A 72,089-nucleotide genomic window follows, 5' to 3' on the forward strand; every position below is an offset into this window, starting at 1 on the left:
CTGGCTAATAGTCTTAATGAGGTTGTAAATTTGCTTTAGGACATGATGCATGATTATTCAAAACTATTTACATTACTAGAAGATCCCAGGAGCATGAAATTCAGCAATACTCCTGTAGTTTTGCTCATGGCACCTAAAAAATTTAATAAATTAACCTACTTCATATGCATCTTACATAAAACCATAAAATAAAGGAAATTAGCTGAATTCTTCAAATGCAGTAGTAAAGTTTCCTGTAATTATTCTTTCTGTTGTAGAAATGGAGGACCTAAATTTATCCTATGGTAACATTAATTATCTTAGTCAAATATTCTAAATTCAAGTGTTATTTTCTATAAGCTGATTTACTGTCTGTAATCTATTGTATTACACATAGTTAATACAGAGTGTACCTTCGACCATTTGATAAAATGTGCTCACCAGAGAGTCAGGCCTGAAATAGGTATGGTTTGCAAGTGAAGACATTACTCGTGGGAGCTCCTGCAGCTCCAGATTTATGACAGTGCTGTGTTTCATTAGCACAAATTTGAAATTAATCACCAGTTGGCAAATGAAATGAAGAGGTGTATGAGAGAAAGGAATAACACTCAGCTCCAGATCCCGTTCTATCTTGATTACAGCCTGTCTTTAGGATTAGAACTACACTGTTTGGTTTTTTGTTTTTGGTTTACGATGCTGAAGAATGATTTTTTTTTTTTCCCATTTGAGGGACAGTTACAGTATTAAGAATTGAAATGTGTAAAAGTTTAGACTGAGAATACAGGTGTTCCAATGACCAGTTTACCAGAGAAGTATGAGTCTGAATGTATCTGCTTGACAGGCTTGCTCTCAAGCTAAACTCAGCCAATTTTCAGAAAAATCTTATGGAGATTTGGATCCTGTTGATTCTAGGGTTGCCAGAACTTTTACTGCTTTTGCATATAGAGAGATAATAAAAGATGATTTTTTTTCTTTCCCCCAAAAGTGCCTATGGGAAGAATTGTATTAACAGAAATAGCAGGTTTAGAATGCTTTTCTATACTGCACAAACTTTTAGAATAATATTTCACTTTAAGGTAATACTCATAGATGCTTGCATGACACTGAAGCAGTGATAGGTCATGCAAGAGATTTGAGGATTCAGCCTTTTCAAATTTGGTATATAAATGAAAATACCATTTCCAATATAAAACTTGAATCTAAATCTCGAAGACCAGATGCTGGTCTGTAGTGCTGTCATAACATCAAAGAATGGAAGTTGATATAGATGACTTAGAGAATTGACTACAGATTGAAGGCTAGCACTGAAAACCAATTCTTCCTATATTGTGCAACCAGTTTACAAAGTATTAGAATGTTCTTATGGATTAAAAAAAAATTGAGAATGGTGTTTTTCTGTTTGACCGTAGAAGAATATAGGCTACAGAAATTACTGTGGGTTAAATCTTTTGTTTCTTATATTTGTATAATTCCATTAGCCATATGGAGTAGAACAGGATATAGGTTAAGCATTTCCAGAACCTACTTTGCTTCTCCTTTGGATTACTTAGATCTTGTATCAGAGGTATTCTGTGCTTATTTCCTTCCTTCCCAGAGTAAATGGGCAGGGATTAGAGGGAGACTTTGCTTGGATTTACCTGCTACTCATTAACCAAGCAGCTGAGATCCTGCAAGTGCATTGTGTATAGTAATTGCTGATAGCGATGTATTACTGCCTTCCTCCTGAAGGACAGGGAAGAGCTATTAATTTGAGGAGTGTATCTGAAACATATTTTCTTTCTTTAACAGTTGGTTGTGTATCTTCCCAGGATTGTAACAAAAAGTTTCTGTTTTCTGTAGCACTTTACATATAAAGGTTTTCCTTTTTAGTTAAAAAAAAAAGTATTTTCTTTTAGTTTTTGTTATCTTAGTGGCCTGAAAATATCATGCACACATGTGCAGGATGGAACAGAGTTTTTTCCAGTGAACTCGTTATGACACTTTTCTTTGTAGAATTATAAATACTGGCAGTTATTTCCTTAGTTAAAGTTCTTATAGTTGTTCCCAGCTTTACTCTAATGCCATGTGTATATCTTTTAAGCAAAATGTGCTCTGTACTAAATATCTTTGTTTAGAGTGTTTCTAATAGAAATGTCCCTGCCACATGTATCTGCTTGGTCTGTGTAATCTCTTCTAGAATGTTTTCTGGCATTGAACTGACAGTGTATGCTTAAGCAAGCATGCTTGAGTTTTGGCATCTCTGCTAGTAATTAATGTATAGCTTGGGGTATCCCCAGTTAATTATGGGGACAACCGAGTTTTAAAGAGATGTATGCAGTCGGGCATTTCATTGTGTATAATATTTAAGAAAAATGTTATTTGCAGAAAAACTTTTGTGAAATTATGTGGGTATGGGTGTAGTGAAACATTTGATTCCCTTTTTTAATTGGTCTATTTTGGGGCTAAATATCAGGTCTACCTGATGGTTGTGAGTATTCCTGTTGAGTTGGACAGGAAGAGCAGGTGGGTGAAACTGATTCATCTTTCAAGGTATCTCCCTGTTTCTGTGTGCATGCTACTTTAACAGACAGCATTGGGTTTTGACAGTATTCTGGAGGATCAAGCCATAAAGGTAAATCTAAATAGTTCAGGGAAGCAGTATCAAACTCTGTTTTGAAAGCACAGGCAGGATTTGGGTGATAATGCATTCCTTGAACCAGTGCTCAGCACAAGGGGAGTGTAATGCTTAGAAATCCAGTTTCCCTGAAGTCAATGAAAATCCTCCACAGCCTGCAAGGAACAGTGAGCTAGGAGTATAATAATCTAGGACTTCATCCTTCTGTAGATCATCATATTTAGCATGGATATGTGTGTACAATCAGGCATATATATTTTTACATATTTCTTTTTATATATTAAAAAAATGTTTATATGCATATATGTGCTAAGGGAGAAGAGAGATGTTCCTTCCTCTGCTTCACAAAATGACTTCATTTCTTTATTAACAAAACAGTTTATTCACACACAAGCCAGGAAAAATAAAGTGTCCTTTCCTAATCCTGCAGTTTTGTTATTGGTTTTCCCACCTCATGTGTGAGTGGAATTGAGGTTGTCACCTCATTGTGGTCAGTTCCACACCTTTTTCAGGATAAACAGCATGCGAACTTGTATAAGCAGCGTCTGAGCCAAGGCCCTTTTGTAAACCAAACTTTAATTTGTTATTGTTTTGGCATCTATGAATGTGTGTGAGAGACCATGTGGGCTGGCTGTGGAAGACACTATAAAAACTAACAGTGGAATGTTCATCTGGACATGTTCTGTTATTTATGAAAACTTGGGGCCCAATCCTGCCACCTTCTCTCACGCTAACCATCCCACTAAGGTCAGCCAGTGATTATACTTCTTTAAGGATGACTTATGCGCATAAAACTTTACTGGATTTGATACATGGATCGAATTTTCAGACTTCATAAGGGAATTAGATAAACCATGTCTGCTGACATCCGTTAGATGTTGAAATGCGATCTGTGCCTTTGGAATTAAAAAAAAAAACAACAAAACCCTAAGTTGAAAGTCTTTGTATTTAGCTGTATCTTTTATTTTATAGGTGTTCACTATAAGGACCTGGTTGTGGGAGTTACCAAAGAAACGTAAAGGTGAGAAGTGGGTTGGAGACTCCCTTACTGGTGTGCAGTCCTTGGTAAAACAAGGATTAATAGTGCAAGTGGAACATAAAGCTGACAAAAAGCAAAGTTCTATGCTGAGCAGTACAAACAAGCTGGAGCAGTAATTGATGTTTGGTTCAGATATTGTTTTAAAGGTAAGTTTGTCATCTGATATGAATAACGTAACCATATTTATTCTGAAGACCTGAAGTTTCTTTTCATGTTTGTACCAATTTGCCTATAGGATGAAAGAATTCAGCAAGCAGATGTAGCTTCATATATTTGCAGTAAAGGAATGGATATTTTGTGTGCCAACACCATAGACTCTATTAAATTTCTTTCCCACTGGAGATCTTGTTTTAGGTATGTCCCAGACCAGTCTATTAGTGATCTCTTAGCTTGTGTAACCTTTAGACAGACAAGTCACTTGCCTGACTGGTGGAGTTCTGTTCACTTAATGCAAATGAATTTAGTCTACTTCTGTTTACTATCACTGGTTCTAGAGCTTCAATCCTGTGCCAGGATCTGTCACTCTTAGTATAGGGAACGTATTGAGAACACAGTAGAGGGCTGGATAAGGGAAGAGATTACATATGATTATTTAAAGCTGAATCTTAAATTAGACTTAATGCTAGCTTAAATTATTATTATTAGTATTTTAACTAGAGAAGCATGATGTTTTGTGTCCAAGCTTAAATGAGGATCTAGGAGTGCATGAAGCAACTTTGCTCAAGAAAAATGCAGCCTTATCTATCCAGAACCCAGTCCTCCCAACAACCTTGCTGAATGCAAAGCTGCAGTTCTAGCAATGGACTAAGTTGCTCAAGGATGGCATGATGGCCACCATCTGCAGAGTACTACCAAACCATAACATTAGTGCACTACTGTTATTCTTGCATGCCAGATCATATTGGATTATTGTTTGTCCTGCTGTGGGCTTTCCCACACAGGTAGAATTATCTTGGAAGGGAGACTAGAAGTAATGCTGGCAGTTTCTAGAGCCTGCTTTCTAGATAGGTACTGGAAGAGGAGGAGCCAGCTGAAATATTGTCTACATGAAGCAAAAGCAGAGCTAGCAAAGGATGGTTTTCTTCACCAGTCGGGGTACCCAGCACAACCCAAAGGAGGGAGTGAAAAAAGAACTCAGTTAACCTAATCGGTGTCAGCTAAATGTAATTGTCAATTTAGAAATTAGAGCAATTTGAATTTTAGGAATACTCCCCTGTTTTCTGGCTTCTGCTTTACACAAGCAGTCCTAAAGGAATGGTTTTGACTGCTTTACCAAGAGGTTGAACTTTTTTTTGGGCTCCTGTATCACGGGTTTTTTTCCTGCTGCTTAAGCATCACTCTTTCTTTTTGTAAAATGCACTATACATGGCTTTTCTAAGAATGATAGCTATTATAGGTATAAAACAAAACTAATTTGAGTAAACCCATTGAGACATATGGTAAGAAATTCCATTGACAGCATGATAAATGTGTCTTATATTTGGCATAGCTTTAACATACCACTTTTATTATTTTTCCATGATAATCTCTCACATAAGTAGGAGTGTAATATAAGATTGTTTGCAAAGGAAAGTGTGAACTGATCACAACAGGCAAACAGGATTGTCTTCAGCTTGGAGTAGTACCTATGATACTGTCTTTGAAGCTGCTGTGTTTATTTTGAGGCCTGGGGACAGTACGAACTGGGTAAAAGAATCTGTTACCCTTCCTAAACTTGCAGCCTCTGACAACTAAAGGTGCAAAATTCTCCCTGCTAGTTTTGAACTCTGGCTCCCCACGTAGTATCACATTGCATTAGTGGCCAAACAGTCAAGACTAGTTGTCATTCAGTATAAGACACATTTTGAAACAATTCAGATTTGGAACTGATTTCAAAGCCATTTAGATTTCTATAAGGAATTCATTAAGAAAAAAAAAAAACAACCCACAAACAACTAGTTTAAATGCTGAACCAATTATTTATGTACATAGGCTACATATTGAAATGGTTTAAAACTTGAACCAGTTCATCTCAAGCAGAATCAATTTGGTAAAGATATCAAACACATATAAGTGCTTCATTGAACAAGGCATTTTTCCCTGCCACTTGCTGCCTTGCCACTGATGTTTTATTCAGAAATCATCTGAAAACAGTTTTTCATATCACTGCGTATGATATCATAGCATTCCACTGTGGAGGTACAGAGTGAATGCAGTCCTCTGTTTTCCACATCATGCATAACACACTGTAGCAAAATAATTTTATGCATTTCTTCTCTGCTCTCTGAATATCCAAAAAAGTTAAGTTCTCTTTCATAGCAAAAAGCATGTTTGGACCCATCCTTGGGCCACTCCTACTTAGATGTTAACATCCTATATGCAAGAGAGAAACAACGCTTTCCTGGGATTTTTATTTCTGCAGAACCTGTCCAGAACTCGGATATCTAAGTGTCTTGAGAATCAATAAACAATAAAGTTAACTTTTAGTGTTAAAGTGTACAAAATCTATACTTTTATGTAAGACTTTCTTTAAATCTTGACTAATTTTAAGGATAAGGTACAGCTGGCCTGATGTACTCAGAGGCTAATGCCTTTATCGTAGTATGTCAAACAAAGAGCGATGGGACGTGTAGGGAGTTAAGCTTAATCAAACCATAAGTAGTTTACTTTCATTGAATCTGAACGACAATTCAAACCAAGATCTCATGTTGCTTTACAGGAGACCATTTAGCAAAAAGACTTGGTACTTACTGCAGCCTGCAGAGCAGCAATTTGTCCTCCCTTCTTTTCCCCACTAGAGGTGAACACTAGCTGCTATTGAAGGGATTTGCTCTGATACTTGTATTCTCATGCTGTTACTCCTTGGAGTGCCCTGTAAGTGCTTGAGGTCACATCAGCTTTCACCGAAATGCTGCCTCAATTCCATTATAACTCTGTGTCATCATATGCACATTTATGCTCTGTGCCATGTATATGCAGGCTTAGATTTGCCGAGGAAGGAGGTAAGAGAAATTCAGTCCTCTCCACCATATTTTCGTATTTCCTACTTTACTGTCACAGTGCTGTCACCACTGGTTTCCAATGAAGTTCAGTTGCCAGCGTTTCTCTCAAACCTCAGCCTCACATCCTACACTGAAGGAGCTGGAAAGAGGCTGCTTTATTATATATTGTACCTGTTTTGGCCCTCCACATTTTCAGGAAATCATAGGAAATCATCTACCAATAGTTTTTCCCTTGTGGAATAAAATTGACCTAGTAGAGAGGTCCCATCTCCTAGTATTTCTTATTTCTTTACCTTCTGAATCCATACAGTCTATGGAACTTTTAATACGTGTATTAAATATCTTATAAAATACTAATGTTCAAATTTCTCCATGTCTTCCCATCTGGCAGTGAGCATGTCTAGGGTGAGCTAACTGATGGTGGGAGCAAGTGAAAGCTAAATAAGTGAGAAACCCCTGTTTCTGATGTTTAAAAAAAAAAGTTCCTCCAGACCCCTTAGACTAAAACTCTTTTATTATTCTTACTTGCAAAATACAAATTATCAGGGTCTTTTATATCTTTGAGAGAAAGCACAAAAGTGGCTAATGAACAGAACTCTGTGGAAGTAAGCAGTTAATTTCAGTATCATCTGAATTAGTGACTGGTTACTAAACTGAGATAGTTGGAGATGAGTAAACTACCCATTAACAAGCCTTATAACATAGGAGAAGAGTAAGTTTATGGCCCTCTTGTTCCCTCAATAACAGAGAATCCACAGAATAGGATTCAATAATGATTACTAAAGAAGGAAGAGGGAACTAAAAACTCATATATGCTGGTGTCTGGAGAGTTTTGATGTGGCATTTTCATTCCCTGGTGTTTTCAAAACAGACTTTTGTAGTCAGACTAAACTGAAGCATATTATGTAAGTCAGAAATTATCTTTTCACTTTCTATCTGTATTTGAGAATGAAAGAAGTGAGGTGAGTTAAGTTGGTGAGCAGTAAAATGTATTGATGAAGACAAGCTGGGAGTTAGATGACAGCAGGTGGGGATTAGCAATTTTTTTTTTTTTTTCCCCAGAGGAAAGCTATGTTAGTTCAGTGCAATCAGGAGTAACAGTATCGGAGAGCTAGAAGACTCCTTTAACTGTATTGCATCTGGACTGAAGAACAAAGTAAAACTTCTGGAGAACTAATAGATGTCTGATGCTTCTCTATGCAAACAACCTAAATTACAAGCTTTCTTGTGATGAATACATATAACCTTCCCACATATCTAGGGACACAGAACAAGACCTTGTCCTGTACCTGTGGAAAAAAAAAGAGGTTTGCTTTTCTTTCTGACTTGGTGCAGTTTTTCATCTGGCTTCAGTGAAGTTTGAATTGGATTAGATGTGAAGAAAGGCCTTCATTCACAGCACAACAGTTTGGTTCAGTAGATTTGCTCCTTCGTTTGTATCTCTGTAAGGAAATTCTGACTATGACCTCACACTTCAAATTATCTTTAAGAGGAAACATTTCCTACTTAACTTTTCCAAAGCCAAATTATGTTTATGATGGGGATTATGTGTGGTTGCAGTTGAAGGAGACTGGGCCTCATGACTTAGATTGGGCCCTTCAGTTGCATCTTCTTATTTTATTAAAAGGGGTATCCTTCTGTTTTGTTGGAGATGAAGCTAAACAAATCACTTTTCATGTAGTCAGCCACAGTGAAGTTAAGGGGGAAAAAATTACAAGCCATGATAATGTCAGCAGTCAATATTGTTTCTTTTTACAGAACCATAAACAAAATCATGAAACTAGTCTCTAAAAGGCCTTGATGACAGCTCTGGTAAATTTAAGCAATCTGGCTACAAAGATGAATGGTATTTTCCTGTTGCACATTTTTTCTCTCTCTAAAGCTATTTAAATCTAATTAACCTAGTGTCAAACTCTCTGATTTCCCTCCAGTGTTCTAACACAGGGCCCTAAACAATGTTGATGGTTTTTTTTACACCAACTTCTCTTAAAGTACGGGTTTTTAACATTTATCCTTTTATTTGCTTGTATACCAAAATAAATTATTACCTCAGGATTGTATGGCTATGACACTGAAGCCAATGGTATCCACAGAAGAAAAACAGTTTTTTGACTAATACAGAAAGCATGTGTACACACTGACTGTCTTGCCCTGACTCAACTTGGGTATTAGCAATTCTCATTTTTGCCAGTCTTTTATTTCCTTCCACTGGGTGAAATTTCACTTCAGTGAAGCCAGTAGAAATTTTGCCATTAACTTCAGTCGGGAAAAATTGTCACTCACTGCTAGCTACAAAATACTAATTTTGTAGAGTTGTGTAGGTATTCCCAGCATGACTGCCTATCTTACCCTGCAGTACTGAGAATGGACCAATTTCCCTGCCATCTGTATCCAAGGAATCAGGAGAGTTTCACTGGATGCACCCTGTTTCAGCATTTAGATCAAGTTGGTTTTATATCTGTTACTCCTTCAGGATTTTATTCCCATGCCCAGCTTAGTTTTATATTAAGCTTTGAAAGAAAGAGAAAAAGGTTTTAAGTAAGAAAACAGTAAAGATGGAAAAGTTTTCCAATCGTTCAGTTTTGCTAAGCAAAGTCTTGAAGTTGCTTGGCCTTTTGGCCAAATACTGTAAAGCACTGAGAAACCTATAGTTAATTGTCATAAAAATATTTCTTTAACAAAACAAGCCCAAACCAACAGCAACGCGCCCCCTTCAAATTACTGCCTACCTGCAACACTTTTGAAGAAATCAGTAATTCTTTCCTTAATTCCCCAGTAAGTAAAAAAACAAAAGGAAACAAAGCCAAACCAAAAAACCAAACCACCCACCAAAAAAAAAAAAAAAAGCAGCAAGTATTAGATGTTGCTAAAAAGCCTGCTGTAACAAAGATATATTCTAGCATAGTCCATATAGCTATAAAACGTTGACACAAGATAGCATTTTAGTGAATATTTTTTTGGGCCACCTCCTGTTCTCTGAACAAAAATCAATAAATTGGAAAGGTTTTTGAACAATAGCTTATTGGGAGAGAACTTGTACAGGAATGCTTAAGCAGTATGTAAATATGAATGCAGCTTATATGTTTCAAACATACTTCCTTTTGAAGGTAACTGAAAGATTTACCCTATTTTCCAGTTCATGTAAAGTTTATATAATAATCAACTCATTATTTTAGCAAGGAAATCTGTGCTGTAAATTCCTGGAATGGCTATGAGCAGTCCTGTGCACTGTCCACATTCTATGCAAGTGAGATGACAGTCCAGTTATAGGCATGTCAGCTGATCCACAGAATTAAAAATGAATAATTCAAATATTCCATTTGCAAGAAGCACTTTATGCTGTGAGTCACCACCTTTGGTATGCATTCTTTTCCCAGCATTTGTCCTCCATCAAACATTTAATTTTCAAGCCACTGGTATAAATTGGAATGACATTTGAATGTATTGTTTCAAAATTTATTGCTTTAGGATGTCCATTATGCTATTGTTATGAGGCTTCTATTAATTATCTAATTGATTTGATTTATGTATTTGTCTCAAGAGGTTTTGGCTCTGCTTCTGTAATTCGTATACTGACATCTGAACTCTAGGGAGTGTGATACTTCATGTCATGCTTTCGGCATGAATACTCGAACGTTTTCTCATCTAAGGGGTCACTACCTATTTACAATGTTATCTGTTCACATGTTATAGGTACAAATCAGTAGTGCTGGCATCTAATCATTTTGGCAGGGATTTTACTTGTCAGATAACAGCAGCAGGACAAGTTTCTTCTGTGAAGGTATAGTTGCTACAGCTGGTATTTACAGAGTAAAATTCTGTACTGGAAAGCTGGACTACTAGTGTAAGAAGGCAGTTCAGCTCTCCCACGTGACCATTCTAAGAGATAACTAACAGTGTTTGATTCCTTGTGATTTTATTTGGGTTTGCTGGATTGTACCAGCTTTAGCCATTTGAGTCATCCTGTAAAAGTTGATTTAACTGCATCTGAGCATTTCTGAATGCAGAATTTTCTTGAATAGAACATTTTAAGACTTCCCCAATGGGTCAGGATTGTTCACAGGATGGTCCCGAAAAGGATGTTGTACAAGATCTGCTTCTGCTAGGCAGGACAACATCAAGGACTCCTGTCTGTTCTCACCTGCTTTAATGCAGTGCAGCCGAAGGAAGTTGAAGTTTGTAGGTGAATGTACTATGCACGTTTTAGCGCTGCCTTGGGTTTTTCATTTATTTTTGGCAAATGCTTGATCGACTGCAATTATTTTAACTGTAAAAAAATACATTAAATCACATCATACCTCAGAATGACACTCACTATATTTTTAAGGATCTAAAACAGTCTATTTTTTCATTCTGAGACTGAACTGTCTTCTGACATCCATTTCAGTGTACCTTTCACAATTCATATCTGAGAAGAGCTATAGTAAAGGAAAACATAGCTGGACAAATAGGGTTAGCATCCTTTCTTATCAAAGTTTGAGTTAAGGTCTGCGTTCTGTGGAACAGAAAAAGTGGCTCTAGTCATGTTTTGTTTAACTTAATTTTTTCTAACTTGTTTCTATCTTATTTTCCACATATAGCACCTTTTGTACAGATGACCACCTGCTCTTGTAGCCTAAACCAGCACTTTAACTATGTTGCATTGTTGAGATAAATTTTTTTTTTACTTCCCTGAAATACTTCTAGTTCGTAGCCTCTGATGCTCTATAAAGTTCAAGTGCTTTTGAAGATAAGGCATATTGCAGACACAGCATGTGATGAAATAAGCGAATGTAAAATGCACTTTACTATCTGTTTGATCTCTCTAGATGCTGATAATTGGTGGTGGCATTGCTGGGCTGGCTGCAGCAGGAGCTGCCAAAGCAATGGGAGTTACTGTCAGGGGATTTGATACCAGGTAGAGTAAGAAAACATGGCTTAGAATCTATAACACTGCTTAACACTTTACAAGATATTCTGGTCTAAGTTCTGCTCTGTTTTGCACTGAAGGATGTCCTTCAAAAACAATCCACCAAGTTTCTTTGTGTCACAGGAGAAAGTCTTATCTTGCAGAATTTTTACTTAATTTATTGTTAATTAACACAAACTTGAAATTACTGATCTGAGTATTCAGAAAAAGAGAATATAATGTAAAAAAAAACACTTAAATATGCTTCTTCCCTACTTCCCAGGCCCAACTTAATTCAAACATCATCATCTTCCTCTTCCCTTCCTAGTCTCAGCTTTCCTCATTTTCCTTGCACTCAGTCCATCCCAATTTCTTTGAGTGTGGAGTTGTGTGCAGCTGTTTCTGATCCACTCCTCACGGCTGCCCCTACCCCATCATGGGTCATCCCTGGGTCCCTCTGATACAGAATTCCCTTTGGTATGGAATGCCTGCTTCCAAGAGGGTCTCACCAGGTTCCTGTCCCCTCAGCACTCCATGGGTGTCTGTATATACCTCTTCACATCTCCTACCGTAGCAGCTACTGCTCACATGTGTGAGCAGGGGTGCCATGTGCTGCTCTGGCAGCTTCTGGTGAGTGAGAGGGTTTACGTGGGTTTCAGAGCCAGCTGGAACTGGATAGCACAGGGCAGCTCACGGCTGCCTTCTGCTCAGGTCACCTCTACAGCCCCTGTCACCAAACCTTGCAATCTATGCCCCCTACAGCAGTCACACATCAACTGATTAGGCATTCATGCATGGATTAATTGGATGTTCACGGGTAAGTTAATTGTGTGCTCATGTGTTAACACTGCAGTTTGTCCAGGATGCTGGCCCTTCTTTGACGAGGGCCATGGTTCATGGTCAATGTGGTGTGCACAAAGACTTCTAAAAGCTCTTTTCCAGTCATTGGTCCTAAGCCTGTACTGGTACATGGTGTTATTCCTCCCCAGTTGCAAGTAAGGAGGTACTGGTAAGCAGACTTCCAGCTGGCATTCTGCTATAGATCCTGTATTCCCGTCAGTCAAATTGCTTCATATTCAAACTTTCAAAAGCTGGAAAACAAATCATAATAATTTTGGATAGAAAACCCTGTTATGTCATCCAGTCCATTCCTCTGTCAGTGTAATCCATTAACTACAGTCCCTTTTTGTTTGACTAGTCAAATTTGTGTCCCAAGCAACTGAATTTCTGTGGTTCCCCTCACATCCTTTGGGAATCTACATACTTGTAGTCAGGAAATGCCTTTTTTTTTCCCCATTTTATTCAGACAGCTATGTAGATGTGATTGGGCTCCGATTCTGTATTCAAGTCTGGGGACAGTTCACGTGGCGCCCATCAAAACAGGAATCAGCACAAGTACAGCTGTTCCTCTGCAGGTATGAGATTGAGTTGGGACCTTGGTACTGTAGTGGTGATGAGTAGTACTGCAACCCTGAACATACGTTGTTAATGAATATAATAAAATTATGGACTAACTACTGCAGTATCTACAGCAAAAAATGGAAGCACTACAAAAACTCTTTAGTAATCCATGTAGGTTATAATATACTTTAACACACAACACAGAAAACGTGCCATTTAATTGTTGCAGAATTTGATAAGTGGTTTATCTAAGGGAACAGCAACTCTCATTACTTAAGAAGGCAGGTAGGTTTTTCCCATGAAGTTATTAGATTGTATGCTTAGACACATTAGGGACAGACTCTTTGAACAGTGACTACTTAGCAAAACTAGCCTTTTTCTAGTTTAGACAAGCTAACTTCACTTTTTCTTTAGTAAAATAAACACCCAGGTAAGTATTTTCACATGTGTAATTAAAGTGATTTATTTTTGAAATTTTTGTTTGAAATAAAAAGTTTAGAAGCTGCAGAGGTAAAGCTGATAAATAAGTTGGCACAGCCTGATTTGCCTAGTGCTTATGAACTTTATTTTAACAGATCTAGTTATGATGAGAGAGTCTGTTAACTACTGTTGTCTTGCCTCTGTTAACATTGCAGTGGTTGTTTTTATAAAAATAGAAAAAACCATAATCCTGTATCTGTCATCTCCATTATTTGTGCTTGAGTCTCCAGCACTGGAACAGCTTAAATTCCCTGGAGCAGAACCTCTAGAAGGATATTACTGCTGAAACAGGAAAGGGTGTTGGAGGCTATACAAAAGAAATTAATATACTGAAGCAAACCCAGTATTATTTGCCAAACAGTGTAAAGAAGTGGATATTGATATTAGTACAGCTCTTTTTCCAGGTAAGATACTGCTTATAACTACTGGAGAGCCTGGGTTTTGTTTTTGTTTGGTTTTTTTTTTTTTTCCAGAACAGTGCAGTCCTAAGTGGCGATATATCTAAGAAGATGGGAAAAAATTTTCAAAATGTGTGAAGATGTAATCAATCTTAAATTTTCTCTTTCATTATCTCTTCGGGGTCACACTTCCGACTTATTTCTTTAGTTACAAGGATGGTTTTCTTCTTTAATGGAAGATTATTTTTGTGTAGCGAACTGGTTCCAGCAGCTAAAACTCAGTGATAGACATCACAAAACTAATGATATCAAGTGTTTGTAGATTTACTAGCCTACACTGGTATTCTTCTATGAGGGCTTACCTTTGTCCCTTGATTTTTGCATCTCTAGCTGTGTGCTAAATTGGTTGTCTAAACTATTAAATTTGTAATGTTGGAACCTGGTTAAAGATAGTCAAGTCTGCATAATTCTCAACTCTGTTTAGCAAAGCTGAGAATAAATTTGCTATCACCATCTTCCCTTAGTGGGAAAAGTCTAGTTATGCCTTTTTCTCTCAGGGAAGAAATATTTCTGCTAACTTCCTGTTGAAAAGTTGAACTGAAATACTTAGATTTTATGTAGATCTTGCAAATATAAATACTACCCTTATTGAACCATTTCCAACTATTTTGTTCTGGGTCAGGTTGTATGTGCCTGAACTGATCTAGTGTCACATATAATCAATAGTTTGGATATTGGTTGCCTCTCCTCCCCACATGTGCTGCCTAGACTGCATGTCCCATGTTGCACTATGTTTGTGTTGCTGTAGTGGTGGGCTTTAGGCACAGTCCTGTAGTGCAAAACCACTTCAAATACTATTGTGTATGAGAAGAATCCTCTATGCACCTGCTATTCGCTACCTTACTCTCTTCGGTAATAACTATAATGTTGCATTTTCCCCTCTCTTCCTAGTACCGTGTCATTTGTTTTCCTTGGTAAATACCCGTTATTTGAAGCAACTAAAAATGCCATCATTTCAGTATCAGGGAATTTATCTGAGGAAGAAAATTCTCTCATCAGGAGCAAACTGGGGAAGCAATAGCAGAATACTTGCAGCTTTCACCCGTACTCCATGTAGTAGATACGTGCATTCACCTGTTCTGGAAAGCTAAGTGAAAAGAACAGTTCAGCTAAAAGTATTTAGTTTTAGCTTGTACTGACTTCTTTTGTGGCTGCCATACTTGACTATCATGTCATGACTTACTCCAGGATGTGTATTGAAGCCAACATGTGTAGCTGCATATGGGATGAACTGGCAACTGCAATGTCCAGATGGCTATCCTGGAATGATGCAATGAAAGAAAGAAACAATAATTTAGGGTACAGTGTTCAAGATCAGAATTCAATATAAGTTTTTTTTCAAAGTGTGGCATTAGAATTTTTTTGTGGTTTTTTGATGTTCTGCATTCATAATAATATGAAGGGATGTTAAAGAAACGTGATCTTAATCCAGATGTATTTGCAAAGAATTTAAGTTTTGAAGGTATCTCTATCTTCTTCCTTGGGATTGACTGGGGTGCAATTAATCTGTGAAACACATTGTGCAATGTGATTCTTATCAGACAATCATGAGGTGTTTTCGAATTTGAAGAAGTAGTTGATTTCTTATTCTCAAAAATAAGCACCATATGGTTTTGTAACCAGTTCCCTGACTGGCCTCCCAGCATATTTAGTCTCTGGCTTCCTGACAAAATTGCTGACTTTCTTTGGTCATGCATCAGAGTAAGCTATTAGTTTTAAACAAAATCCTTAACTTGTAAAAGAAAGTTTTAGTAACTTATGTCTGCAGTAATATGCAAATTTGATTTACTAGCATGTATAAAACAGGCATCAGATCTGTGGAGAACATGTGAAAAGTTTCCAATACATGAAAGCTTTGACATCTATTTATTTTCCTTTCTCATCAGGGTGTGGTGAACACTGGTTACAAGGACTTGCCAAGTGGAATGGCTACTCAAGCCAGTAGCCTTTATTCCAATAACATCTTGAAATTATTAAAGCTGTTTCTCCTGAGAGAATATTTTTGCTTCGAACAAAAGGATGATTTAGATTATGGGGCTATTGATCGTGTCATTAGAGGAATTTTGGTAATGAAGGTGAGTTTCAACACCACTTAAACATTTTTGATAAAAACGTAAAACGTGTTGTATAAAAGCAGTGATTTTGTTAGTGAGTTTAGTCATTCCAAGGAAACGTTATCATTCAATGTCTACATAATAATGTGGTGAAGGGAATATCTTTCATGTTCAAGCACTAAAATGTGGGACAAAGATTTATAAAAATTTTGATACTGTAAAATTACTGTTGTACTTTAAACTTGTGTTTTTAAATAATGTGCTACGGAGGATCAGCCCATCTCCTGAGGTACTGAACTGTGCCTTAAGTAATATGACTTCAAGTGCTAGATAGTTTATGGACTCAAATCAGTATGTATTGAACAAAGGTGCTGCCAAGTAGGAATAGGTGAGCTGTGTGTGGTACTCAGAAGGACTTCAAGTGGTGCAAGTACTTCAAAGGCCAATGATTTGATGACACTTACTACATCTTTGTGCCAAGGTCATGAAAAGTAGAACATACATTGGTTTTCTACTGAAACAAGAAGGGGGTTACCCTCAGAATATGAAATGTATTTCCCTGATATGGCATCTTTGGGCTATATCCTGTGTAGTCTCTGTTGTAATAGCAGTAGTCCTCATATCTTCCCACATCCTTTGACCCCTTATTCTTGGAGGAGAAAAGGAACTAGATATACAGTTAAATCAGGAGGCAGCCTTAAGATCTGTGAAAACTGATGTTACTTCTATGTTGGCTGCAATATTCTGTATGCAAGATGTTTCTTGAGATAGACTGATTCTTTTTCAGTTAAGTTTATTTTGGTTGTAGTAAAGAGGAAGGCTTATTTTTTGTGGTCATGGTGAGTTGAAGATTGACAGGAATCCATATTTGTCTGCAGGTAGTATTAAACCAAAGTACAGTCGTGCTAAACATTTAAATATTGGCATTATATGAATTACTATTTGGCTAAGAAAGTGTTTGTAAAGAGAAGCATATATTCATGTTCAGCTTTTAATGAATGTAGTCTAGGATTTAGGTAGGTTTTCTTGTTTAATGTTCGTTTTCTGGGCTTTTTTTTGGTGCGGGTTTTTTTGAGTTTTTTGCCTTTGTTTTTTTTCCTTTCCAGTGTCAAGTGTATTGCATCTGAAATATATCAGGCCAAATTTGGTGCAGTAAGAACACAAAGATGGCTTTTACAACTGACTGATGGTCACTGCTAGGCCACAAACCATTGTATTTACTCATGTGAGTAATTCCACTAATTTCAGAAGGAAAACCATGAGTAACCATGACAGAACTTTGCCTGAAGGGTCAGTCCATAATATAGTGAAAGACAAGATCCAATAGGAATCTATCATAATGGTTGTTTTGTTCTGCAACAGGAAGGTGTAAAGTGTTATTTCAATAATGTTTCTCAAGAACAGCACACCTTTCCATTAAAAAAAAAATTAAAAAACACAATAGGAAGACCCATACTCTTACAATATAGGAAAATGATGACCTCGGCTGGAATTTATATAAAAGGTACAAGTGAATTAATTTACCTGTATTTCTTATTGCCAGTTTGGCATTTAAATGATGAGTCATGCTAAGAATAATTATGTAAAAATAAAATGAGGTCCTGGAAGGTAGTGTGGATTAACATTGAAAAGCAGCAGGCAGTGGTAAGTCAGGCTTGCTAACATATTGTGTTGCTTTCCAATGAAAGGCTAAAAATTCAACTTTTCAGGATCCTTGGTGAATCACTATATATTTTGTTACCAAGAAACTTCTTCTGATATTAATTATGTATGAAATAAAGAGCCAATATGGTATAGGTTAGGGACCCAATCCAGGGCCAATTGAAATTAACACAGACTGTTCTCAAAAGCTTTTGGATCGGGGCCTGTATATACTGCATAACTCCAGATGTCATTATCTGTGGTGAAATATATGTATGAAATGGAAAATGAATCATGTAGCAAGGTTTTGATTATATTGAATAATATTTTCCTCATAAACAAGATCATTAAGCTCTTTGCATTAACTACCTTTAAAAATAATGATAGAATGAAAAAAGAATAATGCAAATGATAACAGAAAAGGATACATAGACCACACCTTTTCAAGGGTTCACTGCCTTCAAAACTCCTTTTCAAGGTGAATTAGTGACAGTAGAAATATCTATTAGTTCAAGGAAAGCAATTTTTAGTGGTCAGAAAGTTGATTTTAAAGGAAGAAAAAAGAGAAGGAAGTCTGTTTTACTTAGCAAACTGTTCCATAACCAAGCTTTGTACAGCATCTGAAAGACCTTCCTTAATGCCTCCTCCCAGGGTTACTGACTTAAAATGTTTTGTCCAAAGTATTATCCTCGTTTGAAGATCTATTTTCTTTGATTAATGTTGGACAATCTGTATATAATCTTTTAAGTTTTTTATTAAAAACTTCCTAAAATGATAATCCAACTGAAAATTAAACTCCTGTGATCTCTAAGAGTGAGATCGTAATATCTTTCTACACTGGGTTTTGTCTTGATCGGAGAAATTCATACTGCACATTGATTTGCTCAGAGCTTACTTGGGTATATTTAACAAAACATTGTGCAAGTGATGACAAAATATGTCTCCAAGTAAAATATCATATTATCTTGGATTAATGAAATGATCTAGACTTTTCCTAAAGAGGGAAAAACATTTCCTTAAACCACCAACACATATGGTCAAAGAGACTAGTACTGGGAGCAATAATATTTTCTCCCAAGGAAGTATTGTTGAACTCCTTGTGTGGTCTGCATCTTTTAACAATGTTCAGATGCTACACTGTGGTCTGTATTCCTACTAAAGCAGTAAAGGTTGTGAAAAGTCACTGGGAAATTTATGACATATTTAATTTTGGGGGTTTTTTTAATGAACTATTTCTCCATATTTGCCCAAGTGGAATATTTTTTATTCAAGAAATTTATTTTGGCATCCCATATGAATCTGCCGGATCCTGGGGTCCCCACTTCATCCTCAGGTTGACAAAGATTCTATTATTCCAAAGTTAGTTTTCTGGCAAAAACAATGTATACAAGTTATGCATGTAAAATAATGTGCAGGAAATGCCTTCCACTGCCATGGATGTCAGTGACACAACTGCAGTGGAAATAGAGTTTGGGTTCTACGTCTGTTTTTATTTTATGATTAATAAAGAAAAGTAATTTTTATTCTTCTGAGTGAGTACTTTTTTCTTTATAGGTTTGGCAGGTATTTTAGGACTGATGTTCCTTTTTCCTAATCCTTCTTTTATTCAAATAGTGACCAGATTTGTTCTTGCTTGGAATAGTGGTTATCACACTACCCAGGGAGTCACACCTGGTCTCCATTTGCCTCTCATACCAGAAATTGTATTTATTATTGCTAAATGTACCGTCTGCTTCTTTATTCTCTTGTATGCTTCATTATCACAGTTTTGAGTTCAATTTCATTAGGAGGGATCTACAGGAAGTCAAAACAAGGTTAATGACTTACCCAAAGTGAATTACAATTGAGATTAGAATTTATGAGTTTCTACCTCAACACTTTTACTCCAGGCACTAAACAATATCATTTTCATCTTAACTTAGATCCATGATGCATATTCACGCACAGAAATTTTACTGGCAACCGAAGGATTGTAGAAATCATCATTGCTTGTAACCATAGGAATGCCAACATAAGCATTGGTATGCTATTTATACCAGTTGTTTCTACAGTGAATATACATGTTTCTGTGAGTGATATGATGACCAAAGAACAAAATGTTTAACAGAACTAATAGTGAGAAGATGTGATGAGGAAACTTTGATGTCACCTCAGGTATGTATGTCTATATCCTTTGATTATTTTTTTTATCTGCATAGGACCAGCTTTCTGCATGGTCTTGTCCAAAAAGGAAGATGTCTACAAAAAAGGAGAATATTTCTTCAGTTGATGAAACTGCTAGGTTAAATTTTCCAAAGATCATTGAAACATAAGTAGCTAGGTTACTTTGTCTAATTGAGATACTACATGCATTTGCCATGACGTAGGAGTACAAAGCTGCAAGTGGGAATTTACAATCTGAGCAGCATCCTTACTGTCACTTTCTTGGAGTAGAGCATTTCACAGAGCAGACTTCTGATGTTTTCAACTTAAAATTTCCATTAATGATGGAAAAAAGTATTCTCTTCTCAGAAAAGCTGAATGCAAGTGGACCTCAGTTTGGCTTTCAAAGCGTTTTCATTCTAATTTAATTTTTTTATAAAACTTTAGACAGAAGAACCTGCTCTTTTAATAGAACTGCTTATGTACAGTTTTATGTGAGTAATCTAATTGTTTTGGTGGTAGAAGTCAGTTGTTGCTATTCAAGGTATCTGGTCTGAAAAAGCATTTTCTAGGATAATTAACTTATTTTTTCCATGTATCATACCTATCTCTGATGTTCAGTATGTCTAATGTTAGGTTTCTATGTTACTAATCAGGTGTCAAAATCAGTAACCTGGCTTTTTAAAGTATTAAACTGCTAGGACAGCCCCTGAAATCTCTTTGTGCTGACCAGTTCTGTGAAGGAGGTGAAAATAATTGTGGACTTTTGGTCCATGAGACTGAGTAATCAGGTGTGGGAAACTTCAGATTACAAAAGTATGTGTCAGCAACTTATTGTCCAGAAGCAAACCCGTAATAAAAATGTTTGCACAGATGCGCGCAGTGGAGAGGGATAGATTGTTAAGATAAATTGATTCAAAGGACTCATTGTAAATAGTCACAATCAAAACATACTTTCATATTTTAGTTTGATCACAGCAGCACTGAGAATACCCCTCCACAGACAGGTTTTCTGCTGGAAACCTCCCTTAGAATCCTAGACTGGTGCAGGTTGGAAGGGACCTTTAAAGGTGATCTAGTCCAACTTCCCTGCAAAGAGCAGGGACATCTTCAACTAGATCAGGTTGCCCAAAGCCCCATCCAGCCTGACCTTGAATGTTTCCAGGGATGGGGCATCTACCACCTCTCTGGGTAACCTGTTTGAGTGTTTCACCACCCTCATTGTAAAAAAATTTCTTCCTTGTATCTAGTCTGAATCTACATTCTTTTAGTTTAAAACCATTACCCCTTGTCCTATCACTACAGGCCCTACTAAAACGTCTGTCCCTGTTTTTATTATAAGACCTCTTTAAGTTCTGGAAGGCCACTATCAGGTCTCCCTAGAGCCTTCTCTTCTTCAGGCTGAACAACCTCAACTCTCTCAGCCTGTCCTCACAGGAGAAGGGTTCCATCCTCTGATCTTTTTTGTAACCCTCCTCTGGACATGCTTGAACAGGTCCATGTCCTTCCTGTGCTGAAGACTCTGGGGCTGGACACAGTGTTTCAGGTGGGGTCTCACCAGAGAAAAGAGGCAAAATCACCTCCCTCAACCTGCTGGCCATGCTTCTTTTGATACAGCCCAGGATATGGTTGGCTTTCTGGACTGTAAGCACACATTGCTGGCTCATGTCCAGTTTTTGATCCACCAGTACCCCTAAGGCTTTCTCAGCAGGGCTGCTCTCAATCCCTTCATCCCCCAGCCTGTATTGATACCAGGGGGTTGCCCCGACCCAGGTGCAGGACCTTGTGCTGGGGCATTTGTTTATCAGATACTTCAATCAATGGGTTTGTCATGCTGATTAGGACTTCATAGTAATTTGTGGGTGCAGATGTAGCAGATCTCATAAGCTATCTAGCCAGTTTTGGAGTAGTAATCTGTGGTCAACCAGTGATGTGCTAAAGCTGGAAAACAGACACTAGCTTCACAATTCAATTTTTTCAGTGATTACAGACAAGAACCTTCATGCTAACATTTCTCTAAAATACTTCCCAAACCCACGTATAGAGACAAAGTCTGCACTGATAAGGAAGAAAGATGTGTTTAGATTTTTTTTTTTTTGGAACTGGGAAATCTGTGAAATAGATAGAGCTTGCAACAGAAGGATGGGTTCTAATCTTTCATCTAATGAAAGATGAAAGGCTATTGGCACTTTTAAAAAAAGATTATAGAGTAGTTTAAAACACAAGACTGAGAAAAGCAGATAAATTAGATAACACAGTCTAGAATGAAGTTCTGTAACTCTCAAGGAAAAACAAGGTAGAATTTGATAAAATTAATTTTAAAAAATAGTGTAAACAGCCAACAAAGTCCCTTCTAGGTAGAAAATTAAAAAACTAAGCAGACATACCCTATATAGAACCGTTGCCATGCTAGGAGTTTAGGAAATAAGATGGATAAGGAAGGCTGACTTTAAGAGAGAATAAGGAATCCATTTTAAAAGAGCACAAATAGTAAAATTCAAAATGCTCCTTCTAAAAGGAAAACAAGGTAAAGTCTGATGCTACATGGAAACTAAATTTGCAACTGGAATAAGCTGCATAATACAAAATGGCAGTTAAACTAGTTTTAACGTAAAGGGATGTGCACAGAAAGAAAGTATCCCCCGAGAGTTTTTACTTGCTAATTCTTACAGGTAAAATTTCTATTTCTGAACAGATGGCTTCTTAATTTCACAGAATGCTGAATATGTTCAAATGACCTACTCCAGAATATGTCTGGCTTTCTCTTATCTCTGCCTTCTCCATAAAGCAGTGTTTATAGGAGGATGTGGTACCTTTCTGTGTCATTGGACATAACATTGAACAGGTTACCTAACATTTAGTTTTCTTCTGTTCAAGAGTTAAGTAATACAGAACTAGGAGGGTGGTCTTGGCTAGAAAAGCTAGTCATACGAGCAAGCGAAGAGCCTGATTCTGCCTGAAATATTAATGTTACAAGCAGAGAGGAACGAGGAGTATGTGCAGAATCAGGCCCTCCAGGAAAACCATTCACTTATATGGGCAAATATTTGCCATCCCTCTTCATTAGATCATGGAGTCTGTTATCCCTAGGGCCAGGGAAACAATTTTACAGCCTCTTTGTTTTCTACTGTCCTTATTTGTGCATATTCCTTTGACTGTGCTGTGTTTCATTCAAAAGAAAACAGCTTTGCATTTCCAGTTCCATAATGTTCAGTCAGCTACAAAGCAACAACATATTCATCAAAGAACTTAATTCATTTGCAAAAGTACTGTATCCAGTTTAGAGTGCAAGTACATCAAGAGAGAGGCCATATTTACTTTTATTTGTTATTTTTTATCCACCTTCAGATGCATATAGTGTTCAAAACTTATTAAAACTGAGCTATTTCTTATTAGAGGTAGAATCTAATTAGCAATTATCTTTAAAGACAGAGAAAGGAAGTATTCTGGGAAAAAAACAGTATGATAGTAATCAGACCTGAACTGGTTCTCTTACCTGCCCTTAAGGCTTCCTGCATCCTCGAAAAGTGCTCAGCACTAAATCTGGAAGAAATGAGGTGTCGGATTTCATTAATTCTTTAAAGTTTTTCAAATAATACCATTACTGGAGAGAAATTTGATTGATGTCCTGGAACTTATCAGAAGGTTACATAGCAGTCAATATACATAGTAACAAAGCTTATTTTCCAAATGCTTGTTTCACAGTTAGTTTTACATTAGAAACCCATTCTTTGAAATTATATTGTATTACCATACTAGAATAGCTCATATGCATATTAAAAAAATAAAGTAAAACATTTCCCTCTGTGCTATAATACACAGAAGGAATGGATCAACAAAATCTTAAAAGTAATAAATGTTTCAAAGACTGAGAGAGCTCAGACTGAACTGGAAGCAGTAGCAGATATTTTCAGTTTATATTCTGCATACAAATGAAGAAGACTCTAATTCTTACACTTTAATTTTGACCTGATTCATTGTTAGGACCAGGTTAATAATTAGATAAACATGGGATCAAAATTATATGCTGCGTTGTTGCTTCTTAAATATAAGGTGTAAAATCACTGAAGCTAGTATTTTCTTCCTGTTGTCTTACAAAGGACTACCTGAGTACTTGAGATACGTTCTGGTAAGTTTGTTATGTTGCATCTTTTCCACAGGCCATAGTACAAGGCACATCAATAGTCATAGAGCTGTCCTGTTTAACCCCAAATCTCCTCAGGATACAGTATCTATAAACTTGCTCCATCTCAGCACTGATAATATCCTTATATGACAGTTTCCCTTCTGTGAGACTTTAAGTCTTTGGGCTTAGACTTCTGAGAAGCCTATAAATATTTCTTGAAGCCAACACATGGTCTTTGGCCTTTCTGAATGTTCTAAGAATGTTGTTGAATAGCTATATTTATCTGTTAGTTATGATCTGAGCATAACTGATTTTTCTGACTATATTAGTTTGGATCACACTTTCAACTCATTCAGTGATCCAGGTTAAAAGACAATTTATTACTTAAAATTAAGTCACCATGTGCTCTTTAAATATCAGAAGGAAGACCACATGTTTACTAAATGAGGTCATGTAGGAATTTCAGAGCATTTTTTATATCAAAACATCTAAAATCAAAATATGAGAGAATCAGAACTTCATATTTAACTCGATAAAATATACTACTTTTACCCATAAATAAATATAATGGGTAAAACAGTTTTAAATTTGTCCAGGGCAGGGCAAATCTAGCAAAGGTATAATATCTTTCAGCTTGAACTAATGCGATAAGTATTTTTCTCTTAGGATGGAGTATTAAGAAGTAAGCCTGAAAACAATAAAGAATAAGGCAGTAATTGAGGCATTGTAGACTAATATTAGAAAACAATGTCAGTGTTGATGGTAATTAAAAACATGTACTCAAATATGTCAATGGATCCTGGAACTGAGTTGCTGGGATGCTAATTAGTTTCATGGTTGCGTGGTGGATTGGTGTCATAAAGAAATACAGAAACCAGAAAATGTGAAGGCAGAAATGTGCAGAAGTCTTATAATCAGAAATGGATATTCATTTGCATTATTGAGAAAGATTTCTTCTTTGTTTATCTTTAAACTATTGGTTCTCAGTCCTCCTGCCGATTTTTAAATTTTTTTCCTTTCCTCCTGCCTATTCCTTTACAAAGAGTAAAGCTTGAAGTACAGCAATGCTACATGTTAATTTTTTTCTTTGTTTTTCAGATGATGTATTTCGGCTCAGTTGTGTGCTGGCAGGGTTGTCTAGTCAGAACACTTCTGGATTCGGGAATGCCCTTGGTGTGATTGGGGTGTCAGAGGTTTAGGAGCACTGAAATTCTCACCGGAAGGGCTTGTACAGATGCCTATGGCCATGGCTCTGGGTAGCACAGTGGGTATGTACACTCCTTGTATGTTATATGTGCTCAATTCACAGCATCCCTGTTAAGTGTTATGAATTAATTTACTATTCTTTGAGAGGATAGGAAAATATATTATGAAAGTATATGAATTCCTAAGGGTGGCACTCTTAACTAAGGTGGGAGTGTAAGTTGGGGTGAAAGATCTTAACTGCTGATAAAAAGCTTAAGTTTTGTTGAAGTTGAATGTTCTGAAATGAAAAATTGATATTTCAGAAAGCACTGAAATTCTTAGACTTTTTTGAACTTCCCATTTATTTTCTCAACTGAAACAATCTTCTTGATATAAATCTACCAAATGTCTCAGTTGATCTGAAGTAGAATTTATTAATTTGCAGGAAAAGAAATATTTGAAAAATTTAATCTAGTTTTAATGCTGATTCTCTAAGGAGGATTTTGTATCTGATACTGTGGAGGTCAATAGAAACTCTCAAAGGTTGAGGTTGAAACTTGGTAAGAGAGAAGAGGGGAAGGTACGACTTCTTTGCCAGTTTGTCACTTAGATTGTGCCAGTCTTCTAATGCGTCCAGAGCCATTTTGCCTGCCTTAATTCTCTGAAAACTCTGGCGGGTGCATCCACACTACACTCTCCCATACATAAGAAACAGTGGCTTCAAAAGAGCTGTTCTGGCTCTGTTTCTTACAAGTTGTCATCCCAAAATGTTCTAGCTCTGTATTTTTGGAAAAGACTTAAATTAGGTTAAAATTTCCTATAACTATTATATTTCTATTTCATTGTACGAAAAGGAAAACAACATTAAAAAATAAACAGTCCTTTCTTGCTCAATGGTCTGTTTATGCTTTCAGTATGAAACACAATGTAATATTTTATTTTGGATCTAAATAATTTAATTTAAATAATAAGGTCCTACCATTGCAAAATGAATTGAAATCTCTGACCTTCCTCAGCTTGTAGCTGCATTTCACAGTCTAGTTGGGTTGGCAGCAGCAGCTCTTACATGTATCCCCAAGTACATAACTGAATATCCACACCTTGATGTTCACCCTTCTGCCAAGGTTCTCAAACCTGTGCCGTATCTGGGCACTATATTGGGATATAGCTTTCAGTGCTTCTCTAGCGACTTAGAGAAAACTGCTGGGTACTCTTTAGTCTGTCATATGAAATTTAGGATGAAGTTCACTAGAAGCCCTTTCTTGTTTTCCTCAAAATACAGTGGAATCCTAGGAGGAATCTGGGGCTAATTCTCTTAAGTCCTTTGTGAGGGGAGGGAAGTAGCCTTATACAATTTAGCTTAACAAATTTGGTAGGACTGGAACACAAGGAGGAAGAGGTTAGTGACTTTGGCTTTTGTCTTGATTAGGAGAGATGTTGATGTTGGTCTCAAGGATTTCTTTTGCTGGATTTGCTAGAGAGTGTTTAACTAAGAGTCTGACTTGGATTCCATAGACCTTTGTTCCTAAGATTCTGATATGAACAACTAGTGGCTAGAGGAACTGTAGTAAGTGATCTTTTAGGTCCCTACATGTCAATTATCTCCTACTGCAATGATATACAGCTATTGAAGCTTTGTGTTTTGAATAATTACTGTGTCCTATTTGCTACTACAAAGCAATCATATATTGAACTGCTTTTGTTTTCCCATAATTAATTGGGCTGAAATAGGACTCACAGTGTATGTCAGGAGCTGAAGCATGTCCATTTCTGAGATTTCCCTCCTAAGGTATTCCTAAGTTTTTCTTTTATATCTTCAACAGGTGGATCCTTCTCCCAGCTAAACTAATTTCCAAGGAGACCAGTGTCTTTGGTATTTTTATTCTGTATCTGTAGCCTGTCTTAATTTCTAGTGCTTTAGCATTAAAAATGTTTTAGTGTTAAAGTCAATACAGTGTTAGAGCAGCCATGTTTGCTTCCAGGTTTGCTGAACTCAGCACCATTTCTAATTGGGCACCACTAGTTGAATCCTGGCTTGCTGACAGCATCCATGGCTAGTATGATAGTTTTTACATTGGATCCAAGCTACAACCCTGGATTAGTGTGCAGTCTTGGTGTTGCAGGACTTTACTCAGTTATGTTAATAGTATCAAGAGAGCAATTCTTGAACCTCTTCACTGCAAATAAATGTAAGGTTTTTGCACGCACATCCAGCACTTGCTGAATGCTAGCCACAACTTAGTCTTGCATATTAGCTGAAAAATTTGGCATAAATTATGAGGAATCAACAAAGCACTCTGTAAAATGTTTATCTAGCCCTATAGAAATTCCACAACAAGTCTGCAAGACCCTGCAGGATCCCACAAACCACACTGCAAGAGATCCAAAACCTTTTAGCCAGCAGCAGTGCTGTAAAATAAGTTGTGGATGTTTATCCAGTCAGATGTATATGTAATCCTAACCATTGCTGTAACTGTGGAGTAGTTTTGGAAAGAAAATAGAGAGTAAGGGTCTTGTCCTGCAAAATAACAAATTATTTCAGCTCCTATTATGCCTGTGTAATCCTGCAGCAAAAATTCTAAAGGCATATCTGCTTACGTGACCAAACCCAATAATCATAGGTAACAATCTTGTGCTAACTAGATGCTTGAATGAACTTTTATTTGCCTTTGTTTCGCTTATTTAATATTTTAGGAATGATATAATTTCATGAAATGTCAATTTACTTTTTCTTTCCCTTATGTGGTGTTTACTAAATTGCAGGCACTGATGCTGACAGCTGTAGGTGGGGCAGATATCCCTGTTACTAACATACCAAAGAGTTACTCTGGCTGAGCCTTGTGTGCAGGAGCATTTCTTCTTGACAACAGCCTTGGCAATTGTGGGTGCATTGGTTGGTTCCTCTGGATGGAGCTATCCTGTCACGTGTTGTGTGTGCAGTAAGGAAATACCACTAGTTTGTCCCCTTTTCTCTGTGAAATAAGACTAGGGCATCTACTTTGGAAACTTTTAGAAATAAGATGTTGCAGGAGATTGGGTGACTGGACTGGCTTCCTGACAGAATTTTGCTCATAATGGTAGTAAGTAATGAAAGGTTATGACAACCGGATAAATGTCTGGTGGGTTTTCTAGAATTTGGATATGGCAAATGAGCTCCTTAGATGCCAAGGACAGCAAAGAAATCAGAATATGTCTGGGTTGCATGATGCGGAGCTATATAGAGATATCCAGCCAGCTCAAGGATTGCAAGCAGTATATATGTACTAGGAGAACCCTTCCTCATTTTTACCCTGCTTTTCAGTAGTTCCTTTACCCATAGCTCAAGTGCTTCCACATGGCACCACACTGAACAGTGTAAATATGCTAACAATTCAGTTCCGGGTGGTCACAGGCATGGTGGGGTGGGCACTGACTGGCGTGGAGGTTAAACTACTGGCCTTGAGACAGTTGATTCCTTCAGATCAGAGTGGTGGTCTTAAGATGTAAGAGAACTTGCATAGCTTTGCCCGGGTTCTAGCCTTTCTGCATGTGAACAGTTCCTAGTACACTAAATCTGGCAACTGAACTTTAAAAACAACTAGGAAAAGTAATAACAGCAATGTGATTTACTCTCAAGCCAACAATGTAAGTTAATATTTTATAAAACACTGAATGGCCTTCACTGAAGGATCTCACCCAGCAACTAATTTTAAGGAAATAGGAAATGTGCTGTTTCATAACAAGCAAGATGGGAGATGTTATTTAAACAAAGAACATCTTTGTTTTGCTAGGGAAAAATGTGAAGGTAGTTTAGGAAGGAGAAGAAAAATTGTTTAAAAATGGCTGAAAAACAAGGTTTTCTCAACGGCATATCTGAAAATCTGTTTGAAATGTGTGATTTTTATGCCAAGTGGGATGCTGAAGCGCTCTCAAAAAAAAAAAAATGCAATACTGAACTGTTGAACCATTGCTGTATCAGCTTCACAGCTTGTTAAAGTAAACTTTAATGAGCTGAAGAATAATGTAGTCTGCATTCCCAAACAAACTACATGGGAATTTACAGCAAATGAACTATTTATTTTGGGACTCTTTTAATGGACTTGGAACTGTTGTTTTGACCAATATGCTCATTTAATATGTTCACATTTAGGCCATGATCAGATCTTTGCCAAATGTCATTTTTGGGTGGATATGGCACAGCATCTACAGCAGGAAGGAAACCTATGGAAATTGTTGGAACTTGTACTGGAGCTGGATTAGACCAAGTTATTGCAATAACAGAGTCTAATTCTATCATTACCCATAGTCAGAGTTCAGATGTTTGTTGTTCAATTACTCAATAGTAGGCTTTTCAAGCTACCTCAGGTCTTGCATAACATTCTGTGTATTTCATTGTTCACTGTCACTTTAATCATGTCAGACTCTGGGTTGCACTTCCTTTGAATCTATCCAATTCATGCTTGTTATCCAAATATTAAAACTGTTAAATACCTCTTCTCTCCTTATATGCCACCTGTGTCTCATCTGATGTTAGCAGCTATTCCTGCCCAGGCTTTGCCCATAAAAGCAGACCTCTACAGTCATTAGTCAACTTCATGCCTAATCATCTCCGTTCCTATGTATGTGCTGTGCTTCCTTGGAAGCTGGAGTGTCCTGAGATTTCCAGCAGAGTACCATTTTTCTTGACCTTGAAATCTGCTCTAAAAGCCTAAGCCTGCCAAGTCATTTACTTGCAGACTACTTGAGTGCACACTATTAAAGCACTGCCCAGCTTCACCTTGACAAGTCTACTCTTCAGTCTTTGCTTTTATCCTTGATTTTAAGTGTTTCAGGACACAGATTTTTGCTTTCTTGTGTGTTGCAGACTAGTGCTAAGTATTAACTGTTAGTTTAGTGATGTACAAATATGCAAGAGACTTGAAAATTTGCGTTACAGACATTAAAAAACCAATATAAGCTAGGAAGGAGGTTATAACAAATGTTTGGTCACAAAATATAAGGCTGTATTTCTTCTTTCCTATGTTTGCAGTGAAACCTTTTGTTCCAATGTATTTAAAAAGTACATTTCTGGGAGTCGTTGCCTACTTGTCACCAGGAAACCCATCTGATACAGTGTCCTGGATGTATGCGACATTAGTGAAAGCTGAATGCTTCCTGATGTAGTGAATTACAATTATAATTAATGTTATAGTTCTAATGAAAAACATTGATTAGCTAAAAGTATCCCACTTGATAACACAGCATACATCTTGGCAGTACTACAGTCCTCATCATTTTGTAATGATACAGCACAGGGCAAAAGGTTCATCAAGGCCCTAGACCTAAGATTACACTAATCTTAATTTCATCGGGTTTACACTGTTTGTCATATCCTGGACTTCTGAGGTTTTACTATTGATGTATATTCCAGCTATGATGTAAGTCAGACCTGTCCTTTATGATTAGACCTGAATGAACAATGCCTCACTTTCTGTACCTGTGAACTCTGCTGAGGTTTTTTCTCATCTTAAAAAATAATGAAGGCCTCTAGAACAGAGCTGGGGTAGTGGAAATACAAAGAATTTGGGCATGAACCTTAAACGGAATTTCTTTTTTTTACCCTTTGAATGGTACTGGTTTATAGCAGAGAAATATGAGATGAAGTCACTGAAGTTATTTCACTGGGCCTCCCTCTTTGTGTTAATTCTCATAAAATAATAAATTTCTTGTTTTTCCTAAAAATGGGTAACCCACCACTGCCAAGATTTATGCAGGGTAATCAGCTATTCACTCTGAGATTTCTCTAAGAATGGCAAACTTTGGCCAACATTCATTTTCAATTTGCAACAATAACAAAGTTTGTGTCATGGTATTTTAGGAGTTTAATTTCTGTAGGATAGCTATACATGGAAAATATTAACAGAGATCAGGAAACATTCAGTTTTCACACATCCCATCTATGGGACAGCATAGCCACTGAGTTGAAATGTGTCAGCTAATCATTCTTTCTTCATTATAACAAATTGCAAAAAATTATAGTATTTTATGAATGCATGTGAACAAAAGACTATGGTTCCAAATATGTAGGAGAAAATCCTTAAATACAACAGTTTTTATGCACTGGACTGCCTGAAGCTATGAAGCACTTGCTACATAACCAGTTGATCTGTTTTTCACCTCTACTGAAAGCTGAGGTGAGGCCAAAGTCTTCTCTCCCCTACATTACGGGCGTTAGAAACACTGTATATACCTACAGTTGTAATCAAGCAGATTTCTCCAGCTGACCCAAGAATACAGTTGGCTTCTTTCAGATGCAGCTGCATGCAGCCCTTAGCCAAATGGATGGGTCATCATGATGAGGGGCCTCTGAAAGGAGAGGGATATGGAAAAAAAGGAAGAGAACTGCCAAAGTGCCTCCCCCAGCAAAGCAGGCTGCTGTATTGTTAAGTGCTGTTGTTTTTGTATAGTCACATTAAAAAATCCAACAGAAAACACTCAAAGTCCTAGAAATTTGTATTAGTCGAGAAGTTTATGTACTCTTCCCCTGAAGATTAAAGAAATTATTTTTAAAAGGGTCAAAGGCTTTAGTTGCAATAAAATAGTGGATTCCAAATAGAACGCTGCAGTGTTAAAAACACACACACTCACAATCAACGTTAAGGGTGTTAATGATTTGTGGTTTTAATTTTCACTCACTTAATTGTCTCTTTTGGATTTTTTTTCTGTATAAGTGCTAAGTTTGTGAGGATGGCAAATCTTTCCTAATATATTCCCCACTGTGTAAGTAAGGAAGGCCGTAACAGCTGTGATAATTTCTCTAAGAGATGCATATGATCTGTAGCATCAGGAAGAAAGGCAAAAATGGCTCTACACTGCCTCTAGGCCTTTCCCCTCCTTCTCAGGCTGCCAACTATTAAACCAGAGACTACCAGATCCCCAACTGTCAGTGGCCTACGTAATTTCAACAACACCTTTTCAGATCTTTGTATCACCTTGCACTGGCCGTATTTCCTTCACATAAGAATTTTTCACTGCTTAATCTGTTTTAGAGCTGCTTTGCATCACTGAACCCAGCTTAATGGATGGGAGTCAACTATATCATTTTGTTCCAAGCAAATATGCAGGTGATAGCTCATAAAGGAAGGTTTACAAGCTAAATTTAGTACTATTGGATCTTGAATTTACTGCCTCTGAGAAGACTCCATGTCAAATCTTTTCAGCTGACAATCTTAAAAGGTTTCTGACTCGCTGTCCATCCTATAAACTCAGTCTGGAGAAGCAAAATGATATATCTACTTCTCAGAAATGTCTGAAATAGGTGTAGCTTCATTGCTGTTAATGAGGCTAATCTGCTTGGATTGTTGTATATGATGATGTAAGTTTGTTGACATTATATTTGCATGCATTTTAGGAACTTAGAAACAGCAGGGACAACAGACATTTCTGTATCAGACTGCTTTTTATTCCCTTCTTTGCTCAAAGTAGACCTATAGTTGTCTTACACCTGGAGGCTGTTCTCTGTGTAACAGTACACTACATTTCTTTGGCTCGTGCATCTGTCACTTGGAGGGCTATTGCAGAAGATATAAAAATGGTACAGCCAGAACATCGTTGCCTCCTCTGGTTGCCAGGCTCCTGGGAGGCATAGCCAGCCCTGTGGTTAAAAAGGTTAAGAGGAATGGAAGCTGGAATGTGATGCTGATTTTAATAAGGACTCTAAGAGACTAAACAGATGTACAGACCATTAAGCTTGACTTTACTGGGCAAACTGTGAACAACTTTTTTAAAAAAGAAAATAATTGGTAGGCACATGGGTAAGTATGTTTGGCAGAGGAATCACTGCTGCTCTTGCAGATGTCACATTTCACAAACTCGTTAAGAGTTCCTTGAAGGATTCAGTAAGCATGAGAGTAGGGTCATCTAGTTGATACTGCTGCTGCTACAGCTCTAAACTAAGCCCCATTTCTTTATCAGTAGAGTTACTCTAGAAATACACCATTTGGGAGCACTGTGACTAGAGGTTTTAGGAATTATCAATTTTTAGAGCTGTGTTCTACCATCTTAACCCCAAGTTGTGGAATTTCTTGGACTACTAAAATGTTAATTCCTGGACCTACAATGGATTGTGCATAAATGGAGTGCTTCTTGAATGCAGAGCCATGGAACTGAGGAACTGAACAGAACAGAGATTTTAGATTTGGACTGTGAGTAGTGTTGAAATAAACTATATGGTATAACATAATGGACGTCATCCTCAGTTTCCACATATGCGCTCTATTTAGCAACCTCACAAGGGCCTTGTGTAAGACTGCCTCTTAAATCTTAGGAGTATTTATTTTTATGATATCTTACACAGAGAATGCACAAAATTTTTTTAATAGTTTTCATTAGCACATGTAACTGCCAAGATTCGATTCTAGGTTTGAACACCAACAGATGGACTTAATTTTTTCATTCAGATGAAGCAACAAACTGTCATCGTTTATTGTATGCTTGATTAATGTGCTTTGGTGTTGTCTTGATAACTTAAAGCAGTGGCTTTTCCTTTCATAATAACACATTTTGTAATATAGTTCCTTTTTGTCTCAGATACAGACTTGGCTCTGGCTGTTGGTGCAAATGACACAGTAAACTCAGCAGCCCAGGAAGATCCCAATTCTATTATCACTGGCATGTCACCACTGGAACTCTGGAAAGCAAAAAAAGGTACTAAAAAGCAATGACAGAGTTCAACAGTGTTAATTATGGTAGGTTAATTTCTCACAAGAAAAGTGCCAACAGATAGAGAGGAAACGTCTTTTCTAAATTGATGCCTCGCGAGATGAATGTACGTAGGCGCATGTTTAACTGAAAATGGCTACTGCCTATATGGAGAGGGCAGAACTTTGCAGGGGCCTAGAAAAAGAAATCCTGGCCATTTCCATAGGACTATTCATATGCTGGAACCTTGCTTGCTTGAATTTACTGTGTTAGTTTTCGTGGATTTCAAAAGATTCAAGATTGCTTGTTTCTTACCCCATTATATGTTTTCAATGAATCCTCCTTCTAAAATGAGCAAAATCAGTTAGGCTACGCCTATGTTAGAGATTATTCTGCATTTAAGAGTTCGGTAGTATAGTTTTGTTGGCAAATTCCCTGGCAGCTGCTTCAGGCGTTGATTTTAAACCAGTTCCCCAGATAAAATAAGCCATACTCAAGGAAATGAGGAAGCTTTTGGCAATGTAAAGGTTTCTACGTTATATTTTTTGCCAACGCAGTCATGATAGAAAAGAATGCAAGCATTTTTGTACCCTTAACTGACATAGGTATGCAGATTGAAACCAATATTCTAAACACACTTAGACATGTGCGAGGTTAAAAGGGGAAGTAGCGTGATCCAACTGCTTCAAGTAGACTGAGGTGCTTTACATGTTTCTGAAAATTGAAGCTGTATCAGGTTGCTTCCTTGTCTGCTGTAAATATGAAAAAAATTGACTCTGCAGATTGATTCGGCCCAAAGGAAGCCTACGAACAGAGAAAGATAGAATGTTTCAGCTGCACAGACTAATCACTAGAAAATGCAGGTTCAGGTCAGCTGGAATTCATGCTGCATTTGACGAACAATTTAGTCATGACACTGAAGCTCCAAAAATAATTTTTGAAAGAAATAAAGTATTTATGATGTTCTTGAAATACAGAATGTTTATTTAGTATTAGCAGCAACATTTGAAATTAAATCTGTAGTTTCAACTTGAGTAAACTTTTTTGCTGGAACCCAAAGTATTGTTCTGTAGAACAGACACTAAGAATGCTTCTTTTAGACTTGCAAAGAGTCTGATTCTGCTCAATTCATTAACATCCGTCTCCAAAGCAAATAGCTTCAGAAATTGTACTAAAGCAGATCTTTTAAGCTGTGAGGGTGGCATTTACTGAAGTATGGTTTAAAAAAAAAGACTCACAATTATATGAGGCACTTCAAAATGGAGTGCATCCCAGCAATGTTTTTTATACCTCAATTTTTAATTGAGTAGAGGTACGGCTTTCCCTATGAAAACCAGCCTAAAAAGTCCTAAAGTATGTTTAAAAGCAGGACTCGTAAACATTAACAGATATAGACATTAATATGACTAGAGTTTGTATCATTGTTGATAGCATGTCTATTGAAGATGATACTGAGACACAAAATGCCACCAAAAAATGAAGAGTCCATGTTATTTACCTCACAGAAAACTTGTTTTATTAAAGTTACATATTATTCCAGATCATATGCACAAAAATGTATTCTCACAGAGTAAAGGCCAGGTCTTATCTCACTTTGGTAGGACAGAAGATATATTATAAAATTTACAGTTACATTAATAGGTTTACATGCTGTTGTTTGTAATAAAATTATATGAAAATATATACTAGCATAAACCGAGGAATTCATAAACTAATTGCATATTATTAATAAAAAGCCAAAACACGAGAAACACTGACTCTGGTTTGATTATTTCATTCTCCAGTAAGTAATTGAAAGACAGCAAAGAAAACATCATGTTGTATGATCTATCATACGAGTTTTCCATCAAAGCTCATACACGTGCGTGTTCAGCACAGGCGTCCACGCACGCACTTTCCTTAGTACGGGTGGGTGTGCTCCTGCTCCTTCCTCCCCTGCTGAACAAATGGCGGAGCAGGATCCATGGCATTTCCTCTGTGCAGGTGAGTCAGTTTCTGTGTAGTTCAACGCCCTAAATTTTTCTTTGTAGTTTTACATTTTTAATTGTTTTAGAATAACCTGTTTACCCCTTTGGCCTCTCTCAGCACGCCCTGTTAAGCCTGGATGGATGTGCTTAATTTTCTTTTTTTAACAAATCTAATACTTCGCTGCTTCTTGGAGATGCAAAGAAAACATGGTACTTGGAGACAAGTAGGAACTACACTAGACTCATTAGCAGCGATATTCAGAATGGTGAAAAGGTACGAAATATTGTTTTTCCAATGTATTGTTTGGAGGGATAATGCAGCACTTGTGCTGGATAGTGCATCCAAACCTAACAAATGAATTCCCAGTCAAACTATTTATCTGTGTACATTAACAGGATCAGCTATATGTCTGTATCTGATTAAAGTATATATTTGCTCTGTACATATAACAGTTTATTCTTTAATTTTGTAAACTCTGATACCACACTTAGATTTTATTTGTCTTTATGTTCTCTAAGACAGAAACAGCATAAAAGAAATCTTTGGCTTGTGTCCTAATGCCTTTATCACTAGGAGGGAGGTACACATTTATTGATATTTACACATGTACACATACTTCTGTGTAGCTCTTCTATCCCTGTTGCTGGAAAATTTTACCACCAGAACCTTTGAAGTAATAATACTCAGCCTTTGGATTTCATGCTGAGTTCAACTGGCTTATGGGCCCAGTTTCATATGTAGAGACATGTTATTCAGGGGCAGAAGTTAACTTTACAGGTAAGGGAAGTGAAATGCACAGGATAGTAGGTCGAGTAGGACTCAATCTTGAGTATACTGGTGTGGAGCATTCTCTTCTGCTCACTCTTCTGTGGTATGTTTCTAAACATCCTATTGCAACACCAGTGGTCTGAAAAGTCAACAGTAAAATCATAGTTGATTTGAATGTTGTAACAGCACCAGTATTGCTAAAGTTAGACAAAAATTTCCATTTTCAGTGGGGTGAAAATATGAAGTCTGTTTTGCATTAGAGAAGTAGTTCCCACCTCTGGCTGTGGGACTCAAGAACTATCTGAATTTTTTTCTGGCAGGTAATAGTGAAGAAACCACACCACTACTGCGTGTTTTTAAAGTTTAATGTGACACACTACTTTAAAAACTCTACAGCATCTGATTTCTCTTCCATAAAATGGCAGCAATGTATTATCTTTCCCAACAAGTGAACAGGAAGAACGCTGTAAATTTTTCATATAAACACTTTGAATGGTGGTATTACTAAATGTCACCAGTCAAAATTTGCATTTTTACTAATGACAGCATAGGAATTTTACTAAAATAATGTCCCAAGACAAAGGACAACAGGTCAGGAATTAATGCTGAGTTGTTCAGTACCTTAATGGGTGACCACATATTCTGGTATCAATAGATCTGTGTCTTACTGCCACAAGATCTTTTCATCCTAGTGGGAAAGCTTTCCTGTTCTTAACATTGCTGCAGTCACCATTAAGTCTTGTGTCATGAAACAAGATTGAATTCAGCCTATGTGCAGCTTTCTGGCATGCTTTGAGACACAAGCTAATGGTACCTGGGAGTGTATTAACTGCATTATAGTAAATGATGGTAAAGTAATATGAAGTTTTCCCCTCTCCTTATTTTGGTATTTTCAAGGATAGGGCTAGGTGGTATGGATTTTCACATCACATGACATTTTATATAAGTATGCTGGAACCATCATTTATGAAGACAGACTGATTTTTAAAGCATTCAGGCAAAATACTGAAACTCAGTGCAAGAAAAAAGCAAGAAGAGATCACTACAATACTCTGCAACTGGGCTTGAAAGAAACCTATGTGGAAAACCAGATGGACTCAAACTGAAAAAAAAGTGCAAGAAGCAGTGGCAAAGGATTTAAATCAGGTGAGATTACAAGTGCTTTGGAAAGTTCTGCTGTAGATTCCAAGTTGCCATCTCAATGGTTTTCAATCTCCATGTATCTTTACCCAATGTACTGACATGACCCTTTGTTCAACCTAGGCTTGGATGACACTTGTCCTGTCTTCCAGGAAAGGAATTGTTTTTTACAGCTCCCTCTCTTACTCATTTTGAGAAGAGGATTAAACACTCCCTCTGACCAAGCATACAGACATGCTAAAGTGAAGCCACTTCATGCTCCTGGCCAAACAAAGAACAAAAATACCCACAATAAGCAAAAGCAGATGGCTTCAGTGGCAGGAAATGAATGAGCCAGACTGCAGGTAAAACGGTTCTCTGAACACATCGTGGAGGTTTGTAATGACAGGTTCTTTGTTATCTGGGGCCTCCCCACAGGAGGCCAGATGTCTTCTGTTGTGAAAGGAGATAGACAGAGATGCTCTTCCTTTTCCTCCCCCTTTAACTTATGGCTGTTTAAGTTACAGCTAATGGAAGTGGAAGCCTGTTTTTCCCCTTGCTCTGATGTTTTTGGAAATGAGATAGTTAGTGAAGGGGTATTCTGATATGAAAGAAAAGGCCCAGAACTGGCCTTTACCTCCCCATGACCCTCATTTTAAAGAACAGGGAGGTCAGTGCTGCTAATTGCACTTGAAAGGATTAACCACTTGATCGCTTTCATTTGGTGGAACAAAATTATTGTTTATTCTCAAAGCTGGAAAGATGTATCAGTGGTATTGAGACATTTTCAGTGTGAGGTGGATGACTTTTTATATGACTTCTTGGCTTCTTATACCAGTACTGAAATTAAATAGAGGATTTACATATTTTTACAGAGGGGAGAGCAGAAGATGGGAGAGGAGGGGGAACTAAATCTGCTGCTCAGACTACAGCAGAAGTGACAATAACCTCCTTCCTGCCCTCACAAAAGGTTATCATAGGAATATCAACAGACCATAATTAATTACAGATATTAGATGTGCCTCTGTCACTTGGTATAATAATGACTTTTGCATTACACTGAGGTTGCACTGGAAGAAAAAGTATGTGAACCCAATTCCTGGACACAGTGTTCCAGATTTAAAGTCTTTTCTGTACATTGATTTCACCTGAGAATTAAAATTAATTTACTTTTGGAATAGATTCTTAATTCCCATTGTTCAAATAAAGTGAGGTACAGAAAACTTAAATTTGGAAACCATTTTTAACCTTATGAAACTATTTTCCAAAAGTAACAAAGAACAGCTTATATAAGCTTTTATCTGACCTCTGCTTCTTAAATAAAAAAACATGTTTTCAGGGAAATGTGTCTTGGAAGTAACTCCCCCTTCCCCCCCAGATTTTTCTCTCTGGTTCTTGTAAAACATTAGGTCAGTGGTTCATTTTATTTTTGTTTGTTTAAAGTGGGTGAAAGTTTCCTTCTCAAGCTATTATACTTGTGTGATTTTTAAAAAATATTACAACAATCTTTGTTTAAGAAATACAAGAACAGATGGAAATGTCAAAAGACTATCAAAATCCATACCAAAGGAAATAGCATTAATCATTGTAAAAAGCCAAAATAACCTCTCAATAGCAGTAAGAACCAAATGAGTAAGAAATGTGTTGTTTCAATAGCATCAAGACATGACTGATGATTTTTCTCATTGCCTGGCACCTGAACTCAATATATATGTATATTTAAAAACAATCTTTCTCATTCTGACTTCAAGCCTGTGTTTCTCGTGGTGCTGTTATAGTTCATGCACACTTTATGTGCACTCATGTAACTTAACCAGCACTTCTTTCTGCAAATGGAGGAGACATGGTTTGGTTGTCTACTGAAATGCATTCTTATATCATTCCCTTGTGCAGATAAGCATACAAATCTGAAGATAAGTATGACTTGCAGAGAGAGTGTATTTGTATCTTGTGTTTTAAGCAACATTAACTTTGATTTCAGTATCTTGAAGCATTTAAAAACTTAGTACAAATCAGTTATTTGAGCCTGTAGGGACTGCTGTGTAAGTGTAAAAATATTTTCTTGAAGTAGGCACTCTTTCTATGTTCACCAGGGTGTGAGTGTGCCTTCCTGGAGAGTATGCTACAGGTGATAATTTAGGCAGATTTTTTGAGGAAAAGCTACCACAAAAATTTTGGAACTTTTGTTTAAATAATCTATTATAATTTTTCAATTTGTGTCACTTTGACAAGATTTGAAGTCACACGCTTCTGAGAATATTCAGAAATATTTCTCTATCTTATACTGTACTTCTAATGAAACATTAAGACTATAATTTTTACCAACGTGAATTTTTCTGGCAGAACATTGTCGTATGATAAAAATATATTCATATAACTCTTGTATAAGAGTTATAAGTCCATATAACTGTGTAAGAGTTACAGCTTAGGTCTATTACCTCTGCCAGCATTAGCTGTACTGGTACAGCTTGGCAAAGTCACATTTGTATAATTACATTCACATGTGATGCCTCTGCCAGCAGTGCTACACATACAGCAAAAATTTCATCAGCATAGGCAAAGTCTTATTTATGTTGCTCAAATTTGCACTATTATTGGAAAAGAAAAAACACAGCAGATTCACAGTATGCCTAATTTAAGGAAGTCTTGTGGGAAATGTTGTGGAAACCACCATCTTCCCTCTTTCTTGTCTCTGCAAATTACTTTGTCTTAGGTCCTGCAAAAAGATGTACGTTTTCAGACAACTCCTACAGTGTGATGAGCCCCTGCTGCTGTTTAGAATACATGTGGCATCTACAAAATTTTACTATGATATGCCATAGTGACATCTGTTAAGTTAGTGTTCACCAAAATAATATTATAGAATGATAATAAACACTTAACTAAATTAGTTTGAAGGAGTCTAAAATTATCGAAGAAGTTGAGAATAATCAATGTAACACTGTGTGAATGGTGCTATAGAAATCATGCACTGTATAATGATGTTTAAACAGATCACTCTATTACTAGGACAATTTTCCAGAATTTATCTTGAAAGTACAAAATTTATATTTTGTTCACTTAATTAATGTGGTCTTTCATTTTGTACTGCTGCCCACCGTTAAATTCCATCCTAATAATTTCAGTAAGCTTTTGATGTCATGAAAGTGAAATCAGTATTACTGGGTAAAACACAAAGAAAACACCTGAAACAAAGCATTAACAATAATAAAAAGCTATCATGCTAATTTCTTGTTACAGTTAGAGAGATCCATGACAAGAGGGGCCAAGTCCTCCTATCCCCACCTCAGGAAATAATCTCACTGTGATGAGCATATCGGGTCTGTAGGTTCAAACACAGCAGGATTTAGCAAAGCACAACTGTTTCCAAATAAGCAATTCTACTCAGACTGTTCATCTGAGTAGTTCTACAACATCAAGTGTGCAGGACATGAGGTCTGTGACTTCCTTTTGGACAAACACTGTGACCATTATCAAGAGTACAATCTATTCCCAGATTTCAGTTAGAAAAAAAGTTACGCTTGTGCAGTTCATCATTACAAAGAAACAAAATAAAATGCAGTTACTTACCTAGAAGCAGACATCTTACTCTTTACCTGCACAACACTTGGCATTTTTAATCAATGTGTACATAAATGAAAAGAAAAAAAGCAGATTATCATATTGTCCTTTGTAGTTCTCTTTCAAAATCTCCTGATGATAGTCCACAAGGAAATAATAAATTGCTTCTATTGTGGAAAGGTATGTATCTGGCTTTCCCTTCTGATGACGCCAAAAGCAAGTTTTCCTTGTCTTCAACTCAATTTGCAGCAGCCCTGTCAAGAAAAAAAGGTAACATAGATTAGACAATGTGGGTTGGTGGATGGGATGCTGTTCTGCTGATGGAGGATGCCAATTAAACTCAGACACCAGAGTGGAAAGAGTAGGCTGATTTTACTGTTAATAATCAAAGGATATAACTAAGTAATACAGAAAATAAGCAGTAAGAAAAACACAGAACAGTACACTTTACTACATACAGTTAAGCAAGGCAACGCACCTAATCATTACTACACAATGGGGAGAACAGCGATCAAGAAAGATCCCTCACCACCTGCATACGTTACCAACATCGAGCTTCGCAGTCGCTGGGGAGCCCTGGCTGCAGTGAGGATTTGGAGTACCTCTCCCTGCAAGTGGGAAGTCCTACATGGTGTGTCCATCCCTAGGTGAGGCATCCAGAGTCGTGGCAAGCGGGTCCAGCCTTATATACCAAAAATCAGCAAGCCAGAATAGCTTGCACCTTTGTTTTGAGCAGAAACATCTGGTTTCATCTTCCTGTTGGATTCCACCCAAAGCCTGGCCAGGGCTCGGGGGGGAGAACCAAGGGAGTTTCTAACAAGGCCAAACACTTGGGTTCTCAGCCTTGAACAAGGCTGAACAAGAAGTTGGATACATTCTCACAGCATTTCATCCTCACTCCTGATTATATTCTGTCTAAACTACATCTATTCACTAGTGAGCATACATATTTCATTAATGATCAGATACTAATAATTAACGCTAATGGCAATACAGATTTTACTAATTAACAGATACTAATAATGGATAATGTTTGGTTGTGAGGTTCATCTAGAGGTTAACTTTGTTTCAGGGCCTATTATTCAGGCCCTAGCACTACAGATGCCAAACAAGTCTTTAGCTCTTTCTGACTTTGCTGCTAGCCTACTAGATGCCTGCATTTCTCTTCCTGTACATCCATTTTTCATCTGTAAATTGGAGGCAAGAATTTTATCCTCCTTTGTGGACCACTTTGAAATTTCATGGGAAAGTGGTGGAAGTTCTAGGTTACAATCCTCTTAATTGCAATTAAAACTTGTAAGTTATCTTTTCATTCATACAGACTCATAGCCCTCAGTAAACTGCAGGGTCTCTTCAGATGGGAAGAGTGAAACCCACACCTGCAAAGACTCCTCAATGTTCATAAAATGATTAATAAATTTCACCTTTTGCAAAGCTAATACCTTTCAAGTGTAAACCAGAATCCCTCACACTGTTAATTTTCCTGAACCGAGGAATATTTGCTAAGAGCCAGACACTTTTCATTTATGTTTGTTAAGTAACTGAAATCTCACTGGGATTACTCAGGAATAAGTATGAGAGAAGCTGGTCATTAATTTTATTAGAAACTAAAAGCATTCCCACTTGAGAGGAAAGAAAGAAATTTGGTCTCTCTATGGCACATGAAAATCTTTTATCTACTATAGTCTCTGTAACTATTTTATTATTCAGATGAATTTTAAACATGTATCTTGGTTTTTATGTTCCTTAAAATGCACAAACTACTTGAAATTAAAGCCTTTTATGCATAAGCACTTTGTAAACAGGATAGGCAGTTGGATTATAAATAATAGCGTATATACCTGTCAATAACATCAAGATCAGGTTGTAAAATTATATTTTTCTAAAAGCTAAAATCAGATACTACATGCGTGTCATGGGATAGTTTAGTACAAGTGATAGTATAAATAACAATATGGTTTAAGAATTGCTTGGAAGTTATGGACAGAGAAGCTGGCCTATAGCCCAGCACTTGTAATTCTGTACTTTTTACCTTCAAACTACATTTAATTCTTTCTAGTGTAATTGCAAGATGGATTTAGTTGTTTACTTTGCAGTTAGTAATGTATGATATCTCACATAGTAAAAGAAATCTCTCCTACAGCGAGGGTTTAAAAAAACTGAACAGGAGATTCCATCACTGAATTTAAATGTTATTGTTGGCATTTCAGAAAAATTCAAAATAACATAATCAGTATCTCTAATAATCCTATACATGTCTATTCAAAATAGTAATAGGAAAATGCATTAATCTTGCTTCTCTCAAGAGGTTTTAATACTTGAATACTCAGCCCAAACCAAAGTGAAAACTTTCATCGAATTCAGCGATGTTTCCACCTTAACAGTGGTGAACTAAGTTTAAGGGACAATTCCTGCAATGTAAACTCCCACCTATTTGTGGTCTGAATACAAACAAAAGTTCACTGAAGGCAAGACCACTGACACTGCTGAGCTTACCACAAATGCAGGAATGTTTAATTTCAAACACAGAATTCTAGGAGTTTCTTCACAAAAAAAGCTTAGAGGAGGTTAAGGGTTACAGTTTACCAAGCATGTTTTTATCATCTGTAATGTATCTGTATCTATACAGCCAAACGCAGGGTTTTATTACAAATACTGATTGTTCACGCGAAAGCTTACAGTACTAAGGAAATCAACATGTTGGGTTTGGTTTTCTTAGCATCCACATACTTCTGAGATCATTAGAAAGAAACATTTCTATGAATCTGGGATCAAGCACAATCGAAATACAGCTACCTTTAAATCTGCTAAGGTAACCCAATTTCCCCTACAAAAGTTATTCTCCTGTATATGTATCTTATGGTGCCTTTCAGAGATCTCCCACCTTTCCTTAAACCTCCTTTTTTGTCCTCATATGCTACATCCTATTATTACAGCACAGTCCCTGTGTTCCCTCCACTATAATAATCGAATGCTCAAACATGTAGGATTCTATATTAATCATGTTTGGTCACTGATGTTACATCTAAGAAAGATTCACAGTTCTTATATCAAGAAGACATAAGTTGTAAAGTTTATGCACATGCTGAAGCCTGTTGCTTACTCTGAGCCTTCCATCACCTCTTCGTACCTATAGTTTGTATAGTGAACTGGGAGATCCACCACTTCAAGAAATACTAGTGCTGAAAATTTTAAGTAATGAGTAATTATGGTTTTGCACCTATGGTAGCTATTAAGAGTCTAAGTTCTGCTAAGAGCCTATTGTTATCTTAATTATACTGTTAATTTCCTAAAGAGGTAGCAGCTTGAAAATGCTATTTCAGGCAGGCATTCTGCTCCTTTCCTAATCTTTTAGATTCCCAATGTTTAGGAGTAATTTAAGGATTTAGGCTGAGGAAGAAGGGGTTTACATACCTTGGATTCACCTTGCCTCTGCTATGGCCCCCTGAATGATGTCAGCATATATTATTTTAGAAAGAATGTGGAAACTCATGACAGATCTCCTACTTTTGCTTTGCATTATAACTCCATGTGATTTTGTGGGAAGAAGAAAGATGAAAATATGAGAAGATGACAAAAGATTTGTCAGAAAAAGAGGATCAGGGGAGTTTGCCTCAGAGAACATCAACTTACTGCTCTCAAATACCCCAACTGTGCATAGGCAAAGGCTACTGGTTTCTTGTGGAAATGAAAGGAAGCACAGAAACTAAAAAAACCCACAACCAACCAACCAAAAAAATCCCGACTAGAGCAGATGTATGATTCAGCCTTGTACAAGAGAATGTGTAAGCTAATAAAAGAAGCCATTTGGCTAATACAAAGTGGATCAAACTTACAGGAAAAAAAAACCAAAGCAATCTGTTTAACAACCATGTTGATGTTGCCAATAAGCTGCATCACTCATATGAGAAAGTAATCATTAACACTAGATGCAACCTTTCTGATCTAGTGATCACTTTTAATGTTATCAATCCTAGACATTGCCAACTTTAAAATATTTCCTGTCTTCAATACAACTGTTTTAGTTTTGCTTTCTAAAGATATATTACGCTACTTTTGCAAGAAGATATAGAAGTATTTTTTTTCCAAGTTTTCTAGACTTTTGTTTTTAAAGACTGATGTACCTCATTTGCTTTCTCTTGCAGTACAATTAGTTACATTTACCCTCTATATAAATGTAGGCTTACAAAACACAAGGCTTTTCTCTACATTTTCTTGGCTTCATTAATGTTTCCATCCAGTATTTCTTGTAACTTAATCTTTCTGAATAAGTATGGCAATTACTTTTTATTTGGAATTATGAACGCTCCTTTTTGAACTTTAATATATGAGTAATATTTTGTTGGATTACTTCCTTTGCAGTTGAACTGAAAAATGACAACAGTTCTCTGTTTTTCATGTGTGTACAACATAAAAATGTCATCATTTTTTGCCTAAGTAAACTGCCCCATTCATCTTGGAAGTCAAAATTGCAATCTCTAAAAGGAATATTAATGCAACTTGGGACCTTTATGACAGGCACCAAGAAAAGCAATGAATCTAGGGGCTGTGCACACTGTTATGCCTGCTGTAGGGAGGGTAAAAATCTCTCCTGGGTGTGGGTAAGAGACTGACACTAGTCACACCTTACAGCAATCCTGAAAGGTGCTCAGGGAAACAAGAGGACTGGAATATAGCTGGAACAGAGATGAAGTTCTAGAGAGGACAGAAGAGTCAACCAGATCAGCATTCACATGGGGTAACTGGAAAACGTTCTTTAAGACCTCCACAGTAACACCAATCGTGATTTTTGACTAATATACTACATAAGCTTCCACAGAAATCTTCAGTTCCCCTGGCTGCCTGCTACTTTTCTTAAATTCATCCTTTTAAAATAAGTTCCAAATCCTTTACAGTAACTTGCAACATGCAATTACTCTAATCTTTATTTGATAGAGTATGTTTTGTGTTAAACTAAATACTTAGTAACAGATTTTAATTAGCCAATAGATTATACTAACATGTGGGATTCTTTAATAATCTGACAAAAAGGCAACATTCATCTTGCATGTAAGAAGTCTGTGAAACTCCTTGTAGGGCCCAGTGCAAAGCAGGCACTAGTAAACAATTATATAAATTACATATAAACTTGATAGCCTGCCTCCCAGCTAAGTGCCCTTTTTTAACTAATGAAAGTATTTTCAAACTCCTATTTATCTCCAAGGAAATGGAATGCTATTGCTGAACTGGTTTATCTTTCATGGGTTTTTTTTAGAATACTTAAATGTAAACGTCTTGTAATGAACCTAAGACAAAAAAAACTTTTCATAATAGCAAGTTTTTGCTTTCAGAGATGAGAGGGTGCAGAGGGCAAGCAGGCATTCCCCTTTTGTCTGAAAAGTAGTGAGAGGTCATTGAAATGACCATGAAACAAAGACCTTTACTAGAAAAGAAACCAAGCCATGACATATGTGTGCTGTATCTCCTAGATCCCTCATTTCCCTTCTAGTGGCCTGCCTGCCACTATCATGTACAAAAATGCTTCCCTGGGTCTCCTGAAAAAGCAGCCAGCCACCTGCAGTGGAAATCTTTCTAGCTTCCTTCAGAGGTCATTCAAACTACTGTTCTACTGTCTAACATGACAGCTTCCATTCTGTGAGACTGAGGAAATTTGCTCCAATAGAGAAGTGGGAGAAATAAATGTAAATGCTTTCTTAATATCAGGGTTATTATTTTGCAAAACAAATTATATGACATGAAAAGTAATGGAGTCTTTGGCTCAGGAAGGCTTCTACAGCACTGAAACAGGCTGCTGAATCTTTCCTGTATACTCAGTTATAGGGTTAGTTATACACTTGTATCACACTCAGGTCTGTTATATAGACATATGTTTCCCTTAATCATTTCTGTAGCAATAACATCTCAAGATCAACTTTTTTTTTTTTACCTTGAAGTCGTTCATCAGTTATTATTTTGTTAGTTTGATTCCAGGTACTGTCAATAAATATTATTTTCTTCAGTCTAGTGCCTTCACTCTTGTTGCTTGAGATGCGTTTATTTACATTTTTTTCTTCTTCTCTAGGTTCTATTTTTGCTTGCTTAACAAACGGCTCTCTGGAACAGTCATCGTCATTATCACAACCACTTTTCTCAGTGTGCTTTTGGAGATGGGAAGCAATATCTTTTACTGAAACTGAATTGGGGCCAGGAAATATAAGCGCTATCTAAATGAAGCAAAGAAAGAAATGTGAGTGTCAACAAAATCTAATAAAACACCAGGAACTGGTTCATTAAAGAACAGAAATTTTCTATCCCCACCCACAAACATTTAAGTCAGGACAAGACAAAAAATTATCTCTTAAAAACCATTCTACTATCTAAAGGGATAAAATACTATGTTAAACTAGTGAATAAAGATATTTGAAATATTTAATTTAATGTCACCTCCATGCCTCCATGCAACTCTAACAGTTTTGTAAAAAAAGCTTTTTCAGCCAAGAGAATGGCATCAGCCCTGAGGAAGTTCAAATTTCACTTGACATTGCAGTATATGGGGCAGGAAGGCCATAAAGAATAGTTTCTGATTTCATTTACAAATTTTAGATCAGAAGAAATAATCTCTTCTGCCCTTGTGTCTATTGCGGGTCCCACAAATACCTTGCATGAAAAAGACCAGTGATGGCCTTATTTAGTAGTTTTTCAGTTGCTTATTGCAGCATTCAGAATCTGTGACTTGGAAAGCCTGGACAATACAGTGTCACTGCACTCTCTTCTGACTTTTGCCTGCCTTCCCCAATGCTCTTTCTGCTTTTTTTCAGCTTTCTGACTCTTTGCCATCTTGCTTTCCTTGATTGTTCGTTCCCTGAAGAAAATAACGTTTCTATGAGATATGTGTATTACCCTCTTCTTCAGGTAGTCATACGATAATGAAAGTGTTAATTATGACATCCAATGTGTAAATATTAGATTTCAGATTAATCACACCATTTAAATGCACATGTGACTCCAAGTTCATCGCTCACTTTTTTCAGGCTCTGTGCTGACTGTGATAGACAACAGTTGAATTTTAGTAGGTTTTCTCTGTAATAACAAATGTTGAAAATTCTAAGGAAGTTTAAATATTGCAGCTACTTAATATGATGAGCACACCACCAAACTGCTGTTTAACTTGCTGTAAGTCAGATACTTTCATATGTTTGGGCAAAATATTTCTTATGGTACACAATGAATCAAATTATCCATTATCTCAGGTGGTGAACATAGGAAATTCAAGGTGGTTAAATAGTGCTACAGGCTTTTCTAAGCTTTGGAGGACAGTCCATAACCACTGTATGTGTGCAGGCCCAAGCTTTGCGAGAGCACAAGATTGAGTGGACTGGATTAACAGACTAGTGTTTTCCCCCTGCTCCCTCCCAGCAGAGTGCAGTACCACTGCAGAAGTACAGAAGATACCTCTGCATCTCCCCAGCACAAAGCCCAGCTATCTATATAGAGTTTCTTACTTCATGTCTTTTTTCTTCATATTCTGGAATGCAGGGGTATTTATAAATTGTAACATCATCAGGTGCCAGGAGCTTAGCATGCACGGCAGTGCTTTTGCCATCTGTTTCATTTGGGTGTTTAATAATGTCAATCTTCAAAGGTAACTACAGTAAGAAAGAAAGAAAAAGAAATAAGCAATAGTTGTGATCATATATGCAGGTACAAATATTTATGCAAAAGCTAGGAGAAATCCCTATGGGCATGTAATTAAGACATATTTGACAATTTTTGACAATGTTTTTGTTTTAATAGGTTTAGAACTAAAGGAGAGACAAGTGACAAGAAGCACCTGTTACATTCTCTCAGTTCATGTAAATACTGAAGTATGCAATGAATGCAATTTGGAATGCTGCGGTACTAGTGTGGTAAAACCTCTAGAAATCCTATCAAGAAGGTAAATAAGATGTGGTCTTAATTTGAGCAATATAACAGTCCCAGATATGAATACTTATCTGTATTAGGTATTCACCCTATTGCAAAAATGGCCATTTCAATGAAAATACACCTAGATCAAATTTCCAAAGTACTTCTAAAGTATTTTCAAGATGCTTTCAAATTACAGAGCGTCTTCAAAATGCCTTTTAGTTCCTAGGTGATTTTGCAAAATGTCTCAGTTCTCTTTGATGGTTTCTCCAAGTATTTTGGCTGAAAGGCATTATGCTTTTTGTTCTTTATTTATGTTTTAAGAGTAGTTATCTGAATTATACAACCATGACATTTAGGAATGCGTTTTAGCTCACGTTTTATGTAAAATTCACTCTTGGTTATGAACAAATCGTATTTTTTGTTCACAATATACTCTGTTCTGGCCAGAGTTCTTAGAAGCTGAAGAATGAAGGCAAGAGCACTGTAAAGAAGCTTTTAAGAACTAAGTGAAAACAGTAATTTGCATGAGAAGCTGAGTGACTTCAGCTCATCTTCTCATCTAGTAGATACATAAATGTTTATGTGAGGACTAGAACGTTGTCAGTGTTTGTACATGTAATTCCTCAAACAAGAACAATAATTTTGTCTAACTGTAGTTTTTTCATACTTATAGCTGTGTTAAAGATGACGGTCCAAAAAGAATGAATCAGAAAAGAAATGGTCACGGACGGACTGTCTGTTCTCTGTCCCCAGTAAGTAAAAAGCGCAAGAACATTATAAAAAATCCATAAGAAATATTAACCTTCACAGTCGGAATTTCTTTGGTAGGGACAGTTTCAACAGGAACAAAGCATGTATAACAATAAAACATCCTTGAACTACTGCATCGGGGGCATTTTGATCTCCCACTCTTTTTTGCCTTTTCAAGTACTTCCTGCGATGCTAGCTGTAATTGTTGAAGTGGGTTATCTTGAAACGATGACGGAGTCTGCAATTCCAGACTTTCCAAACACTCGGTATTTCTTTTTGGTCCTTGAGAGTTTTCTTCATTTAAAAGTGTAGATGAATTTGAAGACATGGTTAACTGAAACAGACAATATGTTGTAGCTGTTAAATACAATCCAATATATGACAAACTAATTTACTGGAAATGATTCTGTATGATCCTATTTAGCAAAAAAATACTCATCGAAGAAGGTACTTCCTATAACCGAAAGAATAATAAAATAATCTGATTTAGTTGTTATAGCACAAAGAACTACAAACAGATTTCAGGAGACCATGAGATAAACAGCTAGAAAGAACTTGAGCTCTGTATCCTTAAGGCACATTCATCATTTTACTAACGTGAGTTATCCCACTCACTTAACTTGTGCAGAATTGTATTTTTTTCTATTCATAGGATCAGTGTCTAAAAGCTTGTGAAAACACTGGTAGATGCTATTTACCTGGACGACCAGTCCCATTATTCTTCAACGTAACTATTGACAATGAATTAAATGTCTACAGGACAGAAATCCCTAAGAGAAAAGTTAATTGTTACAGATTTAGATCTCTGCCCTGAAATTATTGTGTATGGGCAAACCAAACTACCTGAATGAAATCCCTGTTGACAGAACTTTGTGATAGAAGAAATCTTCCAAGAGCAAAGCTTGAGGCTGAAAATTTAGTTTCAAGAGCTAAAACTGTTTTGGTGCTCCATATACCAGATAGCAAGGCCTGACCCAGTCTAGACTCATCCTGCAAGTTTGTATTTATTTAGTAACATTGATGGATTTTTTTTCAGGCTTTCTTCAGGACAGATGTTGTCTCACCCTCTGCAGCTGGCATGAAATTTTCACTGTGGACTCTAAGTAATGTATCAGGCCCACACACGATCCAGACAGAATTAGTTTGTTGTGTGCAGAGGTTCATAGTCATGGTTTTAGTGAAACCCTTCTGACTAGGTCACACAGGGTCCTCTCTGGTCTTCAAAGCAACCCACAGGCTGGAGCCTGCACAGCCCGTAGTAGTTATAAACTGCCTTTTGCACTCTGTGCTGCATCGCTTAAAGTGAACAAAGTCATTCTCAGTATTTACTTTCAGCTAATTTACATTTACTTTTCCATGTCAGGGATCACACTTGTGAAATGATGTAACAGAACAGCCACGTTTAACAAAAACAAACAAACAGTAATTCTTGAGATGTGGTCCAAAGTTAAGTGTTTAAATAAAACCAAGTGTAATTTAATTGGGAAATAACAAAAACAAAACACTCTGCTAACTGTCCAATAAAAATTTAAAATTAATCCCAGAAAAATTAGTTGTTATTTTCTGGTAAAACTAAATACTCATGCATGTTATGATACATTCCCCTCCCCCACCAACAAGCTCTAACTTTTGAAAGGTCAGGGACGTCCACTCCAATAAACAAAATCTAGTAAGCACACAAATTTTATAGTGCAATTTGCTTTTACATAGCTCTGAGAGAAAGCAAATACACCCTTCATCTCAGACTAACCCGTACTATTATCAAGTTTCCTCAAGAAGCAAGGAGGGTGAGAGGCCCTGTAATTTGACATGCATTCCCAGCCTACAAACTGATTCTTTTCAGTATAATATCTTATGGCACCGTGGTGTTCAAATAAGACACCCTGCAGCACTTTCATTATTGATACTGACAAGAGATACGCTGCTCTAAGGGCACAGGAGAACCTTCACGGTATCAAAATAATAGCTGTTCCCAAAGTTACAGCAGTATACGTGCAGTATACGTTTCAAAGTAAAAACAGTGAGTTTACACAACTTTAAGATCCAAATCTCGATTCAGACATAAAATTTTAGGACTGTAAGTAACAACTCCACCTACACCTAACCTCCAAAACCCAGAAGAATCACTGCCGCTGGAGGGTACCCTCCACATGCCAACGGCAATTCTAAAACAGCTTACAGCCTCAGTCAGGACATAGGGGGTTTGTGTAAAGTTCACGAGGTGTCAGGAAGCACGCTGGTGTCAGTTACTGCCATGTGCTCACGTACCTCCGCTCACTGAGCGATGTGGAAGGAAGACGGTTAGGGCTCAGCCTCAGCGGTAACAGCGTCTGAGGAGGCAGCCGAGACCATCAACAGCGAGAGAGGGAGTGCGCGGCCTGGCCATCTGCAGGACTGGGCCTTCCTGCGGCAAGAAAGCCCCAGGGAAGCATACAGCAGGCTGCAGGAAACGCGGCGTAACTCTGAGGGGCACAGACCTTTGATGTTGTGATGTCTCACGGAAAATAACAAAGCAGTTCTCCTGCCTAGGCGTGACTGAATGGCCCCTGACACCGCAGGGAGACCGAGGCCTCTGCGGGCGAAAAGCCGCCCTACCGCGGGCCGGCCTAGCCGGCAGCCACCGCGGAGACAGTGGCCAGGCCGCCCCGCACACGGCCCCGAGGCCCCGCCGCCTGCCCCTCACGGGCCGCGGGACTGCCAGAGAAGCGTTGGCTCCACGCCCTGCTCCCTCTTCTCTCCTTCCCACCCCCCCGCCCCAACCCCCGTGGCCTCGACGCCGTCGCGGCGGGGAGCTCCGCTCCGCTCCGTTCTATTCCTCACCCGCGCAGGCCCCACTCCTCACCCGCTCCCCCGGCTCCAGCCCCTCGGCGGGCCGGCGCTCGCCGCAGAAGGCCGCTGGGCTCTCCTGCGGCCCTCCCCGGCCCCGGAACGCGTGTGTCGGGCTCGGCGGGGCGGGGGAGGAGGGGGCCGGAAGAGCGCGCCCAGGAGAGCGCGGCTCGGCGGGGAGCGGTTGCCAGGGGCCCTTAGTAACGGCGCGCGCGGGCCCGCAGGCAGCGCGTGACAGCCCCGCGCGAGGCGGGCGGGCGGGCGGAGGGCAGGCCCTGAGGGCTGGCCACGGCTCGGGGCTACCCCCGGGAGAGGAGGACGGCTCGGAGCAGCCCGAGGCAGAGAGTGCTTCCTAACATTGGATTTTTGTGTTTGTTTGAGGGCTTCCCGCCCCGAACCGGCTTTTACGCGTTTTCTGTCACAAAAACCTGAGCGGAAACCACATCCTGGTACCTGCAGGGGAGAAGCCCGCCCTTTCCAGCTGGTCTCCGCTCCAGGTTTTCCCAGCCCGTGTGAAATGTCCCCAGCGCTTCGCTCTGGTTGAGGCGCTGCCCCCACGGGAGGGGGGTACGGCCCTGCGGGGTCTGTCTGCCCGGTGGAAGTACCTGGAAACCAGGGCGATGGGAGACTGAAGGTTTTGTTTCACTCCCTCGTTAACTTCAGCAAAGCTAGGTCAGAATACTTTACCTGGGTTTTTTGGGTTTGTTTGTTTGTTTGTTTGTTTGTTTGTTTTTCCCCACCTAGTAGTATACTGCACACTTACAGTTGACACCAAGGGCTGGAAGAATTATGCTGCTGTATTCCTTCCTTCTTGTTTTGTATTTCTCTTTATAGGACACTGGATCTTTTCTGTGGAATTCCTTGGTCTGGTTGATACTGCTCTACAGTAGTATTTACCCAATATCCAGCGTTCAGTAACTGCGTTTTTAGGTTGAAGTGACTAAACTAAACCAGTAATTTTGGTATAGAGAATATTTCTCTCGACTTGGTGAAAAAAAGTCTGTGATATATTAGTTGTAATAGCCTTAGGGGGAAAAGTTGACATTGTAGGCAGATTTTATGCCAAACTTTGATCTCAGTTACGTCCCAAAAACCTCACTGACTTCAGTGGTATTACATTCAGTGGCAGAGGATTTCTACCACTATTCTGTTGTTGCTGGGTTTGTTTTCACTTGATCTATTTTTCATGCTAGCAGTATGTAATATATTGCAGTAGTAGGAAAAAATGGCTACATTTCACCGTCTGTATTTTCTTGTCTCCTTACGCTGTGACAGTACTTCTTGATGCGCAGTGGTTGTGTCGAAATAACGAAATGTTTATTGGACACAAAGAAGACTTTTATAATAGCTTCTAAAATTCTTGCCAAACTTAATTATAGTAGGTTTTATTAAGTGTACTATCTCTTACTTTGTTTGAGTGAATTCTTGGTGCTTAATCCAGAGTTTGTTGTTTGGGAACAAACAGAGCCTGCTCGTTATTTAAAATCAGGCTCTGAAATCTGCATTACTTCTTTGTATGCTTTTATCCCATAGAGTTATTTGTACAAAAGCTGTGATATTAACAAAACCATTTTTAGGAATGGTTGCTATATAATTTTTGTTTGGGGTTCTTAATTTCACAATTTGCTAAAAAGAGAATTTTTTTCTAACCAGTATTTCTCACACTTTGTTTCTGCTCATATGTAACAGTGTGAAGTTTTTTTAATTACACTGGACTCAGAAGATAGCAGTTGATTGATTTCAGTAAGACTTTTGCTAATCTGCAGCCCTCACATTTCTTCCAACTTCTAAAAAACCTCTGAATATGTAAGAACAGAGCAGATTTGCTAGGTGATTGGACACTCACTTTTTCTTCAGTATGTATTTTAGAAGCACATAAATAATAGTATAAATATTTTGTATGGAGGTACTGAGAAGAAAATGCAAGTTCTGACTTTATGATTAAGTGTCCTTACATATTTTTCACATTTTTAGCATGTTTTTCGACATATAAGAATGTGTAGTATTCTTCCGTTTATTGGAAGAAATTACAGTGAAGATGCTCTATATATGCTCTATTGATAGCTTTGTCAGTTTTCGTTATCTACAGTTTAAGTGTTTGCTAATATATGTTATCTTAGGGGTTTTTTTAAGACATTCTGGTGAGAACAATTATTACTGTATGTCAGCAGAAAATGTAAAAGCCTCCTTTTGATTTTGAAGAATTCTTACAGGCTCAAGATTTGGTGAGTCTGCTTATTATTTTAACTACCCATGTGTATGGTGAAGTGAGCATGCAGGAGTCAGATGCTGAGCGAAGCCATGTGAGTGTAAATATTGAAAATTGAGTTTGGCCATAGATTGTATTTCCAAGACCCTCAGGCACTAGAAGCTAAGAGGTTTGTAGAAATGGCAAACCTTTAAGAGAGCAGCCTCTATTGCTAACTTCCCTTTTTCTCAATGCTAAACCGTGGAGGAAACTTTGTCCGCCGTAGAGCAGTTTTCTATTGTTGGAAGCATGCTTGAGTGATGACATTGAATCAAGCTTTGTTTAAAATACTTGATCGGTCCATGGCATTACTGACATAACAGAAGGTCCTGAACCCAGAGGCAAAAAGTTGTGATGAGTATGAGAAGGGGAATAGCTAGTTTTGCCTTTTAATAAGCTTGCTTTCTTTTCTTATACTGATAAGACTGGTACGAAAATCTTTGAATATACCTGCCAGGAAAATCTCTGCATATACCTTTGTATTTTGTTAAAGAATCTAATAGAATGGGGTTACCAGTCATTTGTCAAAATTACATTATTTTTGGAGGAAACGGAACATTCTTTTTGACCTGCCTACATTATTTGCAAGTACTGATTCACTCAAAGCCTTTAACTACAGAGCTGTAAGAAAAATTGCTCTTTTGCTTTGAACCAGAACTTTTTCTCTCACAGCAACAAAGAAACAAAAAGTGTTTAAAAGTGTTTTGATGGGTGGAACTCTTCATTATAAAATTTAATTTTTTCTTTAAAAGGTATATTTTTAAGAGGAGCAGACATAAAAATGCAAACATTTTAATTTGGAATAATGTCAAACCAAAATATTAATATGTTTTATTTTTCTACTTGGTTTTACTCACCTTTTCCCTGTTTATCCTAAAGTAAACGTATGTGCTTTGATAGTTTGCATTTAATTTGGTTTTTTTAAAAAAGAAATAATTTATCTTGCTGTCCTGCTATTAAGATAGAACATGTCATGGTCTTTCAGTTATACTAGAGGGTTTAAAAACACATTACTCTGTATTAATACTTACTAACTTATTTCAGGAAAGTGAGCAATTTGATGATTAACTTCAAATGACTACCATTGGTTTCAACAACTTTCTCAAATATTTAAGCTACTAGTTTAAATTCTTTGCTAGATCAAGGAACAGAGTTTCCTCCTACGCTTCCAAGGCTGTTCTCAACAGATGGAAGATGTTACTGTCCTTTCTGAGAACTTAAATTGCACATGATTTTAATTGTCTCTTTAGAAACATAATAACCCTTTTTTTTCTTGAGTTATCTCCTTCTCTAACTAAAAAGTTATAGTCTTTTTAATTACTCTGTGTATGCTGTAATGGGCCTCCCTGGCCTATTTTTGTTTTTCTGTCTTTTTGACATGATGTAATCATCTCTGAATGCAGTACATGGGAGAGGAGGAAATTGCAGTCTACGTTTAACAACGTTGCCAAAATTAGAGATTCTTAGAAGGTATATGTAAAATGCATTTATACTGGTATTACAAATCTTTATGCAAAATAAAGTTCACAGATTAGCTAATTTAATCTTTGCATTTGTATCATTTTCAGAAATAACTATTTTTACCATGTACTGATTGCAGAAGGAGTGGCCAAGTTGTATCTCTCTTGATGAGCCTTATTCTTTGGTAGATAAGTTACAAAAAAGATTATTCCTTCAATGCTATATGTAAATATCTGAACAAACGTTCCATTGAATGACAGTCCACTCTCAGATTTGCAGGAGAGAATAAGCACGTATGATATCATTGAACTAGAGAAACATGCTGAAAAAATATTTTCATTACACTGTGGACCAGCGTATCTGGAGGAACATCTTACTGCCCTTGAACAGAGTAACTGACAGACATTGGCCCAGATAAGTGTTTACAACTTTTCCTCAGTTTGCAATTGTGAAGTGTCAAGTTTATAATTTAAAAGATTCTAATAAGCTAATAAGCTAAACTTCCAGTTCTGCCTGGGCTTTAGGAACATTTTGTTTCAGGCCTAAACAAAGCGCAGGCAAAAGTCTACAAAAACATGTTGTTCTCCACAGAGTTTGGTATTATAAAAGAAAAAATGAGACATATAAAAAGACCAAAATGGTGGTTTTTAAGCCTTCCAATCTTTCCAGTGATGCAGTAGGACTGTACAGTGTTAAGTTCCCGTGTACATACACATTTAGATGTAGATCTAGCTATAGAAGAAGTCTTTACCCAATTAGAGCTCTTAATCAATGAAACCATCAATCCAGCCTCTGTTTGTAGTTAAACCTTGCTAATTTTTTTAAAGACACTTCTACTGAGAAAATTGTTGCAGAGGAAGTTCTGACTTGGACAAGTGAGATGGGGAAGACAAAAGTATGTTACATATTTCTAATTCTTCTTATGGATTAGACCAGAAAGACCAGATTTGCAAGTTTTTTCCTTGGATCCAGAAGTGGGATTGCACCTATATCTGTATGTTTGTTTGGGGGAAAAAAAAAAACAACCTTGAAAAAGTACTTTGTTTTCTTTGTATCGCCAGAGGTATTTTGTAGTCACCTAACATCTCAATTTTGGACCTTGCTCTTTATCTGAAGTATATTTACAGACAATTCATGGTATGAATTGTCTTAGCTGAAAATATTGTTTATATCATTGTGTGAACTAGCATTAATTATGAATTGTATTTAAACATTTTTCAGGTTGCCAAATACATTGTTGCGCAGTCAAAGGGTAGAAATGTAGATATGATCTTATTTATGTTATATGTAAGAAAGCACACAGCATTCTATCTTATGAATATGCTTTGAATTATAAGTCAAATAATTACCCCTGATACCAGACCAAGGGAAGGAAAAGTTTTGAGATTCATTCATTCAAGAGCCAGTCAATTTTTCTAAGACTACATGATAGATATATTGGGTAATGGAAATCCCAAATACAGTGTAAATATGATGATTAATTTTATTTATCTGGTGTATTATGGTCAAATATTTGGAGCCTAGTGTCTGGGATTTTCGGATGTGCTAGATGAAGGACTTGAAGGAGAACAAATGTGTCTCTGGTAGTTTGGAATGTCTCAATCCTGGTATTTCTTGGATGTTGGTTAGACCAGGCATAACCAGGCATGAACAGGTTCTTTATTTGAAATATTAATGTGAATACTGACAAAACTGGGTCCTAAATTATTAATAAGCCATTGAGTTAATATGTTAAGTGATTCAAAAATTTTAACATAAGGCTATGTTGTATTTTTAATGTGGCTTATTAAAGGTCAATTAAAGTTTCTGTTGAAGAAAATATTGAGATATGCAAAAATAAGAAAACCTTTGTTAGATTCTTCTGAGACATCTTGGAAATTTGACATGACATCTCGGAATTTTTTGAGAAAGTAGAAACAGAAAAAACAAACGTCAAAGATTGAATTGTCATTTCATGTACTTTGACAGACTCTTAGGGTAATAAAAGAAAGCAACTGCTAAAGAAAGAATTTTTGTAAAATGGTGTTACTGGGAAGTGAACACATCTATTGTAGAATATTTTTAAAATTTTGCTTTATAAAAAAAATTGGTTGTATGTTTGATACAGTATTTTCTCACTGGAGCAGTTGTTTAACACAAAGGGAACGTAATAATTAGCTTTACTTGCTAAATGGTTTTATTTTCCTTTTAGAGCTATAACTACCCTGGTTTCAAGGTAAAACAACTTTCAGAATTACCAAGACATTTGGAAGCTCCAAAATTTTGGGACTTAGTTGTAAAAGCTCAGCATTTCCAAGTACATACTCTCTTCCGGTATCCTAAACTGAAGCTGCTGGTACAAGGTATTGCTAATATTTTGACACATTCATCTTTATGTTCTGTTTTCATACTCTTTTTAGTATCACTATTAGCATTCCTTGAAGCTACTAAATTGAGAAATCTAGCAGTCATTTATTGTTAGGAGCCATTATTGTTGAAGGATTCTTCTTGCTGCCCTGTCCTTATGGCCCAGAGTTGACCAATGGTTAAAGTACTGAAATAAATAATGTTAAACTAGTATTAAACTTGGAAAGAATTTTAAAAATAAGGTAAACCCAGAATTAGAATGTAGAATATGTAGTTTTATTGCAGTCCCCTTTGGCATATATGTTACACATCATCTTAAATTACATGATCAGGTTTTTTTAATGTATCATTGAGTAGACAAACCTGACATCGCTGAGGGAGTGATTTAAGATTATACAGTGAGATGATTGTTTGTAACAGCTGTATCTGATTTGCTGCAGGAATTGTAGGATCAGTAGAGTCACAGATTGCAGCAAGTATGTAAAACACTTGAATGCTATTATGCAAATTAATTTCAAATTAATTTCTTCTGTGGGTGATGATTCATTTTTACTCTAGTGTAAGTAAGCATGAACCTCAAGGCTGTGAAACTGAAATTGCAGCAGCAATGTCAGCAGTGGTATGTACATACTCCAGTACATACTCATGCCTCTCACCTGAGGGCGTAAAAAGTGAAGACATTCGTTATTTCTTTCATATGACCAACAGCAGCAAAATGAAGCCCTTGCATTCTCAGCTACTTCTAGGTGCGCTAGTAATTAATGCCAGTTAACAGCTCTTTTTTGTCAGTCAAGGCAAGATTTTTATTTGATGATGTGCTAATTCCCTCAGTGTGCATGCACCCATCTTTTACATGACTAATGTGGGGTACTACTTATATGTAAAGATAACGCTTTTGCACCTGCCCTTGACTTAATTAGCCACAAAAATTGTAAATGACAGTTTAGAGTATGATGGCAACCCTAAGCTTTCTGTTTTGATCTTTTTACTCACCTCAGTGGGAATTAGCTATGGCTTTAAATACTTTCATTACTTCACTAGCAGACAAACCAGAAGTCATAGTCTTTCCATGTGAATTCAGTATTTTAAGTAGCAGTTGGAAAAACTGATGTAGAGCTATGTCTCTCCTGTCTTTGTAATCTGCTTCGGGCAGTGATCCCCATTCCTGTGGCTCCTAAGTTGACAGGTAGGTCAGGGTAGCTTTCTCCTTGGGAAAGTCAGTTTGGGTCAGAGTCAGGATTCATGACACTGTGAAAGGGCAAGATACAGTACATTAGAGTCTTTTTATAACTTCCGATTGAAGTGGAAATGTGTAAGCTTTCATTAATACTTACCTGTAAAAATGTAAATGTTTAATGTAATAAGATACAGATAGATAAGTATACATACTTAGAGTATAAATTAGACCATAAGGAAAACAGTGATTTATTTTATGAACAAATTTGAATTCTCACTATAGAAACATTTTTAAAATTTGCTAAGTATCTATCCAAAATTACTTACTTTGTGCTGTAGGATCAGTAGGATTGCATTGGTACAGAAATATATATAAACAAGAGGAACAGATTCCTAACAGTAATGTGGTCATAGTTGTCACCAACATAAAGTAATCACTAATTTGTTACTGGTATCAGATACTTTGAAATCCTGACTTTTGATCCATTTTGCATATTACATTGTTATTATCAAAATAAAATCTATTTTAATGACTTTTTTTCAAATGAACCTATCATTAAATAGTATTACACAGACTGAATTTCACAATCTATGTTAAAACAGTTACTAACTGGTAAGACTGAAGAATATTGTAAATGTTATGTCACGTACTGCATTTTTCTGAATGAATTTTGAGTGCTTCAGATTTATAAAGGAAGGAAACTGTTAATTCCTGTCATTTGTCCAAGTCCAAATACTGTCAAGCTGATAAAAACAAGTTGTGCAGAGTGAAGGATAGATTTAAAATTCAAATTCTTGAGCAGCCTTGATAAACTATGGCTAAATAGTGACCTGTTGATAGTATTTGCTGGAAAACACATGTGCACGAATGTAACATTTTTGAGAAGTGTTTAAATACAAACAGAAACGTGCTGGGTGAAGTTGACAGTGAAATATCAATATACAGAAGTAATCGCTAGTCCTACAAAACATGTCATAATTTTTTTGCATAAAACCTAATGTCTTGGCCCTTGAAGAATGGCTGTAGATCTTACTACTTCCACTGGATGAAAATTCATGTGAGTTTATAATCTACAGCTATTCCTATTAGAGGCTTTTGTAATAGCTACACCAGGTTCTGGCAGTGTTTCTGAAATGCTACATCTGTGTTTTTAAAAAAAACCTTTGGAGGCCTGATTTTTAAATTCTGTTTATTTGTGCTTAAATATATGCAAATGTACCCAGGTAAGCAAGGAATATGGAAATCCTACTAGCACTTCTGCAGACAGTTCTTGCACAGTTTAGAATCAATGCTTGCCTCCTAATATGAAAGGAAATAAATTAGCGCAGTGTCTTCATCTGCTTTGTTGTGGTTATTTACAATATTTCTGTCCTTACATGTTTTTTAATTATTTAATAAATTTAATGCAACAAGTGTGACTTGCTGTCTTACAAATTTTGTATACCTTCATTTTTGTATTTTAAACTTCAGATATTTAGACTTTTAGATTTATGAAAAAGAATAACAAAAAAAACAGTAAAAAGTTGAGAGAGTTGCAGGTAGCCAGCAAATGCAGATCTGTCCCTACTTTTTGATAACCTGATGTTGAAATACCCAAAGAAGCTGCTTTTGTTCTTCTCAGTAAAAGCTAAGCGTTTCCCCTTCAAGTTTTTTTCTCTTCAGTATTTCTGCAAACTGAAAGAAGTTCCTATTTACTTGTGGATTGTGTTCCAAATGAAAAACCTTGTACTTTTTACCTTTGGCTAGTTTCGGTTTGTGTTGTGGTTTTAGCATTTTTTAAATCTCTGCATTCAGTGTAATAAATATTTTATTGCTGTTTTGACACAAAAATGTTCTCAAAGTTTGGAGAAGTTTGTTTCTCTCAAAATCTTCTATTGCAGTGTTTCAGGATTCTTTTTGGTGGTGGTTTCTCCAGATGTTTAATGTATAAATTAATTTCAAGCATTCTTAGATCTGTTATTATCAAGCAAACAAGCTGCATATTCTGCAAGCACAAAAATGCAGGTGTTTTACGGATTAAGCTCAACTACACTCAAGTGTAGGCCCAAGACTAACTTTTAAAGCAGCAGTAGTTGAACATATGAAGAACTAATTTAGCAGGTTTATACCATGAAGCTTAAAAAACCCCTTTAGATCAAATTGGCAATTTTCCTTTGCTTACTTTGTGTAATGGTTCTAGGATTTCTAAAAGGTATGAGTTTGGAATATTTAGGTTAAGAACATAAATCAAAAGTATATGGATTCTGTTACCTCAGGTGATCACTGTGTTCTTTATTAAGAAGAAAAGGAAAATATACACGTGGCAGGAGATTGTGATTATGTACACTGGCTTTGATTCAGTACAGCACTTAGATTCCATCTTAATTGTTGGCTGATAGACTTAACATATGCTTCAAATAATCCATGTTCTTAAGTGCTATTCTGAATCAGAAACTACTGCAATATACTGGAAAAAAAAATCTGTTAATACATTTAGGAGAACTACCATATTGGAGTAAGAGGTGGAACTAATTTAAGAATATGTGTTTCAGTGGTATTCCTTTGTGTTGTCAGTGCCTCACATCATAGGGTAGATAAACATGAGCTTTAAAAATGTCATGCATCAGTATATTAGCACACAGCTATATTTGAATTTATGCTGATACCTGTTTCCTGATTTTTTTTCCCCTTGAAGCCTAACCAAGCAGATCAAGACCACTTGTTTGACAGAATTGCAGATTCTGTGGCACATTTTCTTCTTGTTCCCAGGGATGCTAAAGATGCTTTTTTTGAGGTAACAGTACAATTAGCGTTTTCAGTAATATATGTGTGGGTAGATGCTGTATTTCAGCTTATAAAAGTATTAACATGTCACATAAACTAATTTACATGTATCCAGATTGGCAGCATTTGGCTCCAAAAGAGAGCTGGAAGCACATGCGTGTAAGTGCCAGAGAGAGACCAATCACAAATGGTGAGGAAAAGCTAGAAATTATCATGGGCAATCAAAAGTAAATTTTTTTTGGCTCATATAATGTGTGAATAGTAAAATTTAATGAGAACATTAAAAGATGTGATTTTTTTTTAAAAATCTTGGTTTTCATTAAGTATGATGATTAGTTAAATATTAACAAATAATACTTTATTCTGCATCCTAATTTTAACCCAAGTGACTTGTTCAAAGTATGTAATTTGTTGAAATTGGTATCCTCCAATTCAAGTTTAACTGGGAACTTTGATTTATACATTGATTAAGCAAATTTTTGCGGAGTGAATTCCCCTATTGTTGATACAGTTGCCTAATGTTTCACATAAATAATAAAAGGTATAATAAGCACCTCTATGCAAACACACGTAGCCTGGGGAATAAACAAGAGGGGCAGCACACACCTGCTGGGCTATGATCTTATTGGCATCAGAGACATGGTGGGATGGCTCCTATGATGGGAGTGTTGGAATGGAAGGGTACAGGCTCCTTAGGAAGGACAGGCAGGGGAGATGAGAATGGGGAGGTCACCCTCTATGTCAGGAGCTCTGCCTGGGGGTGGGTGAGGAACCGGCTGAGAGCTTATGGGTCAGGATTAAAGGGAAGGCAGGGACAGGAGACGTTAGAGTGGGGGTCTGCGACAGGCCACACAAACAGGAAGACTGAGCAGATGAGGTGCTCTGTAGACAGTTAGGAGCAGCCTCATGTTCACAAGCCCTGGTCCTCTTGGGGGACTTCAACCACCCTGGTGTCCGCTGGAGGGACAGCACAGCAGGGCATAAGCGATCCAGGAGGTTCCTGGAATGCGTAGTTGATAACTTCTTCCTTCAAGTGATAGAAGAGCCGACAAGGAGAGGTGCTGTGCTGGACCTTGTTCTCACCAACAGGGAGGGGCTGATGGGGAGTGTGAAGCTCAAGGGCAGCCTTGGCTGCAGTGAGAAAAGCATGTCAAGCAAAGTATGTAACCTGCTTTAGTTGTTAAACTATGCTGTGTAAATCTGTCCTGAGAGACCTGTTTAGTATCCCACAGCTGACACAGTGGAAGGGTACTGCATTCTAATTATTTGTGTAGCAAGATTAGCTGGACTGGACCTCCCAGTGTTCAGTAATGATAAAGTCTTACAGCAAATATGAGACATTTCTGACAACTTGCTTGTGTTTCTATCTTTCTATCATGATACATATTAGATCCAGTTTTGGAATTGTTCTGTGTAAGGTGACTGAGGATGAAGCTAGATTGGCATTTTTCAGCTGAATTTAATTAAATATTTTTCCCTATTAAATTAAGCTCTGATGTCGCTCTATTTAAAAACTTATATGCCTCAGGCTTTGAGTGGATGGGAACTGATAATCTCTTTAGTGTTGGTTTCAGGATGATACTGAAAAGAAAGTACCGTATTTTTAAGGTTATATGTAGGTGCTAATCCAGTCCAATCATTGCCCTATTGCAGTGACTCTGTTCTGTAGTAGCTCTTTTAGCTGTAAAAGTACTGAACTATTGCAGAATTAGTACTAAGGATATAATCATATCCAGAGACATAACTTATAATTGAACTGATGAATGCAGATTTCATTTTACTGCTTTCTTTGTGCTACTGTGTAGAAGTATTCTAGAAGAATCTATGGTAAGCACATAAATGCAGTCAGGAAGGAAGCTTTAAAATTCAGTTCCTTAGCAAAACTGTACTAATTCCTGGAAAAGCTGCTGAACATGATGAGGGTTTTTTTTTTTTTGGTTAAAACAGAAGACTAGGAGATCTTCCCCGGTGACTATCTGTAGGTGGCCTTGAAGGTATCTCTCTATAAAAAATGGTCACTTTGTATAAATATTCTTACAGGGTTCAGAGCCTACCTGTCCTAGAAGTTTCTATTGGAAGCAGTATTATATTACCATTAAATATCTGCATGTTTTAACAGTAACAGTTTATGATTTTTAGATTGTATAAGTCATTTAATATCCATTCCAAAACTTAGATTTAGAGCAGATTTAGTGCTCATTTATTTAGAGTTCATGACAATGTGGATTTCATTATCTTGTATGTTGAAGCCGATTGACAAAAGCAATAGAAATATGTTTTTGAAGTAGATATAAAATACAGAAATATTTTCTGAAAAACCTTTTTCTGTGTCAGTCACTGTTTGTTGGGCAGAATTTTCTTTTTAGTTACAGACGGAGAAAATTGTATGTAGAAAAAGATCACCCTGAAAAATTTAATTTAGAGAAGGTTTGCATACTTCAAAGTTATATATGCACCAAACTCCAAATGGGCCTTTAACTTGGAAGAGCTGGGTAAACCCACAGTATACTCTGTAATGTGTAACCACTATAAATAGATAATGGATAGAATTAACTGAAATTTAGTCAGACCAGAAAAATATTCCAGGAAACTAGGAGACCACTGCTATGGCATAGATTCTGCATCTGCATGAAACTTACAGTGTGGGAGCTGTGCAAAATTCTACTGGGATGACTATTGAAAACCACTGAATAAAGTAAATTATGTATTGCTGCCAGAATAATTCACAACCTCAACAGAACATATGCAAATGTATTAAATTACCAGAATTGGAACAACCACAAAGTAAGGATAGTCACCTATCTGCAAAACCAAGCAGAAGGGAGATAACAAAAAGTGCCCTGGTTGACTTTAAGTATATGAATATAACTATTTTCATTAACAGGCTTGAATACCAAGCCTGAAGTTGACCATGGGAATAAAAATCTGCCCGTTGGGGACAGGAAATAAAGCAATTTTAATTTCATTTGGGAATATTCATTGGGTGATTTTCAAAATTAACGTAAACATTTTTATAAAGTAAATTTTTCATTTTCAGGTCTAAAACCAAGGAAATGTGTATGGAAGAAATGGAATCTCAAAATCTTTAAGGCTGCCACAGTAAATCATACTAGTAAAGATGCTAGTGCAAACATACAAGCTAGTGCATCTGCTAGTTCTACAGCAGCCAGTAAGTCTTGTAAATATTTCTAAACACATAATGCACATTATTTTATGCATTTTGGAATGAAATTTACAGTACATTGTGAAATCTAGTTGTCCACATAAATAATTAGTAATATTTTCAGTTTGTTTTGCACAAAATCAAAATGTAGCAATTAAAAATGAATTGTGGATTTTGATCGACTCTAAACATATATCCTCCGATATATTTATATTTCCATTTGATTAAGCTGTAAACAATATTACAAGGTAATTAAAGAAGCTGATGATACTCTATCTAGTAAAATCTGATGGTTTTGATACTGGTATTAGAGGAACTGACATGACAGCTACTCTTTTTTCTACTCCTCTCTGGCACCTGGCTCGCATTTTCAGTATGTCTTGCATTCTGGCCTCTAACTTATAGCCCTTTGTCTTCACTGTCATGATGGATCAGATCTTGACTTTTATTCTTTCATGCTAGCCTGGTGTTCTTTCTCATTGCCACTATTTTAACACCTTTTTTTCCAAGCTTTTTGTGCTGATTTGCTTCTAGCTTGCTCCCTTTATGAATGTTATCCAGCATTTTGTTTCTTCAAGCTAGCCAGCTTCTTCTCTTTTCCTTCTGCCTGAAGTTACTGTTTTCCTTCTAACTACAGCCATCACTTTATGCCACCAGTCTTCTCTTACTCCTTTTTATCTTCCTTCTGCCCCCACCATAACAAAAAAACTTTTCCCATCCTTACCTTTTTTTCCCCATCCTTTTTTCCATGGGCTCATATGCTTTTTCTGGATTTAGATCATTCCTTAGTCACCAAGGTAGGCAAGCATTAATTTTGTTGCAGAATAATTCAGAGGAAAGTATCTGGGAGAAAACTCATAAATTTGCATCATAGGTGTCATGTAAGGCAGTGAAGTCTGTGATTCTTTGATTTTTCCATTTTCCTAGTGTATAAAATAGGGATATTCACTGTCAGTCTTAAAGATAAGCAGAAGAATTATTTTACAAATTCTTTAGTGATGGAATCTACCTGAATGGGAAAGATATCTCTCTGCAAATTTTCAAGGCTACTCACCCTGCTCTGTTGACAAGTCTTCCCACTCCCCAGCCCCTACCATTTTCAGTGATACCACTCTGACACATTTTCTCTACAGCTATGTTAAATGCCTAGGAAAAGATAGAGGGTTGTCTCCTGTATCTTTTAATGTTAAGGAGAGAAAGTTTGGAACGTGCTGTACTCAGGAAATCCTGAATTAGTGAAGTACTGCAGACATGTCAGAGGAAGGGAAGTGTTCTGGCATGTGCCATGATTCCTACAAAGCTTTCTCTTGTAACGTAGATGTAAGAGAACTGCGTGGGTTTTTCCCAGTGGAACAGGCTATCTAAGCAAAGAGGGGAGTTGCTGTTGAGACCTAGCTGAAGGATTTGGTCTCTACAAATGAATACAGCTTTGTAGAATCTTTGTATGGATTGGCTTTGCACATCTGTGGCTTAATGAAGTGAACTATCTTACTGTCCTTATGTATTGCCTGTAAGCTTTCCTGAATAATTTTCTTTTTTTACTTTAGTATTTCTTTCCAAGTACAATTAAAAAAATGAAATGTGGTTTCTTTAAAGTTGAAAGTCAGTGTTACTCTCATCAAGTTACAGTCTTGAAAGGAAACTCTTGTTTACAGAATCCATTTTTTGTGTGTTGCTCTGTTTGCAGTACCGTTTTTAGAAGCAGAAATGTATCTATGTTTTTGAACACAGGAACATTTGGGTTTGAAAAATAATATACTTTACAAAACCTAAAACCAGTGGAAACATTTGCATGTTTTTTATAAATTCCAATGGCTTTGTTCTGATATAATGATATTTCCTTTTGGATCTTGGTCATTGTAGTACTTTACTAGTATATGAAAACAAGAACATGAAACCGAGTAGAAAGTGATTATTTGTGAAGCAAGTTCAGTAAATCACCTCAGCTGTTGATTATAATAACACTTTGTACCGAAGGTAGTCTGTTCTAGTGACAGCAATTTCTGAAGTCACTAAAGCTATTGTTATCTTGATGTTTCTTTCCAAGATACAATGACTTGTTTTTTCCTATGACCATAAAATAAAAGGGAGAAGCCTTACTATTTTAGCTCTTCCTGATAATATCCTATTTTGTGATCTGCCTGATTGCTTTAGGCTTGCAGGATGCTCACAGTTTTGTTCAATAATCACTTGCTCTCTTTTATGATCACTGAGAAGTCAGATTCACCTTGGTGCCTAATTTTTGGTGAAATCGATAGTAATGGGGTGTATAGGCAAGTTAGCTGTCATATTAATGTGTTGTGTCTTACACTGGAATTGAGTGTCCGTGGCTTCCAAATGTTCCCTTTCCTCTAAAGGTCTCATCTGGTATTCCTGTACTGTGCCATAGTATCACAGCAACTCATATAGACATAAACAAGCTAACCTTGCTAGCTAGCTTGAACAGAGGTAACAATCTAACTGTGACAGTGTGGGGTCCTGTGTAGCAACAGAAGTTGCTATGAGTGTGGATAGAAACAGCTCCATGTCCTCTGCTGACCTGTGCCCTGTTGTGATATCTGGCAATTTCAAGCTAGTGTGGGTATATGTTTAATGTTTTAGCAGCATGTACCAGACTCAAACTTCCTTTTCTTACTTATCAAATAGGACATTGAAAGTGGCTTGCTTAAAGTTATGTGAGAAATCTGTAGCAGAACCAGGTTTCAAAGGCCAGTAGATGAACCATGAAAACTCAGTAGTCACTAGCCAATGACTTGATTCTCGTCCATCAAAACTGGTGCTGTCCAAGGTAATAGTAAATTGTGTTTATGCTTAGAGAGCCAGTTGTAATTGTAAAGGGAGTCAGTCCTGAATTCTGATTAAAATTATACCACATAATATTATTAGTATGAAAACATTTCTAGTGGTAATAAAGATATTACTGAATTAGTTGGAAGAGTAGAGAGGGGTGATTCTTCCCCTCTAGTCAGCACTGGTGACACCACACCTGGAGTACTGTGTTCAGTTCTGGGCTCCTTAGTACAAGAGAGACATGGACATACTGGAGAGAGTTCAATGAAGAGCCACGAAGATGATGAAAGGACTGGTGCATCTCTCCCGTGAGGAAGAGCTGAGAGAGTCAGGACTGTTTAGCCTGGAGAAGAGAAGGCGCAGGGGGGGATCTTATCAATGTATATAAATACCTGAAGGGAGGGTGCAAAGAGGACCGAGCCAGGCTTTTTCCAGTGGGTGCCCAGTAACAGGACAAGAGGCAATGGGCACCAGCTGGAAGACAGGAAGTTCCCTCTGAACATCAGGAAATACATTTTACTGTGAGGGCAACCAAGCCCTGGCACAGGTTGCACAGAAAGGTTGCGGAATCTCCTTCCTTGGAGATATTAAAAGAACATCTGGACATGGTCTTGGGCAACTGGCTCCAGGTGGCCCTGCTTGAGCAGGGGTGTGGACCAGATGACCTCCAGAGGTCCCTTCCAACCTCAACCATCCTGTGAATGAAGTGAGACAGAGATTCTTTTAAATAAAAGTTGGACAATGAAACATCTCGTTTGGGCTCTTCCCTTCAGGAAGAGGGATATAGGCTAGAAGTAGCACCTTTGCTGCTGTATAAAAACCAAAATATAGTAATAAGACATTACATAAGGATTTGCATAAGTTCAGTTAACACCACACCATAGGTATGTCAGTCCATTGTTGGCACACGGTCAGAAAACAGAGGTACAAACCAATGAAGACTGGTCTGTAGAATGAGCTGGTTTCAGATTTTATCTTGCAAAGCCAAAACCCAATTTTTTTTGGTGTTTTAGTCTTACAGAATTCTGAACATGCAAGTGACACAAATGCTTCCTAATTTCACAGACTCCGTTAGCTCCAGAAAGAGCTTAGTCTTCAGAGGACTTAGCCCTTAAAATTAACCAGCGTAACTCCTCAAAGATGGGGACACTGTTGATATATGTAAAGTGAACTTGTAATGAGTTTCACAAAGCTATCTGGATACTAGGTGAGGCAGATACCCACTTTCCTTATGGAGGTGAGCACACCAGATATCTACTTCCTATTGAAATCCATTCAACTTTGGCAGCCTACTTAACCTGACACCTTCAAGTTCTCTCTAGGTACCAATATCCACCTTTTAGGTACCTGGTATTGTTTAAGATCTATACTTCATTGGAGAATGCTCAGTGCTCAGATCTTTAACCGACTTTGCTATGACACTATTTTAGAAATGATCTTAAAAGTAAGGATTCTTATTTGATATTGAACTTCAGTCTGAAAACACTGTAACCTTTATGTGACCAGTTTATGCATCTTCATTCTAATTCCTCTGCTTTTCTGGTTAGCACTGAAGGAAAATAGTTCATTCTCATGAGGAAGTAATTTCCTCTGAATTGACTTCTTTTTCCCCTGTGTTAAGAGTTAATCTTTTCAAGTGCCAGGCCTCTAAATAAAAGAGTTTTCTTAATGAAACAACCAATCTCGGTGAGCTTTCCAAACAGAATTGAAGGAAATCTCCCTTTTTAGGTCTGGAATGTAAGCAGTTATAGAATTTCCGTGTCTGGAATGCTTGAGATTTACAAGCAAGCTTTTCTCAGCCAGGTATTGTGAAGTTATTTACAGAGCTCAAGTTTTAACACTTGGTAGTTTTAATAGTACATGAATTTTTTCTTTTTTGCAAATATTTATAATGAAATTCTGCAGTTGTGTTTTATGTAAGACTATGAGTTTAAATGTATGGTGTTAAAAAGCTTGTTTAGAAATTTAGAAATTATTGAAATTAATATAAATGTCATGTTGAAAACCTCATGCAACTCCTTGAACATTTTCCCATCTGAGTTTCTGCTTCAAAGACAGACCTAATCTTCAAAATTATTCTATTAACAGCACAGAAAAGTTAGCTTTTTTTCTGCTAATAAATTCACTTTCTCCCCTGTTTTAAGTAAACATGATTTAAATAACTGTTACCTTTTAAAACTCATCCAGTGATGTAAACAGTTGAATTTCTTTTTTTGTTGTTAATAAATATTAGTTAAAATAAAGTATAATATCAGTTCTAAATATGGATCTCAACTCTGATGATGACCGTTTCCCTGATTTGGGGAAAATCATCTAACCTGTCACTTTCATTTTCTACATATGTTAAATGTTATGAAATTATTATGTTTTTTAAAAAGTTAGTATTGAGGAGTTAGATTGCATAGTTTTATGAAGTATTTAGATTACTCTGACACTGGTCGTTGAGTGCAGTGAAATACTGCTGTTCTCTTATTATTTTATTGATTTAACGTTAACTTACATTTTGCTTCAGCTCATTCAAAAAGTATATACATCTTTTCAAAAAATAATTTAAAACAGACAAGTGTATTTTAATAATTACTCGATTAATCATTTAATAATCTGATTATTAAAGATGCTATGCACAGTGGTGTTTTAAAGTACTTGCAACAGAACTAAAAGTGAGACCGTATTGTACCATACCATGTCTTTTAAAGGTCATGGAAATTGCCCAATTGTCATTTTTTATTGTTTTATGGAATATAATTACACCATTTTGCACACTTTTAATGACATACAAGTTATTATAGATAAACTATGAGGGAAACATGTAATTATCCCCCTAAAATGGAAAATGTGTTTTGTGTAGTTGTTCAAAGAGGTTGAACTGCATTCTAAGTGGTTGTTTGAAGAAAAAATAGCTTTCATATGGAATCATAGTCTCGTTTGGGCTGGAAGGGTGCTGCAGGCCTCTTGTTGTATCTCCCGCTCAAAGTAGGGCCCACACTGATTTTAGACTGATTTGCTTCTGGTGTTTTCCAGCCAGGTCTTAAAAACCTCTGAGAATGGAGATTCTGCAGTCTTCTATGAGATTCCCCAGATGAGACTAGCTCATTTCTGTGTCACAGAGTATTTATCAACACTAGTACAAAAGATAAGTCTGTAGAACTTTGTTAATTAAATTTTAGAGCCTGTGTAATGGAGCAGTTTCTGGGAAATGTGAATGGTTATTGAAGGTGGCTAAATAGAATGGCTTTTTAAGCCACAGGAACTTATATTTCAGTTCTAAACCACAGTCTATTTACACTTTGTAGTATCTGTGGTGAACAAAGAAGAAAGCTAGATGAAAGCCAACGCATCTGAAGGAAAAACAAGGGAATTAAAATTGAGAGTAGCTTTTATAGCCCACTTTGGGTTTTCTTGAACCCTTAGTATTATGAAGGTTAGTAATGAGCCATGTCCAAACGGGTATATGTGTTTCTTTTTATACAAACACGTTTTCCTCCCACATGATGTATTGCATGATTGATGTTAAGATTGGATTGTGATATAATTGATGTAAAAGGCTTTTGTGAGGATTTCTGACATCTATTTGAATAATACCTCTTAAAATCTAATAGATTCTCTTTTTTTATCC

General features: G+C 37.0%; 1 protein-coding gene and 1 long non-coding RNA gene across 8 annotated transcripts; one reads left to right on the plus strand and one right to left on the minus strand.

Moving 5' to 3' along the window:
* Window positions 1-35,136: 35,136 nt before the first annotated feature.
* DTWD1 (DTW motif tRNA-uridine aminocarboxypropyltransferase 1) lies at window positions 35,137-52,646 on the minus strand. Of its 7 annotated transcripts, none has more exons than XM_074837868.1 (6): window positions 52,542-52,620; window positions 51,968-52,103; window positions 49,752-50,033; window positions 48,544-48,687; window positions 46,989-47,265; window positions 35,137-41,316 (listed from the first exon to the last, which is right to left on the minus strand). In XM_074837868.1, the coding sequence occupies exons 3-6, from the start codon at window positions 50,025-50,027 to the stop codon at window positions 41,087-41,089; spliced, it is 927 nt and encodes a 308-aa protein (XP_074693969.1). In that variant the 5' UTR covers window positions 50,028-50,033; window positions 51,968-52,103; window positions 52,542-52,620; the 3' UTR covers window positions 35,137-41,086. The 7 variants fall into 7 exon arrangements, with proteins under 7 accessions (XP_074693969.1, XP_074693967.1, XP_074693970.1 ...); XM_074837866.1 differs by having other exon boundaries at window positions 51,968-52,161; window positions 52,542-52,607; XM_074837869.1 differs by having other exon boundaries at window positions 52,520-52,542.
* Window positions 48,920-58,477, plus strand: LOC141928952 (uncharacterized). The gene is made up of 3 exons (XR_012624923.1): window positions 48,920-48,977; window positions 49,623-49,701; window positions 58,426-58,477. It is a non-coding gene; the product is annotated as an uncharacterized LOC141928952 (long non-coding RNA).
* The last annotated feature ends 13,612 nt before the right edge of the window (window positions 58,478-72,089 follow it).

Source organism: Strix aluco, chromosome 12, assembly GCF_031877795.1.
Source record: "Strix aluco isolate bStrAlu1 chromosome 12, bStrAlu1.hap1, whole genome shotgun sequence".
Classification (NCBI taxonomy): Eukaryota; Metazoa; Chordata; class Aves; order Strigiformes; family Strigidae; genus Strix; species Strix aluco.

Coding starts and splice junctions, on each gene's coding strand:
- DTWD1 (XM_074837870.1), bottom strand. CDS start 50,027: ATGTCTTCAAATTCATCTACACTTTTAAATGAAGAAAACTCTCAAGGA. Junction 48,688..49,751: donor AAGAAATTCCGACTGTGAAG/GTTAATATTTCT, acceptor TTCTTACTGTAG/TTACCTTTGAAGATTGACAT. Junction 41,317..46,988: donor AACTGATGAACGACTTCAAG/GTAAAAAAAAAA, acceptor TTTTCTTGACAG/GGCTGCTGCAAATTGAGTTG.